Below are 70,160 nucleotides of genomic sequence, written 5' to 3'. Positions count from 1 at the left end.
AGATCCCAGAAACGTGCTCTATTGCTGTTGAGTTGGTCGGTTGGTTGTTTTTTGAGACAGGATCTCGCCCAGGCTGGAGTGCAATGGCACGATCTCAGCTCACTGCAACCTCTGCCTCCCACACTCAAGCAATCCTTCCACCTTAGCCTCCCAAACTGCTGGGCTTACAGGCATGCATCACATCTGGCCCTTGCTCTGTTTGACACAAATAATATTCTTTTTTTTTTTTTTTTTTTTTTTTTTTTTTTTGAGACGGAGTATCGCTCTGTCGCCCAGGCTGGAGTGCAGATCTCAGTTCACTGCAAGCTCCGCCTCCCGGGTTTACGCCATTCTCCTGCCTCAGCCTCCCGAGTAGCTGGGACTACAGGCGCCCGCCACCTCGCCCGGCTAGTTTTTTGTATTTTTAGTAGAGATGGGGTTTCACCATGTTAGCCAGGATGGTCTCAATCTCCTGACCTCGTGATCCGCCCGTCTCAGCCTCCCAAAGTGCTGGGATTACAGGCTTGAGCCACCGCGCCCGGCCACAAATAATATTCTTTCCCATAATTTTTTTTTTTTTTTGAGATGAAGTCTAACTTTGTCACCCAGCCTTGAGTTTCCTATAACTAATACCCACCGAATTTTCAAGGATTGCAACCAGCACGCTAATTGTTTAGACCAAGAGTTGTTTGCCACTTTGGAAAATCCCCTCACCAACCGCAACCCTGCATGTGTGACATTTAAGTCACTAAGTCTGCGCAGCTGGGTCAGACTGCATTTGTGGCCACGGCATTAACAAGGAGCCTATATATAGTCACAAACAACTGCCACCTTCCTCATATATCCTGTGGGGCATTTACATATTGAAATAAATGTGATTATATAGGCTGTATTGATTTCCTTTTCTTTTTCTTTTTTATACTACAGTTTGGTATAAAATATGGAGTTTTGGCCAAGTGCGGCAGCTCACGCCTGTAATCCCAGCACTGTGGGAGGCCCAGGCAGGCAGATCACTTGAGGTCAGGAGTTTGAGACCAGCTTGGCCAACATGGTGAAACCCCATCTCTACTAGAAATACAAAAATTAGCTGGGCCTGGTGGCAGGTGCCTGTAATCTCAGCTGCCTGGGAGGCTGAGACAGGAGAATCGCTTGAACTCAGTAGGCGGAGGTTGCATACCACTGCACTCTAGCCTGGGCGACAGAGCGAGACTCCCTCTCAAAATAATAATAATAATAATAATAATAACAATAAAATAAAATATGGACTTTGGGAGTGACTGTGAGGAGAGGTAGGTAATATTGTCTACAAATCTCAGTGGGTCAGATAGATAGTGTTAAAACCATTCATTTAACCAGCTCCCTGCTGTAATATTAGGAAATTCTGAAAAGCTTAGAGTCAACAGTCTCAGGACTCATGCAGACTCCAGGGCTGAAAGCTTTTCATCCTTGAGATGTCAGTTGGGACTGTGGAAAAGACATTAGACTTTAGGGTTTTTTTGTTTTTTTTTTTTTTGTTTTTTTTGAGACAGCATCTTGCTCTGTCACCCAGACTGGAGTGCAGTGGTGTAATCATGGCTCACTGCAGCCTCCACTTCCCAGGCTCAAGCAATCCTCCCCGTTCAGCCTCCCACGGTGCTGGGACCCCAGGCACAAGTCACCACACCTGGCTAACTTTTTTTATTTTTATAGAGATAGGCATCTGGCCATGTCACCTTGGCTTGTCTTGAACTCCTTGCCTGAAGTGATCCTCCTGCCTTAGCCTCCCAAGGTGCTGGGATCACAGGCATGAGCCACCATGCCTGGCCCATTAGGCTTTAGAATACGTCAGACCTGGCACCAAATCCAGGCTCTACCACTGGCCATCTACAAGATAAACCTCTCGGGTCTTACTGTCTTTATGTGTAAAATAGGTATCCATGATATGCAAAGTACCTGGTACATGGAAGCACTCAGTAAATGGCGGTAATTACTAAACAGTGCTAATTACTAAACTTGCTGTGTGCCCTGTGAAGGTAACTGCCCCTCTTTTAACCTCAGTTTCCTACTCTGAAGATGGGGATAAAAATCATGAATCCAGGCCACCCATGGTGGCTCATGCCTGTAATCCCAGCACTTTGGGAGGCCGAGGCAGGTGGATCACCTGAGGGCAGGAGTTTGACATCAGCCTGGCCAACATGGTGAAACTCTGTCTCTACTAAAAATACAAAAATTACCTGGGCATGGTGGCGCACACCTGTAATCCCAGCTACTCGGGAAGTTAAGACAGGAGAATCACTTGAATCCGGGAGGTGGAAGTTGCAGTGAGCTGAGATCGCACCACTGCACTCCAGCCTGGGCAACAGAGCAAGACTCCGTCTCAAAAAAAAGAAAAAATCCTGAATCCAGATTTGGAGACAGGTCATTCCCTATGGTTAGGCATTTACCATTCTAAATCTTGGAAATCAAAACCAACTGTGGGGGCCGAGCGCGGTGGCTCAAACCTATAATCCCAGCACTTTGAGAGGCCGAGGCAGACAGATCTCTTGGGGTCAGAAGTTCAAGACCAGCCTGGCCAACATGGTGAAACCCCATCTCTACTAAAAGTACAAAAAATTAGCCAGGCCTCATGGCATGTGCCTGTAATCCCAGCTACTTGGGAGGCTGAGAAGGGAGAATTGCTTGAACTCGGGAGGCAGAGGTTGCAGTGAACTGAGATTGCGCCATTGCACTCCAGCCTGGGTGACAGAGCAAGATTTCATCAAAAACAAACAAACAAACAAACAAACAAAACTCTGAGCCAGCCAGAATAACTGCCTGGGAAGACTTAGAAATTAGGCCGGTGTGGTGGTTCACACATGTAATTCCAGCACTTTGGGAGGTCAAAGTGGGAGGATTGCTTGAGGCCAGAAGTTCAAGACCAGACTGGACAATATGGTGAGATGCCGACTCTTCAAAAAAATACAAAAATTAGCCAGGCACAGTGGTACACACCTGTAGTCCCAGCTACTCAGGAGGCTGAGGTGGGAGGATCTCTTGCGTGGGAGGTGGAGGCAGCAGTGAGCTGTGCTTGTGCCACTTTACTCCAGACTGTGTGACAGAGAGAGACCCTGTCTCCAAAAAATCGCCTTAGAAATTAAAAGTTGGGGCCGGGCGCGGTGGCTCAAGCCTGTAATCCCAGCACTTTGGGAGGCCGAGACGGGCGGATCACGAGGTCAGGAGATCGAGACTATCCTGGCTAACACGGTGAAACCCCGTCTCTACTAAAAATACAAAAACTAGCCGGGCGAGGTGGCGGGCACCTGTAGTCCCAGCTACTCGGGAGGCTGAGGCAGGAGAATGGCGTAAACCCGGGAGGCGGAGCTTGCAGTGAGCTGAGATCCGGCCACTGCACTCCAGTCCGGGCGACAGAGCGAGACTCCGCCTCAAAAAAAAAAAAAAAAAAAAAAAGAAATTAAAAGTTGGGGAATACAGTTAAACATGGGATAATACAGTCTCAGAATATCATCTCATAGATAACTTACTAATTCATTACAAAGGGAAAGTTGTATCTTTATCATGGAGAGACCTGATCATCACCACATTAGCTGCATGATCCAACTCAGCATCACCAACATTGGGACTAACAACATCCCACGTCCCTTGATGTGAGACACTGAGAAGGCCACAGCATCACTGCTGGAGTGTTTCTGCCAAAAATACATAACCTGACCTAATCTGGAAACAGGCAACAAACCCAGAATGTGGGACATTCTTTTTTGTTTGTTTTTTGTTTTGTTTCTGAGATGGAGTCTTGCTCTGCTGCCCAGGCTGGAGTGCAGTGGCGCAATCTCAGCTCACTGCAAGCTCTGCCTCCCAGGTTCACGCCATTCTCCTGCCTCAGCCTCCGGAGTAGCTGGGACTACAGGCACCTGCCACCACGCCCGGCTAATTTTTTATATTTTTAGTAGAGGCGGGGTTTCACCGTGTTAGCCAGGATGGTCTCGATCTCCTGACCTCGTGATCCGCCCGCCTCAGCCTCCCAAAGTGCTGGGATTACAGGCGTTATTTTTCTTTTTTAGAAGGAGTTTCACTCTTGTCGCTCAGGCTGAAGAGCAATGGCACCATCTTGGCTCATCACAACCTCTGCCTCCCAGATTCAAGTGATTCTCCTGCATCAGTAGCTGGGATTACAGGAGTGTGCCACCATGCCTGGTTAATTTCGTATTTTCAGTAGAGGCGGGGTTTCTCCATGTTGGTCAGAGTGGTCTCGAACTCCCGACCTCAGGTGATCCGCCTGCCTCGGCCTCCCAAAGTGCTAGGATTACAGGCATGAGCCACAACACCCGGCCTCAGAATATGGGACATTTTACAAAATATCCATCCTGTTCTCCACAAATGTTCACGTCACGAAACACAAAGACAGACTGAAGAACAGATCTAGATTAACAGACACCAAAGAGGCCAGGCATGGTGGCTCACACCTGTAATCCCAGCACTCTGGAAGGCCAAGACATGTGGATCACTTGAGGTCAGGAGTTCAAGACCAGCCTGGCCAACATGGCAAAACCCCATCTCTACTAAGAAATACAAAAATTAGGCCGGGCACGGTGGCTCAAGCCTGTAATCCCAGCATTTTGGGAGGCCAAGACGGGTGGATCACGAGGTCTGGAGATCGAGACCATCCTGCCTAACACAGTGAAACCCCGTCTCTACTAAAAAAATACAAAAAAAACTAGCTGGGCAAGGTGGCGGGCGCCTGTGGTCCCAGCTACTTGGGAGGCTGAGGCAGGAGAATGGCATAAACCCGGAAGGCGGAGCTTGCAGTGAGCTGAGATCCGGCCACTGCACTCCAGCCTGGGCGACAGAGCGAGACTCCGTCTCAACCAAAAAAAAAAAAAAAAAGAGAAATACAAAAATTAGCCAGGCACAGTGGTGGACCTGTAATCCCAGCTACTCGGGAGGCTGAGGCAGGAGAATCGCTTGCACCCAGAAGATGGAGGTTGCAGTGAGCCGAGATCACACCACTGCACTCCAGCCTGGGCAACAGAGCAAGACTCCATCTCAAAAAAAAAAAAAAAAAAAACTTACCTGTACCTTATTAACATATTAATACCCTCCTAAAAGTAATCACCTTTGTGTTTTTTACTTCCAGTGTATATATACATATATATGTTCGTGTTTTTTTTTTTTTTTTTTTTTTGAGACGGAGTCTCGCTCTGCTGCCCAGGCTGGAGTACAGTGGCGCAATCTCGGCTCACTGCAAGCTCCACCTCCCGGGTTTACGCCATTCTCCTGCCTCAGCCTCCTGAGTAGCTGGGACTACAGGCGCCCGCCATCTCGCCCGGCTAGTTTTTTGTATTTTTTAGTAGAGACGGGGTTTCACCGTGTAGGCCAGGATGGTCTCGATCTCCTGACCTCGTGATCCACCCGTCTCGGCCTCCCAAAGTGCTGAGATTACAGGCTTGAGCCACCGCACCCGGCCTGTATTTTTTAGTAGAGACGGGGTTTCACCGTGTTAGCCAGGATGGTCTTGATCTCCTGACCTCGTGATCCGCCCGTCTCGGCCTCCCAAAGTGCTGGGATTACAGGCTTGAGCCACCGCGCCTGGCCTATATGTTCGTTTTTTAATTGAGGCAGAGTGTTGCTCTGTTGCCCAGGCTGGAATGCAGTGGTGCGATCTTGGCTCACTGTAGCCTTGACATCCTAGGCTCAAGAGATCTTCCTACCTCAGCCCTACCATGTAGCTAGGACTATAGCCATGTGCCACCATGCCTGGCTAATTTTTGTATTTTTTCTAGAAATGGGGTTTTGCCATCTTGCCCAGGCTCATCTAGAACTCCTGATCTCAAGTGATCCGCTTGCCTCAACCTCCCAAAGTGCTAGAATTACAAGCCTGAGCCACCTACCGTGCACCGCCTCCTTTTTTTTTTTTTTTTTTATTGAGACAAGGTCTCACCAGTGGTGCAATCTCAGCTCACAGCAGCCTGCACCTCCCTGGGCTCAGGTGATCCTCCCACCTCGGCCTCCTAAATAGCTGGGATTGTGCCACCACATCCGGCTAATTTGTGTACTTTTAGTACAGATGGGGTTTCACCATGTTGACCAGGCTGGTCTCGAACTCCTGACGTCAGGGGATCCGCCCGCCTTGGCCTCTCAAAGTACTGGGATTACAGGCGTGAGTCACCGTGCCCAGCCAAATGTCCGACCTCTCCTTTTTTCTGAACCTTTTGGATTCCAGGCCAGGTGATAGTATAATTAATATCTGGTCCACCAATAACAACAGTAATATTAGCCACCATCAAATAAACGTATAAATGCATGCGGATGGCTCCGGGGTGCAGGGGAAGCCCCAGTCCCACCCGCATGGGGCTGCTCGCCGGGCCCACCTCTATGGCAGGCAGCGTCTTGCTGGCCTCGGTGCTGCTCTCCCCAAGGATGCTGCCGGCCGAGCGGCCCTCGCACTCGTAGCGGAAGCGCATTCCGCGCTGCTTGGGTTGCTCGGTGATGACCAGGTGTGGCTGCGGGCCTGGGCCCTGCGTGGGCGGCACCAGCCTGCCCAGGGGGCAGCCCCAGGGCGGCGGCGTGGCTGGGGGCGCCACGGGGCCAAGGGTGACCGTGCTCAGCGAGGCCGCCCCGCGAGACACCAGGCGCGGCAGCCCCTCGCCTGGGCCCGACTGCCCCCCGTCCAGGCCGAAGCCGTTCTCCTTGATGTACTCGTCGATTATCTCTGCGGGAGAAGAAAAAAAGGGTGGTGACTCCGATTCTTTAAAAATTAAAAAAAAAAAAAAAGGCTTGATTACCCCCGAGACATTTTCCATCCCATTTATCTCACACACACACACAGTCAGGGAGGCCAGGTGCAGTGGCTGAGGCCTGTAATCCCAGCACCTTGGGAGGCCGAGGTGGGTGAATCAATAGGGGTCAGGAGTTCGAGACCAGCCTGGCCAACGTAGTGAAACCCCGTCTCTACAAAAATTAGCCCGCATGGTCTCCCACATCCGTAATCCCAGCTACTCGGGAGGCTGAGGCAGGAGAACAGCTTGAACCCAGGAGGCGGACATTGTAGTGAGCCAAGATCGCGCCACTGCACTCCAGCCTGGGCGACAGAGCGAGACTCCATCTCTAAATAAATAAATAATAGGCCAGGCGCAGGGGCTCACGCCTGTAATCCCAGCACTTTGGGAGGCCGAGGCCAGTGGATCACGAGGTCAGGAGATTCAGACCATCCTGGCTAACACATTGAAACCCTGTCTCTACTAAAAATAAAAAAAATTAGCCAGGCGTGGTAGGTGTGTTACCAGTCCCAGCTACTCAGGAGGCTGAGGCAGGAGAATGGCGTGAACCTGGGAGGTGGAGCTTGCAGTGAGCCGAGATCATGCCACTGCACTCCAGCCTGGGCGACACAGCAAGACTCTGTCTCAAAAACAAAACAAAACAAAACAAAACAAAAAAATATATATATACACAAATTGGGCATGGTGATGTGTGCCTGTAGTCCCAGCTACTCGGCAGGCTGAGGCAGGAGAATCACTTGAACCCGGGAGGTGGAGGTTGCAGTGAGCCAAGATTGTGCCATTGCACTCCAGCCTGGGCAACAAGAGCGAAATTCCATCTCTAAATAAACAGATCAATAAATACAAAAATTAGCTGGGCGTGGTGGCAGATGCCTGTAATCCCAGCTACTCGGAAGACAGGAGGCAAGAGAATTGCTTGAACCTAGGAAGTGGAGGTTGCAGCGAGCTGAGATAGCACCACTGCACTCCAGCCTGGGCGACAGAGCAAGACTCTGTCTGAAAAAATAACTTAAATAAATAAGAAAGAACTTGCTCCTCCAACTGCCTGTTCCACACGGTCCCCCATTCAACCCATGCTGGCTGCTTCTCCTCCTGGTCTCAGCTCGTATGTTATCTCTTCAGAAAGGCCTGACCTAATGTGTCTTCCCCAGGCCAGCTCTCCCTCATCCTGTTTATTTTCTTCACAGCTCTCAGCCCAGGCTAACATGATCTTGCTCATCTATTCATTTTTCTCTGTCTCCCCGACTGGGTTAATCAGCTCTGTGAGGGTAGGGACTTAGTTTTGTTCATGGCTGAAACCCCAGGGCCTAGAACAGTGGCTGTCTGTAGTCCCTAGGGGATTAATAGCATTATTTTAATTGGTTTTCTTTTTGAGACGAGGTCTTGCTCTGCTGCCCAGGCTGCAGTGCAGTGGTGCAATCATAGCTCACTGTAGCCTCAGCCTCCCAGATGACCTCCTAGGCTCACGTGATCCTTCTACTTCAGCCTCCTGAGCAGCTGGGACTACAGGTGCGCACCATCACACCCGGCTAATTTTTAAACATTTCGTGTAGAGATGGGGTCTCACTATGTTATCCAGGCTAGTCCTGAACTTCTGGCCTCAAGCAGTCTTCCTGCCTCTGCCTCCCAAAGTGCCAGGATTACAGGTGTGAGCCACGGCCCCTGGCCTGCTGAGTGTTTTCCAAATGTCAAGCACTGCTAAGTACCTTAGGAGCATGTCTTCATTCAAATCTCTCCACAGTCCTGGAAGTCCCACAGTGACACCTCTCCCCCACCCTCACTGAACAAGGAAGGCCAAGACCCCCTTCTGCAGGCACCTGGGTCCCTCAGCCTCCCCGCAAACCTGCCCTGTGATACTCACCCAATTCATCTGTGGAAGGAAGAGAAAGAGAAAGAGAAAGGTAAGGTCCAGAAAGTGGTCACAACTTTTCAGCTTTTAAGACAGATTCCCCAACCCTGTCCCTCCTGTGACCCTTCCATCTTCCTCTGTCCTGGGAAACCCTGGGCTCTGACTTGCTGGGGCACTAAACCCCAAACCTCATCTTCCCCTCTGGGCTACCATCCTTTCAACCTGTAATGTTGGGGTCCCAGCACCAGGGTATCCTCAAACTAAGTCAAATACCTCCCAAAAAACATTTAGACCAGGGATTATGAAGTCTTTTTGGGAACCCACTAGAAAGGGGTCTTATCACCAGGAAAAAGTGGATGCCCAAATTTCCAAACAAATTGAGGTATGTTCCCTCCCTGAAGTGCACCCCAGGGTCCTGGAGGTCACTGGCTGGTGTTTAAAGATACAAAGAGGTGGCCGGGCCCAGTGGCTCACGCCTGTAATCCCAGCACTTTGGGAGGCTGAGGTGGGCAGATCACTTGAGATCAGGAGTTCGAGACCAGCCTGGCCAACATGGTGAAACCCGCTCTCTACTAAAAATACAAAAATTAGCTGGGTGCGGTGGTGGGCGCCTGTAATCCCAGCTACTTGGGAGGCTGAGGCAGGAGAATCGATTGAACTCAGGAGGCGGAGTTTGCAGTGAGCTGAGATCGCGTCACTGCACTCCAGCCTGGACGACAGAGTGAGACTATCTCAAAAACAAACAATGAAACAGATGCAGAGAGGCTGATCTGAACCCAGGCAGCCTCTTGCTCTGTACCTCAGCCCTGTCCTCCCGCAGTGCCCCCCCAAAATCCCAGATTCACCCCTGCTTCCTGAGGGAGGAGGTACAGTAATGCTGGGTCCTCAGGGAAGCCCCTTTTCACCTCCCCAGGAAAGCTCAGCCCTTGACAGAATCGTGGAGGAATCGAAACCAACCTCCCATCATTCCATAGACAGGACAAGGCCACCAGTGAACCTTAGAATCACACAGCAAAGGAAGGCAGCTGCAGCCAGGTGTCCCACCCAGGGCTGCCTGCGCTGGTCTCTGGTTGAGGATTTATAGACGCGAACCTGCTCAGCTGCTAGATCTGTCCTCTGTTCTCAGGGAGTGGCTCCTGGCAGCCAGACCTTTGCCCCTTGAAAGGCAGTTTTCCTGCATCCCTTATCTCATGAGATCTGTGAAGCCAGTAGGGTGCCAAGGTCCCCCCCACTTGGCAGATGGGGATACTGAGGCTGGCAGAGAGGAAGGGACACACTCTAGGTCACTGGCAGGGCCAACCTCAAGTCACTTGAACTGGGAAAATCCTTCTTAGGCATCTGTGCTGGATGAACCTGGGGACCCACAGACAGAGTTAGACTTTAGCTCCCGGGCTGTAGGGGGAGACTGAGTCCTGGGCGGCTGTGGCTGGAGCTCTGGGTTCACTGCCTCTGTTCAAATCCTGGCTCTACAACTTTCTAGTTGTGTGGCCATAAGCCTATTACTTCACCTTTTTGTGCGTTGGTTTCTTCATCTGTAAAATGGGCACAATAATAATGCCTACGTTGTTGGGCTAAGATACTTTTATTTAATATTTTATTTTATTTTATTTTATTTTTTTGAGATGGACTCTTGCTCCGTCACCCAGGCTGGAGTGCAGTGGCATGATCTCGGCTCACTGCAACTTCTGCCTCCCGGGTTCAAGTGATTCTCCTGCCTCAGCCTCCCAAGTAGCTGGGATTATAGGCGCAAACCACCACACCCGGCTATTTAAAAAAAATTTTTTTTTGTATTTTTAGTAGAGACGTGTCTTACCACGTTAGTCAGACTGGTCTCGATCTCCTGACCTCGTGATTCACGCACCTTGGCCTCCTAAAGTCCTGGGATTACAGGCATGAACCACCATGCCCGGCCTATTTTTTATTTTTTGAGATGGAGTCTTGCTCTGTCACCCAGACTGGAGTACAGTGGTGCAATCCTGGCTCACTGCAACCTCTGCCTCCCGGGTTCAAGCGATTCTTGTGTCTCAGCCTCCTGAGTAGCTGGGATTACAGGTGCATGCCACCATGCCCGACTAATTTTTTTTTTTTTTTTTTTTTTTGTATTCTTAGTAGAGACAGGGTTTCACCATATTGGCCAGGCTGGTCTCAAATTCCTGACCTCAAGTGATTCACCCACCTTGGCCTCCCAAAGTGCTGGGATTACAGGCATGAGCCACTGTGCCCAGCCTTAAAATTTTAAAAATTAAAGAGCACGGCCGGGCGCGGTGGCTCAAGCCTGTAATCCCAGCACTTTGGGAGGCCGAGACGGGCGGATCACGAGGTCAGGAGATCGAGACCATCCTGGCTAACATGGTGAAACCCCGTCTCTACTAAAAATACAAAAAACTAGCCGGGCGAGGTGGCAGGCGCCTGTAGTCCCAGCTACTCGGGAGGCTGAGGCAGGAGAATGGCGTGAACCCGGAGGCGGAGCTTGCAGTGAGCCGAGATTGCGCCACTGCACTCCAGTCTGGGCGACAGAGCGAGACTCTGCCTCAAAAAAAAAAAAAAAAAAAAAAACAAAAAACTAGCCGGGCGAGGTGGCGGGCGCCTGTAGTCCCAGCTACTCGGGAGGCTGAGGCAGGAGAATGGCATAAACCCAGGAGGCAGAGCTTGCAGTGAGCTGAGATCCGGCCACTGCACTCCAGCCTGGGTGGCAGAGCAAGACTCCGTCTCAAAAAAAAAAAAAAAAAAAAAAATTAAAGAGCACATTGGAAGCATTTAGAACTGCCATATAGTAGGCACTATGCAAATGCTGACTGTTACTGGAGAGGGTTTGTAAGATGCTGTTGTATGGACTTAAGTCCTAGAGAATCCTTCTCCTTTCTAGGTCCGAGTTTATCTGCCTGTAAAATGGAGAAGTTGGATAGCATGGTTTTCTTTTCTTTTCCTCTCTTCTCTTCTCTTCTCATTATTTATTTATTTTTTGAGACGGACTGTTGCTCTGTCACCCAGGCTGGAGTGCAGTGACGGGATCTCGGCTCACTGCAACCTCTGCCTCCCAGGTTCAAGAGATTCTCCTGCCTCAGCCTCCTGAGTAGCTGGGAATAGAGTCTCGCACCACCATGCCTGGCTAATTTTTGTACTTTTAGTAGAGACGGACATTCACCATGTTGGCCAGGCTGGTTTCGAACTCCTGGCCTCAAGTGATCCACCCACCTCAGCCTCCCAGAGTGCTGGGATTACAGGTGTGAGCCACCACGCCCGGCCATGGGAATAATTTTAGAGTATGGAGTGTAGAGTCACATAGAGTTGATTTGAATCTCAGCTGTTACTCACTGGCTGTGCAGCCTTGGGCAAGTCACTTACCATCTCTGAGCTTCCTCTACAAAATGAGATCTGAGCTCCTACCTCAGGAACTAACATGAGGATTCAGAATCACAGGTAAACTGCTTAGTACAGGTTCTGACCATGCGACACCTTCCAGAAAGCTTAGTTAATATTATCTCAAGTCCTCTATTAGCCAGGAAATTATTCAAGTTTCTGCTCAAATAGCAGTTCCTCCCTTACCCCTGACATGGACTTGCCACTATTCAGGGGCAGCCAGGATGGGCCATGTGAGAGCAGATGTAAGAGCAGGAAATTGACTATGTATGTGCTGCCTCAGCCTTTGCACAGGCTGGTCTCTGCCTGAATGCTCTTCCCCCAGTTCCTTGCATGGCATGACTTCCTCCTCCTCCATCTCCTCCATCTTTAGATCCTTGGTCAAATGTCACATCCTAGACAGTTCTTCCCTGACCATTTTATCCAAGAGAGTCCCCTTATCCCCCATTCCAGTCCCTCAAAGTTACGTGCCTTTATTTTTATCATTTTATTTCTTTCTTTCTTTCTTTTTTTTTTTTTTTGAGACAGAGTCTCGCTCTGTCGCCCAGGCTGGAGTGCAGTGGCACGATCTCGGCTCACTGCATGCTCCGCCTCCCGGGTTCACGCCATTCTCCTGCCTCAGCTTCCCGAGTAGTTGGGACTACAGGCACCAGCCACCTCGCCCGGCTAGTTTTTTTGTATTTTTTAGTAGAGACAGGGTTTCACCGCGTCAACCAGGAGGGTCTCGATCTCCTGACCTTGTGATCCGCCCGTCTCGGCCTCCCAAAGTGCTGGGATTACAGGCTTGAGCCACCATGCCCGGCCTTTTTTTTTTTTAAAGATGGAACTTTGCTCTTGTCACCCAGGCTGGAGTGCAATGACACAATCCCGGCTCACCACAACCTCTGTCTCGCGGATTCAAGTGATTCTCCTGCCTCAGCCTCCTGAGTAGCTGGGAATACAGGCTTGCGCCACCACACCCAGCTGATTTTTGTATTTTTAGTAGAGATGAGGTTTTGCCATGTTGATCAGGCTGGTCTTGAACTCCTGACCTCAGGTGACCCACTCACCTCGGCCTCCTGAAGTGCTGGGATTACAGACATAAGCCATCATACCCGGCCTGTTTTATCATTTTCATGGCTCTGATGAGGATATCACATGACCTCACATTACACTGACTCATACCTGTCTCCTACAGACTGGGAGCATTGAAGAGTGGGAATAATGTCTGCCTCTCCTCGTTGTATCCCCAGGGTCCAGCATATGTCTGGCCCTTCAAAATGAAGGGGATTTTCTGGCCGGGTACAGTGGCTCAAGCCTGTAATCTCAGCACTTTGGGAGGCCGAGGTGGCTGGATCAGTGGAGGTCAGGATTTTGAGACCAGCCTGGCCAACATGGTGAAACCCTGTCTCTCTGAAAGTACAAAAATCAGCTGGGTGTGGTGGCACACACCTGGAATCCCAGCTGTTTGAGAGGCTGAGGCAGGAGGATTGCTTGAACCTGGGAGTCAGAGGTTGCAGTAAGCCTAGATCACGCCACTACACTCCAGTGTAGGCGACAGAATGAGACTCTGCCTCCAAAAAAGGGGGGGAATTTTCTTCCCCATTCTATCTCACTAGTTCTCGTATCCCCACCCTGCTGTTAAATATCATTGACCTCAAACTTTCTTCATAGCCCTTATCACATTTTATAATCCTGTATTTAACTTACTGTTTATGTGTTTGCCTCCCCATCTAGATAGGGAACCCCAGGGCTAGGGCTGTTCTCAGCACTGCTCAGCACAAGGCCAGGTACAGAACAGGCACACAATAAATATATATTGACTGGATGACATCAGAAATAACTCTCATTTGAAACCAAAGATCTAGGTCTTGGACCAGAAAAGTCTCGGCCTTGGCCAGGCGTGGTGGCTCACACCTGTAATCCCAGCACTTTGGGAGGCCAAGGCAGGCAGATTGCTTGAGGCCAGGAGTTCCAGACCAGCCTGGCCAACATGGCAAAACCCCGTCTCTACTAAAAATACAAAAATTAGTTGGACATGGTGGCATGTGCCTATAATCTCAGCTACTCGGGAGGCTGAGGCAGGAAAATCGCTTGAACCTGGGAGGCGGAGGTTGCAGTGAGCAGAGATTGTGACACTGCACTCCAGGCTGGGTGACAGAGTGAGATTCTATCTCAAAAAAAAGGTGACAGCCTTGTTCCTGCCCAGGACCACTGCTTGGGCAGTGTCTGTCTTTGATGCCATCCTCCCTGAACTCGCAGACCTGTTGGGGAACTGGCCACATTTCTTCCATGGCCGAGTCAGAACTGGGGTCCATCCCAAGATTGTATCTCCAGAGAAAGGCCCAGACCCAGCTAACTGGAGCCACTGAGTATTCACAACAATAGGACTATCCCTGCCCTCCAAATCCTAGCAAATGTATATAAGAAAAAATGTCGTAATTTGGTTGAGATTCTGCATTTCCTTGGGCAGCAATGAATTTTGGCTGGGGGACTTTATAGACCAGTATTTCTCAGCATCTCTTGGGAGCTTGCTAAAAATGCAAATAATCAGCCGGGCGCGGTGGCTCATGCCTGTAATCCCAGCACTTTGGGAGGCCGAGGTGGGCAAATCATGAGGTCAGGGAATCGAGACTATCCTGGCTAACACGGTGAAACCCCGTCTCTACTAAAAACTTAGCCAGGCGAGGTGGTGGGCGCCTGCAGTCCCAGCTGCTTGGGAGGCTGATGCAGGAGAATGGTGTGAACCCGGGAGGCGGAGCTTGCAGTGAGCTGAGATTGCGCCACTGCACTCCAGCCAGGGCAACAGAGCGAGACTCCGTCAAAAAAAAAAAAAAAAAAAAAATGCAAATAATTTCTCATCGCAAACCTACTGAATCAGAAACTTGAGAGGTGGGGCCTGACATTATGTTTTTTTTTGTTGTGTTTTCTGAGACGGAGTCTCTTGCTCTGTCACCCAGGCTGGAATGCAGTGGCGCGATCCCGGCTCACTCCAACCTCCACCTCTTGGGTTCAAGCAATTCTCCTGCCTCACCTTCCCAAATAGGTGGGATTACAGGCGCCCACCACCACACCCAGCTAATTTTTAAAAAATTATTTTTAGGCCGGGCGCGGTGGCTCAAGCCTGTAATCCCAGCACTTTGGGAGGCCGAGACGGGAGGATCACGAGGTCAGGAGATCGAGACCATCCTGGCTAACACGGTGAAACCCCGTCTCTACTAAAAACTACAAAAAACTAGCTGGGCGACGTGGCAGCGCCTGTAGTCCCAGCTACCCGGGAGGCTGAGACAGGAGAATGGCGTGAACCCGGGAGGTGGAGCTTGCAGTGAGCTGAGATCCAGCCACAGCACTCCAGCCTGGGTGACAGAGCGAGACTCTGTCTCAAAAAAAAAAAAAAAAAAAAAAATTATTTTTAGTAGAGATGGGGTTTCAACATATTGGCCAGGCTGGTCTCAAACTCCTGACTTTGTGATCTGCCTATCTCAGCCTCCCAAAGCACTGAGCTTACAGGAATGAGCCACCACACCCGGCTGTTTTTTTGTTTGTTTGTTTGAGATGGAGTTTCACTCTTGTTGCCCAGGATGGAGTGCAATGGTGTGATCTTGGCTCACCGCAACCTCTGCCTCCCAGGTTCAAGCAATTCTCCTGCCTCAGCCTCCTGAATAGTTGGGATTACAGGCATGTGCCACCACGCCCAGCTAATTTTGTATTTTTAGTAGAAATTGTGTTTCTCCATGTTGGTCAGCCTGGTCTCAAACTCCTGACCTCAGGTGATTCACGTACCTTGGCCTCCCAAAGTGCTGGGATTACAGGTGTGAGCCACCACACCAGGCAACATTATGTTTTAACCAGTGCTCTGGATTATTCTGATGCACATGGTTTAAGAACCACTGTCTGAGGCGATGGCAGTGGCTCACGCCTGTAATCCCAACACTTTGGGAGGCCAAGGCAGGCAGATCGCCTGAGGTCAGGAGTTCAAGACCAGCCTGACCAATATAGAGGAACCCCATCTCTACTAAAAATACAAAAAAAAATTAGCTGGCCATGGTGGCTTATTCCTGTAATCCCAGCTACTTGGGAGGACGAGGCAGGAGAATCGCTTGAACCTGGGAGGTGGAGGTTGCAGTGAGCCAAGATTGCGCCACTGTACTCCAGCCTGGGCAACAAAAGCAAAACTCGTTCTCAAAAAAAAAAAAAAAAACACTTGGCCAGGTGCGGTGGCTCACACCTGTATCCCAGCACTTTGGGAGGCTGAGGCGGGCGGATTACCTGAGGTCAGGAGTTCAAGACCAGCCTGGCCAACATGGTGAAACCCTGTCTCTACTAAAAAACAAAAAATTAGTGGGGTGTGGTGGTGGGTGCCTGTAATCCCAGTACTCAGGAGTCTGAGGCAGGGGAATTGCTAAACCGGGAGGTGGAGATTGCAGCAAGTCAAAATCACATCACTGCACTCCAGCCTGGGTGACAGAGCAAGACTCCGTCTCAAAAAACAAAAACAAAACACACAAAAAAAGTACACACCAAAAATGAACCACTGTTATAGACTGTTTAGTAATAATAATTATTATCATTATTATTATACCACTAACAGTTAACACTTATTGAGCCCTTACTGTGTGCCAGATACTGCTTGGAAAGTGTATCTATATCAATTCACTGAATACTCTCAATCTCCCTGAAAGAGAGGCACTGTTATTCCGTCCATCTTACAGGTGAGGAAAACTGAGGCCTGGACTGGGGAATTGACTTGCAGACATTCACACAGGGAGGGGCAGTGACAGCAGTATGTAAACCAAAGCCCAGGATGGCAGTGATTACCTTCTGCTAAGCCACAGCGAATCTCTAAAGAAGGCTTCGCGCATGGATAGGTGGTTAGTTTTACCTGTCACGCTCTTTTTCTTTTTTTTTTCTTGAGATGGAGTCTTGCTCTGTCGCCCAGGCTGGAGTGCAGTGGCGCAATCTCGGCTCACTGCAAGCTCTGCCTCCCGGGTTCACGCCATTCTCCTGCCTCAGCCTCCCATGTAGCTGGGACTACAGGCGCCCGCCACCACGCACGGCTAATTTTTTTTTTTTTTTTTTTTTGTATTTTTAGTAGAGATGGGGTTTCAACATATTGGCCAGGCTGGTCTCAAACTCCTGACTTTGTGATCTGCCTATCTCAGCCTCCCAAAGCACTGAGCTTACAGGAATGAGCCACCACACCCGGCTGTTTTTTTGTTTGTTTGTTTGAGATGGAGTTTCACTCTTGTTGCCCAGGATGGAGTGCAATGGTGTGATCTTGGCTCACCGCAACCTCTGCCTCCCAGGTTCAAGCAATTCTCCTGCCTCAGCCTCCTGAATAGTTGGGATTACAGGCATGTGCCACCACGCCCAGCTAATTTTGTATTTTTAGTAGAAATTGGTTTCTCCATGTTGGTCAGCCTGGTCTCAAACTCCTGACCTCAGGTGATTCACGTACCTTGCCTCCCAAAGTGCTGGGATTACAGGTGTGAGCCACCACACCAGGCAACATTATGTTTTAACCAGTGCTCTGGATTATTCTGATGCACATGGTTTAAGAACCACTGTCTGAGGCCGATGGCAGTGGCTCACGCCTGTAATCCCAACACTTTGGGAGGCCAAGGCAGGCAGATCGCCTGAGGTCAGGAGTTCAAGACCAGCCTGACCAATATAGAGGAACCCCATCTCTACTAAAAATACAAAAAAAAATTAGCTGGCCATGGTGGCTTATTCCTGTAATCCCAGCTACTTGGGAGGACGAGGCAGGAGAATCGCTTGAACCTGGGAGGTGGAGGTTGCAGTGAGCCAAGATTGCGCCACTGTACTCCAGCCTGGGCAACAAAAGCAAAACTCGTTCTCAAAAAAAAAAAAAAAAACACTTGGCCAGGTGCGGTGGCTCACACCTGTAATCCCAGCACTTTGGGAGGCTGAGGCGGGCGGATTACCTGAGGTCAGGAGTTCAAGACCAGCCTGGCCAACATGGTGAAACCCTGTCTCTACTAAAAAACAAAAAATTAGTGGGGTGTGGTGGTGGGTGCCTGTAATCCCAGCTACTCAGGAGTCTGAGGCAGGGGAATTGCTAAACCCGGGAGGTGGAGATTGCAGCAAGTCAAAATCACATCACTGCACTCCAGCCTGGGTGACAGAGCAAGACTCCGTCTCAAAAAACAAAAACAAAACACACAAAAAAAGTACACACCAAAAATGAACCACTGTTATAGACTGTTTAGTAATAATAATTATTATCATTATTATTATACCACTAACAGTTAACACTTATTGAGCCCTTACTGTGTGCCAGATACTGCTTGGAAAGTGTATCTATATCAATTCACTGAATACTCTCAATCTCCCTGAAAGAGAGGCACTGTTATTCCGTCCATCTTACAGGTGAGGAAAACTGAGGCCTGGACTGGGGAATTGACTTGCAGACATTCACACAGGGAGGGGCAGTGACAGCAGTATGTAAACCAAAGCCCAGGATGGCAGTGATTACCTTCTGCTAAGCCACAGCGAATCTCTAAAGAAGGCTTCGCGCATGGATAGGTGGTTAGTTTTACCTGTCACGCTCTTTTTCTTTTTTTTTTTCTTGAGATGGAGTCTTGCTCTGTCGCCCAGGCTGGAGTGCAGTGGCGCAATCTCGGCTCACTGCAAGCTCTGCCTCCCGGGTTCACGCCATTCTCCTGCCTCAGCCTCCCATGTAGCTGGGACTACAGGCGCCCGCCACCACGCACGGCTAATTTTTTTTTTTTTTTTTTTTTTGTATTTTTTAGTAGAGACGGGGTTTCACCGTGTTAGCCAGGATGGTCTCGATCTCCTGACCTCGTGATCCGCCCGCGTTGGCCTCCCAAAGTGCTGGGATTACAGGCATGAGCCACCGCGCCTGGCCACCTGTCACGCTCTTAACAGTCCAAGAGGTAAGAAAACCTAAAGGGCCCATCTCAACTGGCAGGGAGGGATGCAGTCTGTCAGGGGAAAGCTGAGGTGAACCTCGTGAAGCCCCAGACAGAGACATCTCTGGGGGAGTCCTCCCAACCCCATCCTGCACGAGCAAGTGGGCAGGAACTGTGGAGGGCTGCTCACCTGTGCTCCTGGAAACGGTGAGCGAGAGCGAAGAGAGGTCGGGGGACCCTGCAGAGAAGGAGGAACGTCTCAGGAGGTGATAGAGGGCAGGCAGGGGACCAGAGAATCTCCCAAGCAAGCCCCGCCCCTTCCTCTCCTAGCCCTTCCTCTCTGGATCAGGCCCCTCGCCCTGATTGCCCCTGCGTCTGGCCAGGCTTACTGGCTAAATCATGGACAGGTCCTGGCCTTTAGTATCTGTAGTTCGCCCTACCCTTCATCACACTCAGGGCCCGCTCCTTTTCTCCCTTAAAGTTGGGCCTGGAGGGTACCCCATCTCAATCTCAGTTTTAAAAGTCCCCATCCCGCTGGACTCAAGGGCTCACGCTTGTAATCCCAGCACTTTGGGAGGCTAAGGCGTGCGGATCACCTGAGGTCAGAAGTTCGAGGCCAGCCTGACCAGCATGGTGAAATCCCGTCTCTACTAAAAATACAAAAACTAGCCGGGTGTGGTGGCGGGCACTTGTAATTCCAGCTACTCGGGGGGTTGAAGCAGGAGGATCGCTTGAATCTGGGAGGCAGAGGTTGCAGTGAGCCGAGATCACGCCACTGCACTCCAGCCTGGGCGGCAGAGCGAGACTCCATCTCAAAATAAAAAAACAAAAAACAAAAAAACAAAAACAGCCTCCTGTCAGGGTCAGATCACTTTTGATTTTTTCAATGTCAAGACCCCCTTCTCCGTCTGGAGGCAAGCACCACCCCCTCCCCATTCTCTGTGTCAGGCCTCGCCCTGCTTTTTTGGGTAACAGGCCCTTCCCCTCCACTCGGCCAGAGTCAGGCCCCGCCCCTTCCCCTTCTTTTGGCCAACTCAGGCCCCGCCCCCTTCCTGCCCTCACGGCCAGGCTCCGCCCCCTCACCACTCCGCGCAGGGCCCTGCTTCCTTTTTTGAGTCAGGCCCGGCCCTCTTCTCATAGTCCCGGTCGGATCCCACCCCTCTTCTCCCTCTCTGGGCCGGGCCCCGCCCCCATGTCCCCCAAGAGCAGCTCTCGCTCCTCCTTCTCTGAGTCAGGCCACGCCCCCTTCTTTGCCTCAGGGTCAGGCCCCGCCCCCTCTCACTCTACAGCGGGACGCCTTGCTCGAACCTCGGGCCGTACCCCCTCATCACCCTCTGACTCCTTCCTACGCCCTAATACAGTGTCTCAGGAACCCTCACTCTGCCCCCGCGAAACCCTTAGACTCCCATAGGAACCCCCAGACTACTCCGGGGCCGCCAGAATCCCCGCATCTCCAGCCCCGCCCCAGACCCCTCTCCTGAACCCCAGCCCCGCTTACCCAAGGCCCCCAGCTCCGGCGCAGCCGGCGGTCTGGCGACGCGGCGACTCGGCATGGCCCGGCCAGTGGGGACGGACGGCCCAGAGGCTGGCCCAGACCGAAGCATGCACGCGGGCAGGCCGGGCGGCCGGGAGGCACGGTCTGGTGGACGATCGCGGGTCGGGCAAGCGGCGCAAGGGCTGGGGCCGCAGGCCGGGCAGGACGCGCGGCGCCCGGGGCTGCGCGGGGCGCGGGGCCGGGCCGGGCGAGCGGCGGGCGGGGGCGGGGCGGCGGAATTCCCCGGCGCCGCCGGCCTGCACGCCCATTGGTCTGCACCCCGCCGTGACGTCACGCCTGGGGAACGGGAAAACCCCCCACGCGTCACGTGATCGCGGGGGCGGGGCCGGCCGGGAAAGGGAGGCTGGGCGCTCAGGAGGGGTTGGGCAGGAGTCGCTGCCCATTGCTCTGGACGAAACAACTGAGGCCTGCTTAGGGCCATCACGCTTTACCCATTGAGCAAGCCGGGAAACTGAGCCGCTCCCCGCTTTGGTCTCCCAGTGGGACTTGAACTTGCCGTTTCTAAGGCTGGAAGGGGAACTTCAGGATGGAGAGATTGCCAGGGCTCTGCACCTGCCATCATAATAATATTTCGGAAACCTCCAAGGTCTCTCTACACCTCTGGTTCCTCAACCGTAAATTGGGGATAAAGATATTTAAGGAACGTTTGAAGCTAGCGTGTCAGCTTCAGAGGTTCTGTTTTGTGCATTGTTGTAACCCCAATGCCTAGACCAGCGCCTGGAACACCGTAGGTGCCCAGTAAATGTTTATTGGAGGCCAGGCGCGGTGGTTCATGCCTATAATCTCAGCACTTTGGGAGACCGAGGTGGGCATATCACAAGGTCGGGAGTTTGAGACAGCCTGACCAAGATGGTGAAATCCCGTCTCTACTAAAAATACAAAAATTAGCTGGGCGTGTTGGTGTGCACCTGTAATGCCAGCTACTCTGGAGGCTGAGGCAGGAGAATCGCTTGAACCTGGGAGGCAGAGGTTGCAGTGAGCCGAGATCATGCCATTGCACTCCAGCCTGGGCAACAGAGTGAGACTCCCATCTCAAAAAAAAAAAAAAAAAAATGTTTATTGGATGAATGCAAGGATGTTTTATTTATTGGTTTGTTCCTCCCCCCAACCCCTGAAAGTTACCCATAAATAGCCCAGACCACTTTGAGCTCAAAAGCTCAGGAATGTAGTCTGTGAATGGCAGCAGTGTAGCCTCCGTATACATCCTGAGCTGTGTGCCCAAACCCTGAGCTCATCCCTCGCACCAGCACCAGAAGCATATGATAGGATTATTGCAGAAGAGACTCAGGCTGGAAGAGGGGCAGCCATTTGGCTAGACTCCCACATTTCTAAGACTCCCACATACCTGAGAACGACTAGGTGATCTATTAGTTTCTAGCTTGGATACCAGGCACTCTCAGACCACAGATGCAGGGTTTGTTGTCTTTCCTTTGCTTGTATAAAATTTGGGTGTTCTGGCTGGGCACGGTGGCTCACACCTGTAACCCCAATACTTTGGGAGGCCGAGGTAGGAGGATTGCTTGAGCCTAGGAGGTTGAGGTTGCAGCGAGCTGTGATCATGCTATTGTACTCCAGCCTGGGTGACAGAGCGAGACCTTGTCTCAAAAAGAAAAAGAAATAACTCTGTAAGTTGAATGTTCACAACAGTTATGTGAAATATATGTTGTTATTTATCCCCACATAGCAGATGAGAAAACTGAGACCCAGTGAAATTAATTTCTTGAAGGCCACACAAATTAATATGACACAAATATTTAAAACATAAAATTCTTGGGACAGGGTCTGGCACATGTGAGTGCTATATACAAATGTGAACTTTTTTTTTTTTTTGAGGCAGGGTGTCACTCTGTCACCCAGGCTGGAGTGCAGTGGCAGGAACATGGCTCACCACAGCCTCAACCTCCTGGACTAAGGGGATCCTCTTACCTCAGTCTCCAGAGTAGCTGGGACTACAGGCACACACCAACACATCTAGCTAATGTCCTCTCCCTCTCCCTCTCCCTCTCCCTCTCCTCCCTCTCCTCCCTCTCACTCTCCCTCTCCCCTCTTTTTCGAAAGATGGAGTCTCGCTGTGTCACCCAGGCTGCAGTGCAGTGGCGTGATCTCAGCTCACTGCAATCTCTGCCTCCTGGGTTCAAGTGATTCTCCTGCCTCAGCTTCCCAAGTAGCTGGGACAACAGGCATAAGCCACTGTGCCCAGTCTGTTTTCTATTTTTGTAGAGACAGGATCTGTTGCTCAGGCTGAGCCAGTGCACCTGGCCAAAGGGCAACTAACTATTAACATCATCTTATTTAATCCTCATGATCATCCTGTTACTAGACCCACTTTACAGATGGGAAACTGAAGCTCAGAGAGATGAAGTCAGTTGCCAGAGATCACACAGCTGGTGAGCTGGGACCACAGGTGTGTGCCACCATGCCTAGCCTAATTTTTGTGTTTTTAGCAGAGATGAGGTTTCACCATGTTGCTGAAGCTGGTCTCAAATTCCTGGGCTCAAGCGATCTGCCCACCTCAGCCTCCCAAAGTGCTGGGATTACATTTCTTTCTTTCTTTCTTTTTTCAGAAGAGACGGGGTTTCACCATGTTGGCCAGGCTGGTCTTGAACTTCTGACCTCAGGTGATCCGCCTGCCTCGGCCTCCCAAAGTGCTGGGATTACAGTCATGAGCCACTGTGCCCAGCCCTATTTCTTTCTTTCTTTCTTTCTTTCTTTTTTTTTTCTTGATATGGAATCTTGCTCTGTTGCCCAGGCTGGAGTCCAGTGACGCGATCTCAGCTCACTGCAAGCTCCTACTCCTGGGCTCACGCCATTCTGCTGCCTCAGCCTCCTGAGTAGCTGGGACTACAGACGCCCGCCACCACACCTGACTAATTTTTTGTATTTTTAGTAGAGACGGGGTTTCACTGTGTTAGCCAGGATGGTTTCGATCTCCTGACCTCATGATCCGCCTGCCTCTGCCTCCCAAAGTGCTGGGATTACAGGCGTGAGCCACTGTGCCCAGCCCTATCTCTTTTGTTTTTTTGTTTTTTTTGAGACGGAGTCTCGCTGTGTTGCCCAGGCTGGAGTGCAGCGGTGCCATTTTGATTCACCCACCTCCCAGGTTCAAGCGATTCTCCTGGCTCAGCTTCCCAAGTAGCTGGGATTACAGGTGCGCACCACCACACCCGGCTAATTTTTGTATTTTTAGCAGAGACGGGGTTTCACCATGCTGGCCAGGCTAGTCTCGAACTCCCGACCTCAGGCGATCTGCCCACCTTGGCCTCCCAAAGTGCTGGGATTACAGGTGTGAGGCACCGTGCCCGGCCTCCTTTCTTTAAGATGTGGGGGCCGGGCGCAGTGGCTCAAGCCTGTAATCCCAGCACTTTGGGAGGCCGAGATGGGCGGATCACGAGGTCAGGAGATCGAGACGATCCTGGCTAACATGGTGAAACCCCGTCTCTACTAAAAATACAAAAAACTAGCCGGGCGACGTGGCGGGCACCTGTAGTCCCAGCTACTCGGAAGGCTGAGGCAGGAGAATGGCGTGAACCCAGGAGGCAGAGCTTGCAGTGAGCTGAGATCTGGCCACTGCACTCCAGCCTGGGCGGCAGAGCGAGACTCCGTCTCCAAAAAAAAAAAAAAAAAAGATGTGGGATTTTGCTGTTGCCCAGCTGATCTTGACCTCCTAGCCTCAAGTGATCCTTCTGCCTGAACCTCCCAAAGCACTGGGATTACAGGCATGAGCCACTGTGCCCAGTTCTTTGATTTACAGAGTTATTACACACCGTGTAACAGTGTCAGGCACTGCTCTGAAAGCTAGGGACATAGCAAGGCACACAGCAGACAAAAAGCCCTTGCCATCAAGGAAATCCAAGTGAGGAGACAGATGGAAAACAGATAAGCAAATATGTGTCTGATGGTGATGGCAGTATTACAGGATAGAGCAGGATAAACAGAATGAATTTGGAGGATAGTTTGAGTTAGGAAGATCAGGGTCTGAGAGGTGCCATTTGAACAGGAAGTCAAAGGACGTGAGGGATTCATGTGGATAGCTAGGGGAGAGTGTTCAAAGCACAGGGGCTAGCACGTGCAAAGGCCCTGTGGTAGGAATATGCATGACATGCTTAAGGAATAGCAAGAAGGCTGGTGCAGCATGAGTGACAGGAAAGGGGTCGAGATGAGGGCAGAGTGATGGACCAGTAAGGTGTCGAGGACATTGAATAATATTAAATGTAATGGATGAAGCCGACCACAGGCAGCACTTACACTAGCGCTTGGCTTATGATAAGGATGACAAATAGCAGCTCCCATTGTTATACGACTAGAAGCTCTCCTGATTCCTCTCTGCCCCTTGCCAATGCCAGGCCTCAAAAATGTTTGTTGAGACTGGGTGCAGTGGCTCATGCCTGTAATCCCAGCACTTTGGGAGGCCAAGGCAGGCAGATCACCTGAGGTCAAGAGTTCAAGACCAGCTTGGCCAACGTGGTAAAACCCCGTCTCTACTAAAAACACAAAACTAGCCGGGCATGGTGTAATGCGCCTGTAGTCCCAGCTACTAGGGAGGCTGAGGCAGGACAATCGCTTGAACCCAGGAAGAAGAGGCTGCAGTGAGTCGAGATCATGCCACTGCACTCCAGCCTGGGTGACAGAGTGAGACTGTCTCAAAAAACAAACAAACAAAAATGTGCTGAGTGACTAACTAAAAGGACATGTCAGGGCCAGGCACGGTGGCTCACGTCTATAATCCCAGCACTTTGAGAGGCTGAGGCAGGCAGATCACCTGAGGTCAGGAGTTCAAGACCAGCCTGGCCAACATGGTGAAACTCCATGTCTACTAAAAATGCAAAAATTAGCTGGTGTGGTGGCAGGCATCTATAATCCCAGCTACTCAGGAGGCTGAGGCAGGAGAATCACTTGAACCCAGGAGACGGAGGTTGCAGTGAACTGAGATCATGCCACTGCGCTCACTCCAGCCTGGGTGACAGAGTGAGACTGTCTCAAAAAACAAACAAACAAAAATGTGCTGAGTGACTAACTAAAAGGACATGTCAGGGCCAGGCACGGTGGCTCACGTCTATAATCCCAGCACTTTGAGAGGCTGAGGCAGGCAGATCACCTGAGGTCAGGAGTTCAAGACCAGCCTGGCCAACATGGTGAAACTCCATGTCTACTAAAAATGCAAAAATTAGCTGGTGTGGTGGCAGGCATCTATAATCCCAGCTACTCAGGAGGCTGAGGCAGGAGAATCACTTGAACCCAGGAGACGGAGGTTGCAGTGAACTGAGATCATGCCACTGCGCTCACTCCAGCCTGGGTGACAGTGACTCCATCTCAAAAATAAATAAATAAATAAAAAGGGGACCAGGTGCGGTGGCTCACGTCTGTAATTCTAGCACTTTGTGAGGCTGAGGCGGGCGGATCACAAGGTCAGGAGTTTGAGACCAGCCTGACCAACATCGTGAAACACCATCTGTACTAAAAATACAAAAATTAGCCAGACGTGGTGGTGCACACCTGCAATCCCAGCTACTCAGGAGGCTGAGGTAGAAGAATTGCTTGAACCTGGGAGGTAGAGCTTATAGTGAGCCGAGATCACACCACTGCACTCCAGCCTGGGCGACAGAGTAAGACTTTGTCTCAATAAATACATAGATAAATAAATAAATAGGATAGCTGGGTGCCGTGGCTCACGCCTGTAATCCCAGCACTGTGGGAGGCCGAGGCAGGCAGATCACTTGAGGTCAGGAGTTTGAGACCAGCCTGACCAATATGGTGAAACATGAAACCCTGTCTCTACTAAAAATACAAAAGTTAGCCGGGCTTGGTAGTGGGTGCCTGTAGTCCCAGCTACTCGGGAGGCTGAGGCAGGAGAATTGCTTGAACTCGAGAGGTGAAAGTTGCAGTAAGCTGAGATCATGCCACTACACTCCAGCCTGGACAACAGAGTGAGACTCCCATCTCAAAAAAAAAAAAAGTAAATAAAAATGAAAAATAAAAAGGACATGTCAGATATCCTCAGCATTCAGGATTTCTGCTGGACTGTGAGCCCCATGAGGGCAGGTCTGGGTCTGTCTTGGTCCTGGCTGTATACACAATACGTCCCAGCACATGGCCCTACCCAGGGGCAGGGTTCAGCTGTTACTTTTGTTGACTGACTGCTTGTCACAGTCTCCAGTGTCTGAATATGAGCCCCACCGAGGTCCACACTTCTGGATGTGTCCATGTGTCTGGAAAAATGATTGTTGGGGTTGTTCAACATGCACTCATTAAATATTCCTGGAGTGACTTCCCTGTGTTTGGCCCTATGCTGGGGACACAGCAGTGATCAAGACAGGTCTGGCTATGTCCTCACAGGGCTCCATCCAGTGGAAGAGACCAACTTGTCCCCAGTGATAACTCACAGTGCACAGGGCTGCCACGAGAGACCCCAGAGAACTTGGCAGTCAGGGAGAGCTTCCTAGAGGAGGAAGCATTGGAGCCACAACTTGGAGGACACATGGGTAAGGTAAAGAAGGGATGAGCCAGCTGTGATGGCTCAGGCCTGTAATCCCAGCACTTTGGGAGACCCAGATGGGAGGACTGCTTGAGGTCAGGAGTTTGAAACCAGCTTCGGCAACATCGAGAGACCCCATTTCTACAAAAAATTTAAAAATTATGCAGGTGGCCGGGCACAGTGGCTCACACTTGTAATCCCAGCACTTTGGGAGGCCAAGGCGGGTGGATCACGGGGTCAGGAGTTCGAGACCAGACTAGTCAAGATAGTGAAATCCCGTCTCTACTAAAAATACAAAAATTAGCTGGGCGTAGTGGTATGTCCCTGTAATCCCAGCTACTCAGGAGGCTGAGGCAGGAGTATTGCTTGAACCCAGGAGGTGGAGGTTGCAGTGAGCCAAGATCGTGCCACTGCACTCCAGCCTGGGCAACAGGAAGGAGACTCTATCTCAAAATAAATATATAAATAAAAATAATAAATAAATAAAAAATTACGCAGGCGTACTGGCACTTGCCTGTGGTCCTAGGTAGTTGGGAGGCTGAGGCAGGAGGATTGCTTGAGCCAGCAGGTCAAGGCTGCAGAGCTGTGATCGTGCGACTGCACTCCAGCCTGGATGACAACGCGATTTTGTCTCAAAGGATAAAAAAAAAAGTGGACAGGGGTTGTGTGCCTGGGGACAGGATCCAGCTAAGGGGAAGATCAGGCTGGATGCAGGGATTAATAAGTGTCCCCATCACCAAGGTCTCACTCCCCAGTAAGGAGCCTGGGCTTTCTCCTGAGGTCACTGGGCAGCCACAGTAGGTTCTGAGCAAGGGCTGGGCAGGATCATGTTTGTGCTTTGGTAGAAGAAACTAGAAAGTTTCCTCTAGCTGGGATGGGCGTGGTGGCTCATGTCTATAATCTCAGCACTTTGCAAGGCTGAGGTGGGTGGATTGCTTGAGGTAGAGACCAGCCTGGCCAACATGGTGAAACCCCGTCTCTACTAAAAATACAAAAAATTAGCCAAGTGTGGTGGTGCATGCCTGTAATCCTAGCTATTCAGGAGGCTGAGACAGGAGAACCACTTGAACCCAGGAGGCAGAGGCTGCAGTGAGCTGAGATCGTATGACTGCACTACAGCCTGGGCAACAGAGCGAGACGCTGTCTCAAAGAAAAAAAAAGTTTCCTCTAGCTGCTAGCTAGAGTGTGAATGGGAAGTGGTGAGGGCAGGACTGGGACAGGGGACCAGACAGAACACTGAGCAAGAACACCACAGGGTAAAGAGGGGCATGGAGCAGGTGGTCCCAAATGAAGAGGTGAGACCCCCCAGGGAGTTGTGGGGATAGCTGATGGGCCTTGTCAAAGGCTTGGGCGTGGAGCTGTGGAAGGAGGAAGAGCCAGGGGTGATGAGACCAGGGAGTCCAGGTGGCTGGAGAGCCCACCACTCTCGAGGGTCTGCCGAGTCCTGTACCTCCAGGGCTCCTAGAAGCCCATCAGTCAGGCTTTCCTGGGTTTACCATGGTGCAGAGCCTGGGGTTCCTCCAAGGGCACCAGGGATCCATGGAATGGTATAGAGTGCGGGGGTGGCTAATGGAGACCCATGGCTGCCCTGAGGGATGCGAGACTGCCGTGGCCTGTCTGTGGACCTGTGGTGTGCGGCTCCAAGGGCACCACCATCTCCCTGGGACCTCATGGATCCCCCGACTGGCTCTGCAACGTGGGGTGGCAGCTGGAGCCTGAAGGAACCTGGTGTGGTCCTCAGCGCTGGGCCCCCTATACCGAAGTGTTGCTGAGACCACCCCACAAAACAGTCAACCTGGGAATGCAGGGTCCCCACCCCTCAGAACAGAGGCCTCACTCAGTTCACCTATCCAGTGGGCAAAGGGTCCCAGCACCAGGGGCTGGGCTGGGAAGTCCAACTCGTGCTACCTCTGGAGGGCTTGGCTGGTCGTCGGCACAGGCAGCCCGGGGGATGTGAAGTGACACCCTAACACTCATGGAGTGCTACAGCCAGGTGTCACACCGGTTGGCTGAGCCTTCATCCCCATGCCCTCCCGCCAGTGCTACAGCCAGGTGCCACTCAGGCTGGCTGAGCCTTCACCCCCATGCTCCCCAAAATTGGGGGTGAGCAGGTGTCAACACAAAAAGCCAAGGGCACACATCTAGTGTGCCCCAACTGCTGTGCTGAGGTCTCAGGGTGGCAGGTGCCTTTGCTCATGGCGACCCAGCTGAAAGCTGTACTTGGCCGTGCCTGGTGGTGTCAGGTTAGGAGACATTCAGCAGACATACAGGAGGCTCTAGCCTGCGCCCGGCAGGGGCAGCGAGCTCCCTGCGAGCAGCTTCCCCAGGAATCTGAAATGGGGCCAGTTAATGAAATCTCAGTGGGCTGGTGGGAGGGCAACAAATGAGGAAGAGGCCTGGCCTGGCAGGTATGGCTTTTTTTTTTTTTTTTTTTTTTTTGAGATGGAATCTTGCTCTGTCACCCAGGCTGGAGTGCAGTGTGTGATCTGGGCTCACCACAACCTCTGCCTCCCAGGTTGAAATGCTTGTCCTGCCTTAGCCTCTCGAGTAACTGTGATTACAGGTGCCTGCCACCATGCTCAATTAATTTTTAGTAGAGACAAGGTTTCACTATGTTGGCCAGGCTGGTCCCAAACTCCTGACCTCAAGTGATCCATCCACCTTGGCCTCCCAAAGTGTTGAGATTACAGGCGTGAGCCACTGTGCCCGGCCAGGTATGGCTCTTGACATAAGGTCACAATCCCCACCTTTACACGTCCTGTACCCTGCAGATCACCCTCCCGGACCCAGGAGAGCCACCTCATCCCCGCTTGAAGCTGCTCTCCAAGGCGCCAGAGGAAGGAAGGCACGAGGAGGAGGGCAGTGCTGAGTTTAAGTTAAACACCCATATGAATTTATTAAATCCAGACTGTGTTAAAGGGTGGCGGTCTAGGAGGGGGAGTATGGTAGGGGGACGAGGGACAAGATGATGAATGGCCGTGGGCATCCCGTAGGGGGGCCCGGCCCCGCCCCCGCCCAACCCACCCCCTCAGCAACGCCGCATCGGCTTCACCATGATTCCCAGTGGTGCTGGGCTGGTAGGGCGAGATGGCTGGAAACACAGAGGGACAGAGGGACAGACGGCGCCTCCACACACAAGCCCTGGCCTGCCCTGGCCCCTATGTCACACGCTGGGCCCTGGCCTGAGGCGGGCCTCCCGCCGCCCCGGCCTGATCTGTCCAGGGAAAGGGCGACAGGGAGGGGAGGGGGCCGGGGCGCAGGGGTAGTAGTCGCCAGGAGCCGGAGCAGGCGAGGACCAGTCGCAACTAATCCTTTTTCTTGTCCTCTGCTGGCTTTGGAGGGGCTTCCTGGGGCTCGGTGGCAGAGCTGGCCCCCTGGGTGGGCTTGGTGGGCAGGGACGTGGAGGCCTCCTCCCTGGTGGCGGTGGTCGTGGTGGGTGCAGGTGTGGGCGTGAGGGCCCCTGCTGCTGTGGGAACCTCGGCCACGGGGGCGGCAGCTGTGGGGTCTTCTCCACTCATGCCAAACTCATTGACTCGGGTGGGGTCGACGCGGTAGATCCACCGTTGGTAGAGGTAGATGAAGAAAACCACATCTGGAGAGGGGTGGGAGGCAGTGTGAGGTCGGGCTGGCCCGTCCACAGCTAGGTGGGCCTGGGTGGAGAGGGTGTGATGCAAGGGTGGGGCCGAGCCCCCTCAGACTGAACACCCCATCTGGGGCCTTGGCACCCCCTCAGACCTGGGCCCTGAAGACTGCCTTGGGGCCCTGTTCCGGTGGGAGCCCCCACCTGCCCACCAGGCCTCACCATCCCGCAGGCAGCCGATCCGGTACATAACGGGCATCTTGATGACAAAGGCGAACAGGTCGTCGATGAATGTGTTGAGGGCCTTGTAGGTGAGCATGCGCCAGGGCAGATGGGCCACGGACTTGAGCTTGTAGTTGATGAAGAGCTGGGGTGTCATGGTGATGAAGCCTGCAGTGAGGGCACCCATGAGCGGAGGAACAGCCTCTCCCACCTCTCCCCTGCACGCTCTGCACCGGCCATACCAGCCCCCTCATCACTTCCTACGCCTGGGCACACTCTACCAGCGGCCCCTGCACTGGGGGGGCCTTCTGTCACATCCACACAGCTCCCTTCCTGGATATCTGAGGCCTGGGTTTAAATGTCCTGTCCTCGGAGGGGCCCCGACCCCTATTAATGTGCATCCCCTCACCACTCTGCCCTTCACAGTACTCATTACTGGCTGTGATTCACCTGGTCTTTTCTTTTTTGAGACAGGGTCTCACTCTGTCACCCAGGCAGGAGTGCAGTGGCATAATCACGGCTCACTGCAGCTTCAACCTCCTGGACTCAAGGGATCCTCCCACCTCAGCCTCCCAGGCAGCTGGGACTACAGGCACGCACCACCACTCCCCAATAATTGTTGTGTTTTTTGTAGAGATTGGATCTTGCCACATTGCCCAGACTAGTCACTAATTCCTGGGCTCAAGTGATCCTCCTGCCTCAGCCTCCCAAAACATTGGGATAACAGGCGTGAGCCACCGCACCTGGCCCTACTTGTTTACTTGTTCCCAAGACATAAAGGTCCCCTGAAAATGGGGACTGAAGTGTACTGTTCATGTCCTCCCCAAAGCCCTCTCTGACCCCAGATGGGGCCATGTGTGCCCTCGGGCCTCCCTACATCCCAGCTCTGCCCACCCTGGGTTGTCCCTGCCTGGGGATGGGTCTGTCTCCCACACTGGGCTGTGAGCCCTGCCTAGCATGGGGCCTGCTCTCTCCTGGGGCAGCTGGGCCGCTCACCGAAGGTCAGCAGGAAGCCGTAAAGCATGCTGAGCACCCAGGAGTACCAGCCCTTGTGCTCCAGGTATAGAAGACTGTAGACAGCATAGCAGCCCAGGAGTGGGAAGAGGATCCAGGACAGGTACCGGAACGCCATCTGTGGGGCCAACAGGGTGGGGCTGTGAGCCAGCTCCTCGGCCCTGCCTGGCAACCCTACTCCCCACCCTCAGCCACCACACCTGGTCTGGCAGGATGGGCAGGGGGAATTTCCAGGTAGCCCTGGGGACTCTGGACTCGACCAGGAAGCAGTTATGGCAGGTGGGGGACACAGAGGATGTGACACAGGCTATAAAGCGTGGATCCAGCAAGCAGATGGTCGGCCCTGGGTCCCTCAAGGGTAGGTGGGTGCTTGGAGACCACCCCCAGGGGCCCAGTGTGCGAGACACTCACATCGTCATACACTTTGGTCGAGGACTCGATATACGTGGACTTGTCCTTGAAGGATAGGCGGGGGAAGATTCCTGCCACCCTGTGCTCCCGGTCCAGCTGTGGATGAAGTGGGCGCCATGGTCAGTTGCCATGCTGGCTCTCACCCCACAAGCCAGAACCAGCCCCTGCCCTTCCCCACCGTTCCCAGTTCCCCTGCCCCATGTGTGACCCAAAAAATCCCCTGGTGAGAAAATCCCCTTGGTCCTGGGAGCGAGGCACTTGCTGGGAATCCCCCAGGGGCCAGCTCCAGGGTCCAGCTGGGCCACACTATCCCTCACAGCCCCTGCAGCTCCCGAGACAGCATGTCGCCCCGGCCTTACCCGGACGTCCATGACCTTGGTGATCTTCCAGAGGTCGATGAGGACCCCGATGAAGACGCTGACCTGGACCACGAAGTTGGTCTCGTTGTCCAGGATGTAGAGAAGGACCACGAATGACTGAAAAACGCCGAAGAAGACGGAGCGCACAGACAGGCCCTCCAGAGACTGCCGGCTGTTCCAGAACTGGATATCTGTGCGCAGGGGGTAGGGGGAACCAGGAGGCTGAGGAGGTACTAAGACCCTCCTGCAGCTCCCTCAGGCCCCCTTGACCTACATCCTCCTCACACCCCAGGGTGGCGCTGGGTCCTCAGGAGGGGTGCCGAATGAGACCCCTCTCTCCCAGGAAGGCTCTCTCATTCATCAGGTGGCCCCCAGAGCACCAGACAGGCAGCAGCCCTGGAGCCCTCCCATAGGATGTCAGCACCCAGCACCGCAGGGTGCAGTCCCTTGACTGATGGTGACAGTGACTGGTGCCATGGACGGGGCTCACCATGTGCCAGGTACTAAGGGCTGGTCAGGAAGCTGCTTCCCTGAGGCCGAATAGCCTGGCGCGGCAGAATCTGGAGGGACGCTGGGTGTGTGCAGCACCGTGGTGCCTGCCCACCCTCCCCCGGGAAGGAAGATCTGTGGCATGCACTTCAAGACCACCTCCTCCAGGCCCCCGCCCTGACACTGTGAAGGAACTGGCTCACAGACATGCTCAGGAAATGAGACAAGGGCCCTGGGCTCCAGTCTGGAGCTCCTTCCAGTGCTCCGCCTGGATGCTGCCAAGGATCCATGTCAGTGTACTCCTAACTCTGAGCCCCGGTCTCACCATGCACACCCCTCTCTGACCCTGCCCGACTGAGCGTCTAACCGCAGCCACAGGAGGCTGAGCCACCACATCTGTAGCAGAGTGGTGGAGCCAGGTCTGCAGTCATGCAGGGTCAGGGCCAGCTCTGCACTCAGGGAGTGAGGGCTGTGGGAGCTCTGGACCCCACCCCATCTCAGAGCTCCCCCACATCCCAGAGCTCTGCCATACTCCACAGGCTCCCCCCACCCACCCCTGCCCATCAGACTGACCCTCGTCCCAACTGAGAAGAATGGGTCTGGAGACAGGTTCTGGCGGGGGGCGGGTGGGCCCAGGTGGGCCCAAGCCCCTCCTTAGACCAGGGAGGCCACACAGCACTGGTGTCAAGTGAGGCCCGTGCCCCCTGCTGCATGACACTGGGTGAGGGAACAGCCTTCTTGTGCCTCGTTTCTCACTGGACCCTAGCCAAGCCAGCTCCCGGGCAAAAGGGTCCTGTCTCCCAGCAACAGCTGGCAGATGGCCGGCTGGGGTTGGTACCAGCTACTATGCCCATATAGCACTGCATTCTTCCAGATGGTAGCTCTCAATAATGGCAAGAGCGTCCCTTTCTTTGGAACAGGGTCTCACTCTGTTGCCCAGGCTGGAGTTCAGCGGTGTGATCATGGCTCACGGCAGCCTTGACCTTTCGGGCCCAAGCCTCCTGAGTAGCTGAGACCACAGGCACGTACTGCCATGCCCAGCTAATTCTAAAAAACATTTGTGTAAAGGCCGGGCGCGGTGGCTCACGCCTTTAATCCCAGCACTTTGGGAGGCCGAGGCTGGCGGATCACGAGGTCAGGAGATCGAGACCATCTTGGCTAACACGGTGAAACCTTGTCTACTAAAAACACAAAAAATTAGCTGGGCGTGGTGGTGGGCGCCTGTAGTCCCAGCTACTCGGGAGGCTGAGGCAGGAGAATGACGTGAACCCAGGAGGTGGAGCTGGCAGTGAGCCGAGATCATGCCGCCGCACTCCAGCCTGGGTGGCAGAGCAAGACTCCATCTCCAAAAAAAAAAAATTGTGTAGAAACGAATCTCACTTTGTTGCCCAGGCTGGTCTCAAACTCCTGGGCTCAAGCGATCCTCCCACCTTGGCCTCCCAAAGTGCTGGGATTACAGGCGAGAGTCACCACCAGGCTGGCAATAGCGTCTTAATACCAGGAATACTACCAGTCATTCCTCCTGCCGCCTCCGACAGCTATAGGGCAGCAGGCTGCCTCCTTTAGACTGGGGTACTCTGGGCAAGGAAGAAGTGGCCTGCAGGGCCTAGAAGATGAGAGTTGGGGCTGGAACTATCTACCTCTTAGGAACTGTGTGACTGGGCAAGTGACATCCCTGAGCCTCTGGTTCCTGTACGGCTCAAGGAGTTACCTGGGGAGGGTACCCAGGACAGTGCCTGGCATGTGGCTGCTTCTCCTCAAACGCTGGCCATCAGCATGGTCAGCCTTAGAACCTAGGGACCTTCGGAGGACAGTGCTCCTCCTTCCCATTCGGGCAGGCCCCATCCACTCAGTCCTAAGCGGCCTCCCGCAGCAGGCAGCCTGCCGGGCAGGGTGGCGGGAGCAGCTCCGGGGCTTCCCTGCTCTTGGCTCTGGAGTTCCCCAGCCCTGCTTCCTGGCAGTACTGGCCTGGCCTCTGCCCCAGCAGCGGGCCAGCCCCTCCCTTAGCTCCACACCCGGTGGGTGGGAATTTCTGGGTTGGGAGTTTTGGGGCCACTGCCCCTCCCCAGCTCACTAGGCCTCTGGAGAGTGGGGCTGAGAGACCCCAGGCAGGGGGAGGATATGTGGGGAGGGAGGGGAGGACGAAGGGGGCAGGCCCTGTCCCCAGCCCTGCACAGCCTCTCATTAGCCCTGGGGTCCCGTTCCTACCATTCTTGAAGGCCAGGAACTCGAAGACACTGTGGACGATAGACACGATGATGGTGAGCGCCAGCAGGTAGGGGTTGGTCTCCAGCAGGGCCACCTGCAGGGGACACTTGTGAGCACAGCCCGCCCCCGCCCAAGAGCAACTTCACCAGCTTTTGTCCCCTAAGACCTGTCCCTGGAGCCGCCTGTAGAGGCAGGGTGAGGGTGTGCCAGCCGGGAGGAGACTGGGTCAGAGATGGGCAGATGAGGACAGAGAGGAGGGTGACTCACGGAGACAGAAAAGACAGGGAGATGGCACTAGGGGAAGAGGCAGAGGCCGAGGGAGTGCTGTGGGGAGTGTGTGAAGGGACACTGGGAGCCAAGAGCAGAGACCCGACAGTGACGACAACCCAGGAGGCAAAGCCGAGCCTCATGCCACAGAAACGGGCTGACATTTCAGGACCCAGTGAGATGGTAGAGACACGGAGTCGGAGCCCAGGGCCAGGGAGACAAGGTCTGGGACAGAAGGATTAAGGGACAGGTCTGGACCAAAAGGGCCTGGCCAAGCCAACAGAACAGCCTGGGGAGAGGACCCCGAGTCTAGGCCTGGAGGGCTGGGTGCCCACTTCCTTTCACTGCGGAGAAGGGACCTGGGAGGTTGTGAAACTGTGGGCAGAGGAGCACCAGGCGGGAGGTCCCACAGCCCAGGCCTGGCGCACTTCCTCTTGGCCTCCTGCGCCCAGGAAGGCACTGGGAAGTCCCGCCCGCCCCGGCCGCACTCACCTTCACTGAGTCCTGCTCCTCATCTGACTGCTCATACAACTCATCGCCCAGGAAGTTCCAGGGCGACTTGGTGCTCTGGGCGGCATAGAGCTGCCAGCGCCAAAGCGAGAGCGGGCAGAAGGAGACACGGAGCGGCAGGCTGGCCAGGCTCTCGTTGATGGGGTAGTAGTCCTTCTGCAGGTTCCAGTAGTCATTGAAGTAGATAATGGGGTAGTAGTCACCACTCACGGCATCGAACTTCACATCTGCAGCACATGGGGCAGGGGACACCGTTTGGCCCAGGCAGGAGGCCAGGGTACCCACAGGCCTCAGATGTCTGCAGGGACCCAACAGGGCCCCTCTACAGAGACTGGAGGACAGGGGACATTTCTAGGCCACGCCATGAGGAGCTAAAGGGCCCCTTGACCTCAGCAGAGGGAACCAGATGCAAAGAGCAGGCAGGTCCCCGCTTAAGGTGGCAGCTGTGGCTCAGCTCCAGCTCACAGCTGCCCCATGGGTGACCATGTAACCCAGTTTTATAAAAGCCAGAAAATATGGCTTTTAAACGATACTGCCTCCATTTCAAAAGTTGGCAAGTGATAGACATTTTTTGAAAACAGTTTGTGGGCTCAATGGGACTTGACTGTGGACCGATGCTGGCATATGGGAGTCAGTCCTGGTGACCCCAGGGGTGGGGGTGTGGGAGAGGGAGAGGACATGGGAAGGGGATAGGACAGGGTGGGGAGCTTCAGAGGGTGGAGCCCTAGAAAGCTCTCTCAGGTGGATGGGGCCAGGAGAAGACAAGGAGATGGGCCCCGAGCACCCTCCCAGAGGCCTCTGCAAGCAGCTGGCAGGGCTGGGGAGCTTACATTGATCCAGGGGAGGGGGCACACTGCCCTTCACCCACGGCGTGTGGTCGTCCACGATGTTGATGGTGATGTTGGGGTGCCAATGGGAGATCACCTCCACGGGCCCATAGTCCTCAGCCCTCTGAGGCAACATGTGGGGAAAGGCCTCAGAGGCAGGTGGAGGTGCCCAGGGACCATCAGCCTCTGCACACTTCCTCCCAAGGGTTCCCATGAAAATCTTAATCTTTGCTTTTTAGTTTTTGAGATGGGGTCTTGCCATGCTGCCCAAGCTGGTCTTGAATTCCTGGGCTCAAGCACGATCCTCCCATCTCAGCCTTCCAAAGTGCTGGGATTAGAGGCGTGAGCCACCACAGACAGCTTCTTTTTTCTTTCTTTTCTCTCTTTTTTGGGAGAGATGGGGTCTCACTATGCTGCCTGGGCTGATCTTGAACTCCCGGGCTCACGTGATCCTTCTGCTTCAGCCTCCCAAAGCACTGGGATTACAGGCATGAGCCACCTCCCCTGACAACCTTGGCAGCAGAGTATCAGCCACCATATCAAGTGCTGGCAGAGGGCTCTCCTCCCTCGGCTTAGAGATTACGCTACCCAGGACCCTTCCGGCCACCGACAGGATCCTTCCAACCCACATGCAGAAAACCAAGGCCTGCAGAGGTAGGGGCAGGGCTGGCATCCTACCTAGGCCAGGCTGCGAAGCCCAGCCTCATGACAGCAGGCTCCACACACTCTTGCACAGTGGCCTCACCTCCATGAGCAGGGACCACCCCTCCCACACAGGACCACCCGCGGAGAGAGGAAGTCTCTTAGTGCCCACTGCAGGTTAACCACAGATTAACTGCCTGGTTCCCCAGCCCACCAGGAGTGACAGCAACTATTAATCCTGCAGTTCCTACTAAAGTCATATTCTCGTGTGCCTGCTTGATGCCAGGCTGAGCTTGGGCTCTGGGGCCTGACTGTGTGGGTTAGAGTCCCTGGCCTGCCACTTCCTTGCTGTAAGATTCAACAAGTGTCCTCATGTGAGAACGGGACTGTGATGCAGCCCCCTCCCAGGCTGGCGAGAGGCCCGGGTAACCCTGCCTGGGATCCCCCCTACTCCCTGAGAGGCAGCTGCCTCCTGACCCCATTTCCCAGAGGAAGAGCCCAGTGCTCAGGGAGGGGAGGTGGCGTGACCGAGCCGGCATGGTGGCTCAGTGGTGGTGACAGATGACAGGCCCAGTGGTCTGGTATGAGCTGTGAATGGCCTGGCTTGGTCCCTATAGGCCCTGACAACCCTGCCCGTTTACCTTGATCATTTCTGGGTCCGCTTCTGTCTCTCCTGTCAGCAGGTTCTTGGTTTTCTGAAATCGCCTGCGTTTGTATTTGTTGATCACTGTGGTTGGGAGGTGGGGAAAGGAGGGGACGTGAGACCTGCAGCCTGCAGAGCCCGGACCCCTGCCCACCAGCAACGGCTCACGGTCTCCTGGCGTCCACCTTGCACTCATCTGCTGAGATCAACGTGCCCTGGAACGCCAGAACTGCCTCCGCAAATCTCAACCAATCCCAGTTCCTCATGATCATGGGGACGCCACCATCACCAAATGCCCCAGGCAGAAACCCCAGCTTATCAGGGCACTGTAATCCTGGCACTTTGGGAGGCCAGGGAAGGCGGATCACCTGAGGTCAGGAGTTTGCAACCAGCCTGGCCAACATGGTGAAACCCCGTCTCTATAAAAATACAAAAATCAGCCAGATGTGGTGGCAGGCGCCTGTAATCCCAGCTACTCGGGAGGCTGAGGCAGGAGAATCGCTTGAACAAGGGAGGTGGAGGTTACAGTAAGCTGAGATCGCTCTGTTGCACTTTAGCCTGAGCAACAAGAGCGAAACTCCGTCTCAAAAAAAAAAAAAAAAAAGAAAAAAGAAAAAAACAAATAAATAAATAAAATCAAGTGACTAATCATGGCATCCTGCAGCTTTGGAACCCCAGACACTCACCATAGCCCCAGTGACCTCTCAACCCTCAACACCTTCCACTTCTCAAATATGCCAACCCGGGGCCCCCGGGTGTGCTGCTCTGTGTCCCAGGAACGCATGCCCCAACACAATCTTCATGGCCTGGCTCCTCTGTGGCGTTCAAATGCCTGGCAGAATATCCTTCTTCCACAGGGCTTCCTGGCCACCCCACTGAATGAGGCTACGCAGTCATTCTCCTGCCAGCTTGTTTCCTTCACAACATTTCACCACTATCCAAAACTTTACCGGTGGTTTACCTGCCTGCTGTCTATCCCTGCAACCAGTGTGCAAACCCCCTGCGGAAATGCGGGTAGGGGCAGGGCCTGTTTGAACACCCATGGAGCGCCTGCACAGGCTCAGCGATGACCAGGTGAATACATGACTATAAAGAGGCGGCACATAGTTCCAGAGAAGCTCTGAAGCCACCAACACGAGAAACCAAGATGAGAAACACTTCAGGCCTGTGAATCCCCAGCCAGGAGTTGGCCTCACTTCCTCTAGCAGAGGCCAGGTTGGCCACAGGCTCCCTGCCACGTTGTCCCAAATGCTGCCGGGGAGGAAGGGGCTTGTGTGTGCCTACGCTGCATCCCCCAACCTCTGCCCTAGCCTGGGGATGTTTCTGTTTTTTTCTGGAGACAGAGTCTCGCTCTGTCACCCAGGCTGGAGTGCAGTGGCACAATCTTGGCTCACTGCAATCTCCGCCTCCAGGTTCAAGCGATTCTCCTGCCTCAGCCTCCCAAGAAGCTGGGACTACAGGTGCCCGCCACCACACTCTGCTATTTTTTTGTATTTTTAGTAGAGACGGGGTTTCACCGTGTTAGCCAGGATGAGCTCAATCTCCTGACCTCATGATCCGCCCACCTTGGCCTCCCAAAGTGCTGGGATTACAGGTGTGAGTCACTGCGCCCAGCCCAAAAAGAAGCTAAGCATTTCTTGTTCTTTTTTTTTTTTTTGAGGCAGAGTCTTGCTGTCATCCAAGCTGTAGTGCAGTGGTGTGATCTCGGCTCACTGCAACCTCTGACTCCCAGGTTCCAGCTATTCTCCCACCTCAGCCTCCTGGGTAGCTGGGACTATAGGCGTGTGCCACCATGCCCGGCTAATTTTGTATTTTTAGTAGAGACAGGGTGTCACCATGTTGCCCAGGCTGGTCTCAATCTCCTGGCCTCGTGATCTGCCCACCTCAGTCTCCCAAAGTGCTGGGATGACAGGCGTGAGCCACCGCGCCCGGGAACTTTTCAGCTCTTCCTTATGCTGGGAAGGAAAACTCAGTCTGCCCTCCCTCAACTCTCCATCCTGCCCCCTGGGGCCAGGGAAAGACAGGGGAAGGGGAAAGAGACCTGGCCAAGCGCGGGGGCTTGGAGGCAATCTTGCCTCTGAATCCTACAATCTAAGGGACACTGGTGAGTGACGTCACTTCCCTAATGAAGGAAGAAAAGCCTCGCTTCTTCTTGGCCCAGGGCCTGCTGCTTATTAGCACAAACGTCATCCTCTTTTTTTTTTTTTTTTTTTTTTGAAATGGAGTCTCACTCTGTTGCCCAGGCTGGAGAGCAGTGGCGTGATTTCAGTTCACTGTAACCTCCACCTCCCAGGTGCAAGCAATTCTCCTGCCTCAGCCTCCCGAGTAGCTGGGACTACATGCATCCACTACCACGACCAGCAATTTTTGTATTTTTATTAGAGACGGGGTTTCACCATGTTGGCCAGGCTGGTCTCAAATTCTAACCTCAAGTGATCCACCTGCCTCGGCCTCCCAAATTGCTGGGACTACAGGCTTGAACCACCACCCTGGCCAATCCTCATCATTTCTATGATTATTAAATCATTGGGGATCTTCCTCCTGTGTCCAGGGGGAGAGCCAACATTCAAGGGCTGACTTGGAGAAGATTCCAGGGGGACATGCCCCAATCCTGTCCACACCTGACAGAGACGGTCCAGGAAAGGGAGGGCCCCAGAGGGCAGTGCTGGCTGGTGGAGGGGGAGGCACAGGGGAGAGAGGCTTTGGCTCAGGCAGAGAACACATTCTGCAGCTTGGAGGCATCCAGACCAGAGGGACCGGGCTCCCGTGGGGAGGAAAAAGCCCCCCTTTCCTTGGAGGGAAATCTTCTAGAGCTGCATCATCCAGTGTGGGGGTTGCTGGCCACATGCAGCTACTGGGCACTGCAAATATGGCTGGTCCAAACCAAGAAGTGCTGTGATATAAAACACACACTAGACCTTCTCTCTCTCTTTTTTTTTTTTTTAAAGACATAGTCTTGCTTTGTCACCCAGACTGGAGTGCAGTGGCATGATTTCAGCTCACTGCCACCTCTGCCTTCTGGGTTCAAGTGATTCTCCTGCCTCAGCCTCCTAAGTAGATGGAACTACAAGTGTTAGCCACCATGCCCGCCTAATTTTTGTATTTTTAGTATATCTGGGGTTTCATTATGTTGGCTAGGCTGGTCTCAAACTCCTGGCCTCAAGTGATCCACCTGCCTCAACCTCCTAAAGTGCTGGGACTACAGACGTGAGCCACCATGCCCAGCCACACACACTAGATTCTGAAAAATGGCGCAGGGGGGAAAAAAATGTAAAATATCTCACTTTTTATACTGCTTATATGTTGAAATGAGAATACGCTGAGCTCAATTAAACTATTATTATTAATCTCGTGGTTTTTCTTTACCTTTTTATTTGTGAGACAGGGTCTCCCTTTGTTACCTAGGCTAGAGTGTAGGGGTGTGATCACTGCAGCCTCAACCTCCTGGGCTTGGGTGATCCTCCCACCTCAGGCTCCCAAGTAGCTGGGATTACAGGCATCCCCCCACCATGTCTGGCTAATTTTTGTATTTTTATTAGGGGGGTTTTGCCATGTTGCCCAGGCTGGTCTCGAACTCCTAGGCTCAAGCGATCCTCTAGCCTTGGCCTCCCAAAGTGCTGGGATTACAGGTGTGAGCCAACACGGCCCTGGCCTTACCTTTTTATTATTTTATTTATATTTCTTTTTGAGACAGGGTCTCGCTTTGTTGCTCAGGCTGAAGTGCAGTGGCCTGATCACAGCTCCCTGCAGCCTTGACCTCCTGGGCTCAAATGATCCTCCTACCTAAGCCTCCTGAGTTGGAGGACACTACAGGTACACACCACCATATCTGGCTAATTTTTAAAAATTTTTTTGGCTCACGCGGGTAATCCAAACACTTTGGGAGGCCAAAGCGGGTGGGTCACCTCAGGTCAGGAGTTCAAGACCAGCCTGACCAACATGGAGAAACCCCCTCTCTACTATAAATACAAAATTAGCTGGGCATGGTGGCACATGCCTGTAACCCCAGCTACTCGGGAGGCTGAGGCAGAATTGCTTGAACCTGGGAGATGGAGGCTGCGGCGAGCCAAGATCGTGCCATTGCACTCCAGCCTGGGCAACAAGAGTGAAACTCTGTCTCAAAAAAAAATCAGGCCAAGCGCGGTGGCTCACGCCTGTAATCCCAACACTTTGGGAGGCCGAGATGGGCGGATCACGAGGTCAGGAGATCGAGACCATCCTGGCTAACACGGCAAAACCACGTCTCTACTAAAAATACAAAAATTAGCTGGGCGCGGTGGCAGGCGCCTGTAGTCCCAGCTACATGGGAGGCTGAGGCAGGAGAATGTTGTGAACCCAGGAGGCGGAGCTTGCAGTGAGTGGAGATCACGCCACTGCACTCCAGCCTGGGCAACAGAGTGAGATTCCATCTCAAAAAATAAAAAAATAAATACAAAATAAAACAGGCGGTCCAGTGTGTGTTTTATATCACAGCACTTCTTGGTTTGGACCAGCCTTATCTGCAGCGCACTCCAGCCTAGGCGACAGAGCGAGACTCCGTCTCAAAAAAAAAAAAAAAAATTCAAATAGGCTGGGCGCGGTGGCTCATGCCTGTAATCCCAGTACTTTGGGAGGCCAAGGCGGGCAGATCATGAGGTCAGGAGATCAAGACCATCCTGGCTAACATGGTGAAACCCAGTCTCTACTAAAAATACAAAAAAATGGCCGGGCGCGGTGGCTCAAGCCTGTAATCCCAGCACTTTGGGAGGCCGAGACGGGCGGATCACGAGGTCAGGAGATCGAGACCATCCTGGCTAACACGGTGAAACCCCGTCTCTACTAAAAAATGCAAAAAAGTAGCCAGGCGGGGTGGCGGGCGCCTGTAGTCCCAGCTACTCGGGAGGCTGAGGCAGGAGAATGGCGTAAACCCGGGAGGCAGAGCTTGCAGTGAGCTGAGATCCGGCCACTGCACTCCAGCCTGGGTGACAGAGCGAGACTCTGTCTCAAAAAACAAACAAACAAACAAACAAACCAACAAAAAAATTAGCCAGGCGTGGTGGCGGGCGCCTGTAGTCCCAGCTACTCAGGAGGCTGAGGCAGGAGAATGGGGTGAACCCAGGAGGCGGTGGTTGCGATGAGCCAAGATCACGCCACTGCATTCCAGCCTGGGCAACAGAGCGAGACTCCATCTCCAAAAAAATAAAAATAAATAATAAAATTAATAAAATTAAAATATAAAAAATAAAATTTCTTTTTGTAGAGATGAGGTCTCCCTATGTTGCCAGGGCTGGCCTTGAACTCCTGGGCTCAAGTGATCCTCTCACTTTGGCCTCCCAAAGTGCTGGGATTGCAGGCATGAGCCACCGTGCCTGGCCTGTCTTTACCTTTTTACTCTTTAGTCTTTTTCTACTGGAAATATTTTAATGCCTTCTCTGGCTCACATCCTATCTCCATGGGATGGAGCTGCTCTAGAATACTGATTACTGGTCTTTTGGGAAGAAAAGGGGCTTTTCTTTTCTTTTTTTTTTTTTTTTTTTGAGATGGAGTCTTGCTCTGTCACCCAGGCTGGAGTGCAGTGGCGCGATCTCGGCTCACTGCAATCTCTGCCTCCGGGGTCCAAGCAATTCTCCCACCTCAGCCTCCCGAGTAGCTGGGATTACAGGCATGTGCTACCATGCCCAACTAAGTTTTGTATTTTTTTTTTTGAGACGGAGTCTTGCTCTGTCGCCCAGGCTGGAGCGCAGTGATCTCCACTCACTGCAAGCTCCACTTCCCGGGTTCACGCCCTTCTCCTGCCTCAGCCTCCTGTATAGCTGGGACTACAGGCGCCTGCCACCGTGCCCGGCTAATTTTTGTATTTTTAGTAGAGACGGGGTTTCACCGTGTTAGCCAGGATAGTCTCGATCTCCTGACCTCGTGATCCACCCGTCTCGGGCTCCCAAAGTGCTGGGATTACAGGCGTGAGCCACCACGCCCGGCAAGTTTTGTATTTTTATTAGAGACAGAGTTTCACCATGTTGGTCAGGCTGTTCTTGAACTCATGACCTTAAGAGACCTGCCCACCTTGGCCTCCCAAAGTGCTGGGTTTCCAGGTGTGAGCCACCACAGCCAGCCCAAAGGGGGCTTTTCTGAACTCACACTCTCCTTCACCCTAGAGTTGGTGGGTGGCTCACTCCAAGTCCTTCTATGTCCCTGCTCTGAGGATCCCAGCTCCAAGGCTGGGGAGGGAGGCCTGCATGATCCTAGTATGCTTTTCAGGGTCACTGTCTGCAGATTCTATTTTACAGACCAGACTGACTGAATAAACCTCACCACACAGTGACATGGATCACACATTCACTAAAGACAAAACCACAGAAAATACTGGTATCGATTTAGGTTAACGGAATGATTAGGTGATCGTCAAATGGGGGTACAAGAATATGGTGAAGAGTCAGCCATCTGGGTCACCTTCAGAGCGACCTCTGAAGCATGGGGCATTTTAACCCAGACCCCTGATGTATCCCTCTCTGCAGGGAAACATCTGTGAGACCAACCCTGTAGGTCACACCCCTCAAGCCACTTCTGCCCAGTTCTCCAAAGATCTCACCACATCTCAGCCGGGTGGGACACACCAACGCAGCACATTCTCCAGACACACTCACTCAGAATGGCGCTCAACTAACTCCAGAAGACCTTTCCAAGTCATCTCTGGGAACCTACATAGAGTCATCAACTTTTCATTCCATCTAGTATAGGTGATAAAAAAATTATCATCCTTTAGGATATTTTTATACTAAAAGAAGTAGATAAGATCTAACTCATACAAATAGAATTCCGTCTGTTGCTGCACCACCCAAAACCAGCCAGATGGATCTTAACCAAATCCACAGGGAATGTCTGGAATAGTCCTCAATAAAATGAAAGCTAGGTGGAGTACACAGAACTCCAGTTAGGAGAATGGGGGGCTGAGGAAGCCATTCTCCAGATCCGCTCAAACAGGTACAGTGAGAGATTTCTAAGGCTGCCCATCAGGAGACAGAGGACTCAAGGAAAAAGGTCATGCAGAACCAGGCAAGGCTGGGTGCGGTGGCTCACACCTGTAATCCCAGCACTTTGGAGGCCGTGGTGGACGGATCACTTGATGTCAGGAGCTTGAGACCAGCCTGGCCAACATGGTGAGACCCCGTCTCTACTAAAAATACAAAAACTAGCCGGGCATAGTGGCGTGTGCCTGCAGTCCCAGCTATTTGGGAGGCTAAGGTGGGAGAATCACTTGAACTCGGGAGGTGGAAATTGTAGTAAGCTGAGATAGTCCACTGCACTGCACTCCAGCCTGGGTGACAGAGTGAGATCTTGTCTTTAAAAAAAAAAAAAAAAAAAAAAGAGCCAGGCAAGCAGAAAGATGACAATAATTATTAACCTCCCCAAAACAAGAGGATGGACAATGCTATGGTTTGAATATTTGTCCTGGCCAAAAGTCATGCTAATTCTCCCACTTCAGTCTCCCAAGTAGCTGGGACTACTGAAGTACTCTAGTACTCCCCACTCCCACTGAAATTTAACCCCCAGTGTGCCAGTACTGAGAGACGGCGCTTTTAAGAGGTGACTGGGTCATGAGGGCCCTCCCCTCAGGAACTGATTAACCCATTCATGGATTAGTGGGTTAATGGGCTAATGAGTTATCATGGGAGTAGAAGTGGTAGTCTTATTTTTTATTGCTATTGTTTTTTCAGAGACGTGGACTTGCTCCGTCACCCAGGCTGGAATGCCATAGTGCAATCACGGCTCATTGCATCCTCGACCTCCCACACTCAATCAATCCTCCCCCTCAGCCTCCCATGTAGCTGGAACCACAGGTGCTCACCACCATACCTGGCTATTATTTTTTGTAGCGACGAAGTCTCACTATGTTGCCCACACTGTTCTTTGAATGTTATCTATTTATCTATCTTTTTTTTTTTTTGAGACGGAGTCTTGCTCTGTCATCAGGCTGGAGTGCAATGGCGCGATCTCGGCTCACTGCAATCTCTGCCTCCTGGATTCAAGCAATTCTCTTGCCTCAGCCTCCCAAGTAGCTGGGACTACAGGCACGTGCTACCACGCCCAGCTAATTTTTGTATTTTTAGTAGAGACGGGGTTTCACCATGTTGGCCAGGATGGTCTCTATCTCGACCTCGTGATCCACCCGCCTCAGCCTCCCAAAGTGTTGGGATTACAGGCGTGAGCCACCGCGCCCGGCTCTCTTTTTGCTTATGAGACCGAGTTTCACTCTTATTGCCCAGGCTGGAATGCAATAGCGCAATCACAGCTCACCACAACCTCTACCTCCCGGGTTCAAGCGATTCTCCTGCCCCAGTTTCCCGAGTAGCTGGGATTACAGGCATGCACCACCACGCCTGGCTAATTTTGTATTTTTAGTAGAGACAGGGTTCCTCCATGTTGGTCAGGCTGGTCTCGAATCCCTGACCTCAGGTGATCCGCCTGCCTCAGCCTCCCAAAGTGCTGGGATTACAGGAGTGAGCCACTGTGCCCGGCCTCTATCTTTTTGAGAGGTTCTCAGTCTGTCACCTAGGCTGGAGTGCAGTGGTGTGATCCAGCCTCCACCTCCTGGGCTCAAGCGATCCTCCCACCTCAGCCTCCTGAGCAGCTGGGACTACAGGCACACACCCAGCTAATTTTTGTATCTTTTGGTAGAGACAGGGTTTCGCCGTGTTTCCCAGGCTGGTCTCAAACTCCTGGGCTCAAGCAATCCTGCCCACCTCATCTCCCAAAGTGCTAGGATTACAGGCATGAACCACTGCACTCAGCCCACAAAATATTTTTGAGTGTCTACTTCTATCAGGCCCCTACTGTGCGCAAGTCAACCCTGGCCCTTACCCCTTGGTGAAGGATGTCTCCTCCTCTCCAAGAGTCCCCGTCTCCACCTGCTTTTTCTGGCCAATTCCCCTCTGGTCTTTGAGCCCTTCCTCTGTGGGTCTCCCTCCTTAGTGTCTATAGGGCTCATTAAGGCTGGGTGGGGCTTAAGCCTGCCCTGCCAATCCCACCCTCTTTGAGCGTAGGCTTCCTGCCTGCCCTCCTGGACCTGGGATTCATTGTCCGCCACATCAGCCTGGGGGCTCCCAGGATGCCGGCCCCCTGGACAGCAGGTCCTGGCTGCAGGGGAGTGACTTACTCCGGGACATGTGGACTGTGGCAAGGCGGCGGTACAGTGCCTTCTGCCGGGGGTCTGGGTGGAAGCCACTCTTGGTGAAGTAAACGTGGATGTAGATGGAGCCATTCTGCTGGACGCTCTGCAAAAGAGGGAAGGTCAGGTGGGCAGGCTGGGCAACTGGTGTGAAGGAAACATTAAAGCCCTGCCTGGCACCCGTCCCCAGCAGTTTCCTCCCCGTCAAATCTCTGGCCATTTACTGAGTACTCAGGGTGAGGCGTGTAGCTGGGTGGCAGAGAGGTAAATGCTGGAGTTAGCCTCAGACGCCCACTCTACCCGCCATGGCCGTGTGAGCTCAGCTTCTAAGCCTCAGGGCCCCACCTAGAGGATGCGAGGTCCCCACAACACTGACCTGAGGGTACTACTACAGGGACTACCTGGAGCACTGGCACACAGCTCAGTCAACGAGCTCTCGTTAAGCTCACTCAACAGGAAGAAGCAGCTGACCGACATGGAGCTCCTACTACAGGCCAGACCCTGCCCTGGGCACTTCAGACAATAGCTCCCTAATCTAATGAGTTAACACACATGTAACATGTCAACCGTATGCAATGGGTCATGTTACCACCCCATTTTGCAGATGAGGCAAACGGGGCTCATGCCAAGGGGTCATACAGGGTGTGGCAAGTATGCAGATGGAAACCCAGTCTGTGGGCTCCTGGGTGCTACTCCCTGCTACCTCCAGCTGGCCCCTCTCTCCCCAAGTCTTCCTCATTATCTCATCAAGTCTCCTTGCCTCCCAGGGAAGGGGGACTATTCTCACTTGATACAGATGAGGAAACTGAGGCTTCGAGAAGGGAGGCAAGTTGTCCAGGGGCACTGAGTGGAGACAAAGGCGAGCACTGAACCTCTATGATCTTTGAGCAGAGTTCGGATTCACTTGGCCACATTGTGTTCTCCTCACTCTCCTGTCTTTTTTAGAGATGGGGTCTTGCTGTGTTGCCCAGGCTGGAGTGCATTGGCTATTTGCAGTTGTGATCGTGGCACACTACAGTCCTACACTCCTGGGCTCTAGCCGTTCTCCCACCTCAGCCTCCTGAGTAGCTGTGCTTACAGGCACGTGCCACTGTGCCCAGCATTCCCGCCTTTTAAGTCCACTCAGACCCCACCTTGAAGCTTCGACTTAGATCCAAGCCCTTGGAAGCAGATCCCCCTGCTGGGCCTGCCAGGCCCTGGTCCTTCCTTGGATCTTGGGGCAAGGCCTGGGGGCTGGGCTTGAGGTCTCTGTGGGAGCCACCTCTCAGTGCAGGTCAGAAAGTCCAGCTGGGTGGGGTGGTTCATGCCTGTTATTCCAGCACTTTGGGAGGCTGAGGTGAGAGGATCACTTGAGCTCAGGAATTTGAGACCAGCCTGGGCAACATGTTAAGACCCCATCTCTACGAAAAACACAAAAAATTAGCTGGGCATGGTGGTGCATGCCTGTTGTCCCAGCTACTTGGGAGGCAGAGGTGAAAGGATGGCTTAAGCCTGTGAGGTTGAGACTGCAGTGAGCGGTAACTGTGCCACTGCACTCCAGCCTAGGCAACAGAGCAAGACCCCATCTCAAAAAGAAAAGAATAATGGCTGGGTGCAGTATCTCACGCCTGTAATCCCAGCACTTTGGGAGGCTGAGGCAGGCGGATCACTTGAGGTCAGGAGTTCAAGACCAGCCTGGCCAACATAGCAAAACCCTGTCTCTACTAAAAAAATACAAAGATTAGCTGGGTGTGATCATGTGTGCCTGTAATCCCAGCTACTCAGGAGGCTGACACGAGAATCGCTTGAACCTAGGAGGTGGAAGCTGCAGTGAGCCAAGGTCGCGCCACTGCACTCCAGACTGGGTAACAGAGCGAGACGCTATCTCAAAAAAAAAAAAAGAACGACTGTGTCCACATTCTGCTTCTAGCCACCCAGACAGAAATAAAACAGAAATGTGCCCTCCACCCCAAAGCTGAGAAGGCCCGTTGGGGAGAAAGGAATGAGGGCAGCTGTCTTGGACTCAGCCAAAGAAGGCCCCAAAGAGATGTCCCTTTCACTTGTTCGGTACTTGTTGATTCTGTCCCCAGCCCCACATTGGGCAGTGCTGGGGACATGGAAGTGATCTAGGCAGCCCAGCCTTATTATCACAAGGCTCACAGTCCCATGCAGGAGTCCCAGTGAGGCCCCAGAGTGGGCTGGGATGGGGAAGTCCAGCAGGTGTGAGAACCCAGAGAGGGTGCTTAACCAAGTCTGAGTGCTCTGTGGGTCAGGGAGGGCTTCCAGGAGGAGGCAGGATTTGAGCCTAGGGCTGCGAGAGTCCACAGCCATAGAGCCTGAGTCTGAATCTCTCATGCAATGTGGCCTTGGGTAAATCACCTTCCCTCTCTCTGTCTCAGTTTCCTCACAGGTCAAATGAGAATAACAGTTCCTGCCTCACGGGGTTGCTGGTAGGTTTCCATGAGTCAGCCTAGCTTAGTACCCTGCACTTAGCTCAATCAGCATTAACTAATGTCATTTTGAAATGGGGCTGCCTGATAAACTGGTGATAGGCAAACATCCCCAAGGACAATTACTAATCTTTCCCTGGTTTCAAGTCAAGGACTGCACAACCTTAGAGGTAGCTGGCAGGGTCCCAGGACAATTCCACCCCTATCTACCTTTTTCACGTAGGGGAAAGTGAAGCCCAGAGACCTCAGGGACCAGCCTGTGGTCACAGAGCGTGTGAGCCCAGGGAAGGACCAAGCCTGGAGCCCAAACTCCACACTCTCTCAGCAAGGAGCGGACTGGAGGAAAGGTCCTTCAGTGCCAGTCAAGCAGCCATGGGGCCAGAAACCAGGAGCTGCCCCCACCTGTGGGATGTCGAGCTCAGCAAAGTGCTCATAGCAGCCGTCTGAGTTCTCGCCGCTAGTCCAGTCGCCATACACAAGATCGTGCTGCTCCCAGAAGAGTGCCGACGTGGCGTTGAAGTCTGTAAAGTGCTCGTGCTCTGAGATGTACACATGCAGGTTCTGTTGGGACAGAAGGCAACAGAGCTCAGGCCTGCTCTTGAGAGCCTTTGCAGGCTGGCTAAAGAGCAGATGAAGAGCTATGGCAGCGGTCAGCACACGTAGAGGAACAGTAATTACAGAGGGCAGGGGAGAGGAGAGAGGAAGAGCAGCACAGAGAACATGTTTTCTCTTTTCTCATACCACCATGTCTGTCCTGGTCTGAGCCTGTGAAGTCAACGAACAAAGAACACTTGGAGACTGGCCAGCCTGCCAATTATAATTTAGGGGTAGGAAGGGGCAGAAGCTCCCTGAATAATCTCCTGCCCTAGTGGCTGCTGGGCCTTCCTGGTCAGAGCTCTGCAGGCTTACGGACAAAGCAGTCCAGAGCTACAAAAGCACTGTCAGCCGCTGGACGTGGTGGTCCACGCCTGTAATCCCAGCACGTTTGGAGGCCGAGGCGGGTAGATCACTTGAGGTCAGGAGTTCGAGACCAGCCTGCCCAAAAAAGTGAAACCTCATCTGTACTAAAAATACAAAAAATTAGTGGGACGTGGTGGCACATCTGTAATCCCAGCTACTCGGGAGGCTGAGGTAGGAGGATCACTGGAGCCCAGGAGGAGGAGGTTGCAGTGAGTTAAGATTATGCCACTGCACTCTAGCCTGGGCGACAGAGTGAGACTCCATCTAAAAAAAAAAAAAAAACAAAACCACTGTGACCCAACAAGAACTTCCTCCTTTCTCAAGCCCCCATGGCCATGTTTGCTCAGAAAAGTCTAGACTGACAGGTCTAAACGCTTTTGCTCTGCACGCTCCCGAAGCCCTGCCCTGCCCATGCCCAAGCCCACTGTGGAAGTGCAGGTCTTCTCTCCTTCCATGTCCACCTGCCACCAGCCTCTGCTGGCTCCCTGCCCTCCCCACCTTTCACACTACCTCCCTTGCACATATCCCTCTGCAACCTTGGAAGGCTGAATATATTTTGAAATGTAACATCCAAAGACCCTGGTTAGATATTTTAATCAAATGAATTTGCTTTTTCTTTTGGGTGACACAGGTTTCATGTGCTGGGGATGGACCCCCGTGACACAGGTCTCATGTACTGGGGATGGGCCTAGAGTTCCTCAATCCTGGACCTGTTTTCCTAGACCTGCCAGTGGGCAGGGACCTGGTCTGTCCCGACTGCTGACATCACTCCTCCACATTCCACCCCTCCTTGCCCCATCATCTCCAAGTCTGCCCTACTGCTGGCAGTTACCATTAAAGTGTCTTTGGGGAACAGGTTGCGGCTGGCAACGCGTGGGGCTCCTCCGGGGCCCGTCTGGTCCTGAGGGGCCGGCCCTCGGCGGAACCAGCTGCTGATGGCCCAGATGATGAAGATCCTGAGGAGAGAAGCAGCAAGGTGGTGAGTCCCCAAGCCTTGGCTCTCCGCAACAGACCCACCTGACTTCCTTCTGACTTGGCACACGCTGGCGCCTGACCTGGGGCTAGTGACCAAGTCAGGGAGGCCCTGAGAAGGTAGTCACAGGGCTGGCAAGAAGACAAGATGTCCCCAGAGACCACATTTGGGGAGGGAGCCTAGATGCCACCGTTTGCCAGTGCAGGGGGGGCTGGCACTGCCCTGGTCTGCATGCAGACCCTTGACTCTAAGTCCCCAGGAGCTCCTGGTGACCACAGGGCTGCAGGGGCTGCCTCTTGAAACCTCAGTCTGGAAACCTGCCATCCAGCCCCTTGGGACCCCCCAGAGAGGATACTAAGAATCTGGAGCCCCTTCAGTGTGCAGATGGGTGAATTAAAACAAAAACGAGGCCGGGCGCGGTGGCTCAAGCCTGTAATCCCAGCATTTTGGGAGGCCAAAGTGGGCAAATTGTGAGGTCAGGAGATCGAGATCATCATGGCCAACATGGTGAAAACCCGTCTCTACTAAAAATACAAAAATTAGCTGGTCCTGGTGGCATGCGCCTATAGTCCCAGCTACTTGGGAGGCTGAGGCAGGAGAATCACTTGAACCTGGGAGGCAGAGGTTGCAATGAGCCCGAAGGCACAGAAGCTTAGAAAGAGCAATATTTCTGAACTTTAACGGAATTTTTGGAGAAGCAGATAGTAAGCGATAGGTTAGTTCCAATTTTAGTAATAGTGGGCTAAATTATTCAGACCAACCCTCTCATTGAAAGAATTGAAAAAGCTTGAAAAAATTAATACACTACGAAGATATCAATATATTTTATACTTATAATTACACATACTGATAGGATGAGAATATATGCTGCTTACGTATTCTCATATTTGTTCTCGTGCATATAATTTTTATCAAGTTTACATATGAATATATACAAATAGACAGCTCTGAAGAATAGACAAGACTGTAGGCTACCAAACCTTCAGGCAAAGAGTGAAGGGAAAGTAGGAATCCTAAAGTAGTAAAGGATGGGCCGTGCGCGGTGGTTCATGCCTGTAATCCCAGCATTTTGGGAGGCAGAGGCAGGTGGATCACCTAAGATCAGGAGTTCGAGACCAGCCTGGCCAACATGGTGAAACCCCATCTCTACTAAGAATACAAAAATTAGCCAGAAGTGGTGGCAGGCGCCTGTAATCCCAGCTACTCAGGAGGTTGGGGCAGGAGAATCGCTTGAACCCGGGAGAAGGAGGCTGCAGTGAACTGAGATTGTACCATTGCACTCCAGCCTGAGTGACAAGAGCAAAAAGTCCGTCTCAAAAAAAAAAAAGAAGTAAAGGATCCTGGATTTGCAGGTCTAGGAAAAAAAAAAAATAAGTAAAGGAACCCTATAAGCTTCTTCATGTGTCTGAGGACATCTGCTAGGTGTTTTGATAGGTGACAAAAATGCTGGTCTAGGCTGGGTGCGGTGGCTCGCACCTGTAATCCCAGCATGCTGGGAGGCAGAGGTAGGTGGATCGCTTGAGCCCAGGAATTTAAGACCAGCCTGGGCAACACAGTTTCTACAAAAAATACAAAAATTAGCCAGGCATGGCAGCATGCACCATGCCTATAGTCCCAGCTACTCAGGAGGCTGAGGTGGGAGAATCACCTGAGCCCAGGAGGTCGAGGCTGCAGTGAACCATGATCGTGTCACTGCACTCTGGTCTGGGCGACAGAGCGAGACCCTGTCTCAAAAAAAAGAAATGCTAGCCCAGGGCACATATGACATATGAGGTAACCAGAGACCTACCCTACAGGAAACTAAGACCCTGCAAGGCGCAAGACTCCACCCCTAGGAAGGAGGGAACCAGGCGGCCTACTCATTTCCAGGAGTTACACACCAGGTATGCTGGGCCAAGTGTGCAAGGCCACTCGTGGGACAAGGAGTCACGCAGGGCAGCTCAAGCCCTGAACCTGGTGCAAGGAAACCTGGGACTTGGTAATGTCCCCAGGCAGAAGCAAAGGCAATCCTCTCTGTAGAAAAATATGTTCATCCTAGCCCTGAAATTCCTATAAATAACTTTTCAAGTATAATGATCAGGACACAGACAGAGATAAGCCAGGCACAAAAGCAAACAAGACATTACGAGTGAGAATCAGCAGCAACAACAGATACCAAAAACAAAATGAGGCTGGGCGTGTTGGCTCACACCTATAATCCCAGCACTTTGGGAAGCCGACACTTGAGGTCAGGAGTTTGAGACCAGCCTGGCCAACATGGTGAAACCTCATCTCTACTAAAAATACAAAAATTAGCCGGGTGTGGTGGCAGACATCTGTAATCCCAGCTACTCAGGAGGCGGAGGCGGGGAAATCGCTTGAACCTGGGAGGCGGAGGTCACAGTGAGCCAAGATCATGCCACTGGATGCCAGTCTGGGTGACAGAGTAAGACTCCATCTCAAAAAAAAAAAAAAAGTCCTTAAAGAGAAGGAATATTCCTTATTGATTTATTCTTTCCTCCTGTTGCCTGGAGTGTGGATGTGATGGCTGGATCTTCAGCAGCTGTCTTGGGCTATGAGGATAAAGGGAAAAATCTAGAATGGTGGAAAAAACAGCAAGAAGGAGTCTGGGTCACTGAAGACTGCTGAATCCTAGTCTGCCTCCATCCAGACTGGTATATCAGAGAGAAATTAACCTCTACTGTGTTAATGGAGGTTTCTCAGCTGCATGTAGCCAGGTGATTATTAAATGATTCAAGTACTTATCAATTACCGGTATGATAACCATATAGCAGAAGAGGTTACGAGCCCAGCTTACTGTGACCTCAGTGGTCAACTTTAATGGTTGAAATGGAGATAATAACAGCGCCTACTCTCATAGAGTAGTTTATAAGCATTATATGCATTAAATTGTATATATATATATGTTTATATAGTGTGTATATGTATCTGAAATACACACACACACGTACCTCAGAATGGAGCCTGGACATACCCAATTCGTGATTTAGAAGTATTAGCTATTGGCCGGGCGCGGTGGCTCAAGCCTGTAATCCCAGCACTTTGGGAGGCCGAGACGGGCGGATCACGAGGTCAGGAGATCGAGACCATCCTGGCGAACACTGTGAAACCCCGTCTCTACTAAAAAATACAAAAAACTAGCCGGGCGAGGTGGCGGGCGTCTGTAGTCCCAGCTACTCGGGAGGCTGAGGCAGGAGAATGGCATGAACCCGGGAGGCGGAGCTTGCAGTGAGCTGAGATCCGGCCACTGCACTCCAGCCCCGGCGACAGAGCAAGACTCCGTCTCAAAAAAAAAAAAAAAAAAAAAAAAAAGGAAGTATTAGCTATTACTGTTATTTTAATCATAGGAAAAAGGCATACAAACAACTTTGGAGTGGAAAAACACTATGAGTGAATTCTACTGTGGGTGGGGTGCCTCCCTGCTGAGCCCTGATCGGGGCAGGATCAGACACAGGGACTTGTCTCTGCCTGTAGAAGCCACGAGGCCCTGGGGTCCAGGGTCTCAGGGGCCATGGCCCAGATGAGCCATCTGCTACCTCCCTATGAAGTCCCTGATACGCATGGCTGGGGAAGGTCTGGACCTGGCAATCTCTGGGGTACCAATGCCTCCAGCAGAGGCTCTCACTTTAGTAAACACACCTGGGGAGAGTGTAGAAGCAGTGATGCCTCCAGGCAGCTCTGCCCCGGCTTAGTGTGTGGCCTGTGGGGGTCCGAACCCCTCTGGGCCTCTAGGTTCCCATGTACAAAACAAGGCCAGGCCTTTTTGGATTCCAAACCCCTAGTCACCTGAAGAACATCTGTGTGTATCCACACGCCCACAGTTCTGTGGACCCTCTCAGAGGGCTCATGGCCACAGCCCCTCATCCATGCATCCAGGCCTGCAGGAGACTGGACCTTTCTAATGCTTCCTGATATACTTGAGTAAGCATAGAAAACAGACATTAAATCCTCTCTCACACCCAAATAGGTATTCTACATTCACAGGTTCAGAACATTTTTTTTTTTTTTTTTTTTGAGGCGGAGTCTCGCTGTGTCGCCCGGACTGGAGTGCAGTGGCCGGATCTCAGCTCACTGCAAGCTCCGCCTCCTGGGTTTCCGCCATTCTCCTGCCTCAGCCTCCCGAGTAGCTGGGACTACAGGCGTCCGCCACCTCCCCCGGATAGTTTTTGTATTTTTAGTAGAGACGGGGTTTCACCGTATTAGCCAGGATGGTCTCGATCTCCTGACCTCGTGATCCGCCCGTCTCGGCCTCCCAAAGTGCTGGGATTACAGGCTTGAGCCACCGCGCCCGGCCTCAGAACATTTTTAAATACATGAAAAGACGTATAATCAAAACTCTCCCTCCCACCCGGTTCCTTTACATACCTAGTTCCTGCTCCACCTCCCACTCCAGGTTAACCACATGTGCTCAAAACCACAAACACCACAGACACCACCCGCTATCCAGAAAGGCTATTCCTGCATAATCAGCTTCAAGCTACAAGGAGTTCATGGTCCCCTGAAAACAAATTCTGAATCCCATGTTAAGAACTGCAGCCAAGACGGTCTCTGAGCACCCACCCGAACTGACGTTTGATGCTGCCTAGTTCTAAGAAAGGAAATTAATCTACAGTGTGACTTGTATTAAAAATGTCTCTGTGAAGGAAGCTCCCTATGCACTGACGTGGAAAGATTTCGAAGATATATTGTTAATGAAAAAAAATCAAGGAGCAGAGCAGTGTGTAAAACAGGCTATCGCTTATGTAAAAACGAAGGGAAAGATAAAAATAATTTTCATGCAGAGCAGCTTGCAGCATGCAAAAAAAAGAAGGTGATATATAAGAAAATCTGAAGTTTTTACGTGGCCATGGGGAGGGGAGATGAAGTGGAAACCATAAGGGACAGGGGCCCATGACAGAAGCTTAGGGCACATGGCAGGAATTTTTGAGGCACACATGTCAGTTTTGCAACTTATCAGGGTGGGGACGTTTCTTTCCCGCACAGTTTCTCAGTGTCCTGTGTGACACTCTTGGAGGACACCAGGCAGGCGGTTCTGCGCTAGTCTAGAATGTGATCAGTGACTACATCAGGGATCATGAGTTGTGGTTTTTTTTGTTTTTGTTTTTGTTTTTTTTTTTTTTTTTTTTGAGACGGAGTCTCGCTCTGTCGCCCGGGCTGGAGTGCAGTGGCCGGATCTCAGCTCACTGCACGCTCCGCCTTCTGGGTTTACGCCATTCTCCTGCCTCAGCCTCCCGAGTAGCTGGGACTACAGACGCCCGCCACCTCGCCTGGCTAGCTTTTTGTATTTTTTTTAGTAGAGACGGGGTTTCACCATGTTAGCCAGGATGGTCTCGATCTCCTGACCTCGTGATCCGCCCGTCTCAGCCTCCCAAAGTGCTGGGATTACAGGCTTGAGCCACCGCGCCCGGCCTTTTTTGTTTTTTTTTTTTGAGACAGAGTTTCGCTCTTGTTGCCCAGGCTAGAGTACAATGGCACGATCTCGGCTCACTGCAACCTCCGCCTCCCGGGTTCAAGTGATTCTCCTGCCTCAGCCTCCTGAGTAGCTGGGATTACAAGCACGAGGCACCATGCCTGGTTAATTTTGTATTTTTAGCAGAGACTGGTTTCTCCATGTTGCTCAGGCTGGTCTGGAACTCCCGACCTCAGGTGATCCACGCGCCTTGGCCTCCCAAAGTTCTGGGATTACAGGCATGAGCCACTGCACCTGGCCTCATGAGCTATTTCTTTTAACTGTTTCACTATATATTTCCTAAGGTTTTTGTTTGTTTGAGACACAGTCTCACTCTGTTGCCCAGACTGGATTATGGCTCATTACAGCCTTGACCTCCTGGGCTCAAGCGATCCTCCCTCTTCGGCCTCCCTAATATCTGGGACTACAGGTGTGCACCATCACACCCAGCTAATTTTTTAGTTTTTTAAAGAGATGGGGTCTTGCTGTGTTGCTCAGGCTGATCCTAAGTTTTTTTTTTTTTTTTTCACGTTGAACAACAAAAGGAATCATGGCCGACATTGTCTGAGTGTGCGCCAGGTCCCGCACCTCTCAGTTGACATGAATTCTCTTGGAATCCTTTTGATGCACCCTAATTGTCAAGATTCCTGTCTGTGAAGTGGAAAGTGAGGCTCAAGAAGGGTGATCACCTGACCAGGCCACAGAGTTCAGAGGTGGCAGGGCTGATGTCAGCAGGGCTGTGCTCTTACACGCTGTCTGACACTACCTGCCCCCTGCCTCCTAATTTTTCTCTATTTTAAACAACTCTTATCTGTGAGCGTCTATATATAATCCCATTTAGGGTCAATTACAAAAGTGTGTGCTTATGGGATGGCCACCGATACATTACACTTTTTCTTCTTTCTTTTTTTGTTTTGAGATGGAGTCTCACTCTGTAACCCAGGCTGAAGTGCCTGGCTCACTGCAAGCTCCGCCTCCCGGGTTCAAGTGTTTCTCCTGCCTCAGCCTCCTGAGTGGCTGTGACTACAGCAGCCCGCCACCATGCCTGGCTAATTTTTTTTTTTTTTCATAGAGATGGGGTTTCACTATGTTAGCCAGGATGGTCTCAATCTCCTAACCTCGTGATCCACCCACCTTGGCCTCCCAAAGTGCTGGGATTACAGGCGTGAGCCACAGCACTCGGCCCACATTACACTTTTTCACTGCTTTTTTCTTTTCACTCTTCTGTATTGTTTGAACTACTTAATTTTGTAAAGTAAACACACATTAATTATAAGTTAAGGGAAACAAGTAATGAGATTTTATGGAAGAGATAAGTAGCTGTCCCCCCAAAACCACTCTCCTCTTCTTCCTCAGTATAGAAGTCCTGCTTTCCAGCAGGGTGCTCAGTTTCCCAGATTAAAGACCACATTTCCCAGCCTCCCGTGCAGCTGGCCACGGCCACGTGAAGACATTCTAGCCAAGGGAATGACTGTTTTCTTTTTTCTTTTTTTTTCTTTTTTTTGAGACAAGAGTCTAGCTCTGTCGCCAGGCCTGAGTGCAGTGGCGCAATCTCAGCTCACTGCAATCTCCATCTCCCAGGTTCAAGCGATTCTCCTGCCTCAGTCTCCCAAGTAGCTGGGACTACAGGCATGCGCCACCACACACAGCTAATTTTTGTATTTTTAGTAGAGACGGGGTTTCACCACGTTGGTCAGGATGGTCTCGATCTCTTGACCTCGTGATCCGCCTGCTCGGCCTCCCAAAGTGCTGGGATTACAGGCGTGAGTCACTGCACCCGGCGGGATGATTGTTTTAAACATCTCTGCTGTGCAACTTCTTCTATCTGATAAGTAGGGGAGCTGATTGCCTAATTGCACGGTGTGGTCTCTTATTTTGCTAAAATACATCTCCAAAAAGAAAAAAAATAAAAGGAATATCTATTTTGCAGAGGAGTAAACAAAGGCTCAGAGCAAAGAAGGTGGCTGTCACCAGGTCTAGGCAGGAAGGATAGAACCCAGTGCCAAGTGTATTTCCCCGCTACCACCCAGCATCTCCCCAGGGCCTCGGAGAGAAGCTGGGCTTTGAAAAAGCAGGCCCTGGGGTTCCACTGCCCAGGAATAGCATGTGAACCCACAGGTAAAAGGGTCACCACCAGGCAGTCACAGAAGGACAAATGCTGATTCCACATACAGGAGCTAACTAGAGTAGTGAAAGAGAGACAGGAAATAGAAAGGTGGCTGCCAGGTGTTGCAAGGAGGAAGAAATGGGGGGCTGGTGTCTGATGGGTGTGGAATTTCAGTTTAGGAAGAGGAAATTCTCAGAATGGATAATGGTGATGTGGGCACAACAGTGGAGATGTACTTAATGCCACAGGACTATATACTTAAAAATGGTTAAAATGGGCCAAGCGCGGTGGCTCACGCCTGTAATCCCAGGACTTTAGGAGTCTGAGGCGGGTGGATCACCTGAGGTCAGGAGTTCAAGATCAGCCTGGCCAACATGGCAAAACCCCATCTCTACTAAAAATACAAAAATTAGCCAGGCAAGGTGGCGGGTGCCTGTAGTCCCAGCTACTCAGGTGGCTGAGGCAGGAGAATCACTTGAAACCAGGAGGCAGAGACTGCAGTGAGCCGAGATTACACTACTGCACTCCAGCCTAGGTGGCAGAATGAGACTGTCTCAAAAAAAAAGTAAAAGGTTAAAATGAAAACATAGGTTAAAATTGTAAATTTGATGTTATGTGCAGATGTGGGCTGAACCACATCTCCTGAAATTCGTATGTTGAAGTCTTAACCTTCAGCACCACTGTGACTGGATTTAGAGACGGGGTCCCCCAACTTTTTTTTGTGGTAAGGTCTCACTCTGTTGCCCAGACTGGAGTACAGTGGTGTGATCTCGGCTCACTACAGCTTCAACTTCTGAGGGTCAGGCCGGGCGCAGTGGCTCATGCCTGTAATCCCAGCACTTTGGGAGGCCAAGGCGGGTAGATCATGAGGTCAGGAGTTCGAGACCAGCCTGGTCAATATAGTGAAACCCCGTTTCTACTAAAAAAAAAAAAAAATTAGCCAGGCGCTGGGTGCAGTGGCTCACGCCTGTAATCCCGACACTTTGGGAGGCCAAGGCAGGTGGATTGCCTGAGGTTGGGAGTTCGAGGCCAGCCTGACCAACATGGAGAAATCCCATCTCTACTAAAAATACAAAATTAGCTAGGCATGGTGGCACATGCCTGTAATCCCAGCTGCTTGGGAGGCTGAGGCAGGAGAATCGCTTGAACCCAGGAGGCGGAGGTTGCAGTGAACTGAGATCGCGTCACTGCACTCCAGCCTGGGCAACAGAGCAAGACTCCATTACAAAAATAAAAATAAAAAATCTTCCAAGGCTCAAGTGATCCTCCTACCTTAGCCTCTCGAGTAGCTGAGACTACAGGTACGTGTCACCATACCTGGTTTTTTTTTTTTTTGAGATGGAGTCTTGCTCTGTACCCAAGCTGGAGTGCAGTGGCACACGCAACCTCTGCCTCCCGGGTTCAAACGATTCTCCTGCCTTAGCCTCCCGAGTAGCTGGGACTATAGGCACGTGCCACCACGTCCAGCTAATTTTTTTTTTTTTTTTGAGGCGGAGTCTCGCTCTGTCGCCCGGACTGGAGTGCAGTGGCCGGATCTCAGCTCACTGCAAGCTCCGCCTCCTGGGTTTACGCCATTCTCTTGCCTCAGCCTCCCGAGTAGCTGGGACTACAGGCGCCCGCCAAATCGCCCGGCTAGTTTTTGTATTTTTTTTTTTAGTAGAGACGGGGTTTCACCATGTTAGCCAGGATGGTCTTGATCTCCTGACCTCGTGATCCGCCTGTCTCGGCCTCCCAAAGTGCTGGGATTACAGGCTTGAGCCACCACGCCCGGCCAATTTTTGTATTTTTAGTAGAGATGGGTATTACCATGTTGGCCAGGATGGTCTTGCTCTCTTCACGTCATGATCTGCCCGCCTCGGCCTCCCAAAGTGCTGGGATTATAGGCGTGAGCCAATGCGCCCGGCCAGATTTTTTTATTTTTAGTAGAGACAGGGTCTCACCATGTTGCCCAGGCTAGTCTCAAATTCCTGGGCTCAAGTGATCCTCCCATCCTGGCCTCCCAAAGTGCTGGAATTATGGGGGTGAGTCATTGTGCCCAGCCCAGACAGGGTCTTTAAAAAAGTAAGGTTCAGTGAGGTCATTATGGTGCGCACTAAGCCAGCATGACTAGTGTCCCCATAAGAGGAGCTTAAAACACAGACACACACAGAGGAAAGACCACTTGAAGACACAGGGAGAAGATGGCCTTCTACAAGCCAAGGAGAGAAGCCACAGAAGAAACTGCCCCTGCCCACAGCTGGATCCTGGACTTCCAGCCTTCAGAACTGTAAGACAGTCAATTTCTACATTTCAGTTGTTTAAACTACTCAGTCTGTATTACTTGTTACAAGGGCCCTAGCAAACCACTTCAGTATTTTTTGTGTTTTTATTTTTTTACAAATCAGGTAGCCCCCACCAAACCAGAACAGGTTCAGGGAGACTCCCTACTTCAATATGTTTTACCAGAGTAAAACAAAGGTTTAGAAAATTTTCCATTATACAAAAAAAAAAGTATCTCTACCAATACAGTAATGATCACTATCCTCAGCTGATCAGCTGATTTTTCCTTTCTTCCTTACTTTTATTTGTTTTCGGTGAACAAACCCAAGTCCCATCTGCTCACCTGAACAGCACACCTTTGATGACCTGCCAGGCATTGGGTGCCGGCTGGGCCGGTGGGTTCTGAGGCTGGGTCTCTGCTGGCGGGTCCCTCCCGATGCTGCCATTGCTGGTCACCTGTGGGGGACAGAGGCCAGCGTAAGGAGGGAGAATGGACACGGGGCTATCTTAGACACCATCACACATGAAGGCCAGACACAGGCTGGGCAGGGAGTGGCTGCTTATCAATAACTGGAGAATGAATCAGTGACAGCACCTGGGAAGAGGGGCCCTCTTGTTTTAGGAGGAAGACACTCCCAGAGCACCTCCTCTGCGCTGGGGACCCAGGGGTCACCTAGAGAGTCCTTTGCTGTCCTCCTGGGGTTCAACAGCCCAGTGGGGAGACAGACTCATCTCTAGACAGTGACTGTCCAGAATGGGGCGGGAATGCAGGAGCCCCGAGAGGCACCTGGTCCAGCCTAGAAGTCGGGGTAATTTCCTGGAGGAGAGGGCATTGGAGCTGTGACTTAAAACATAGCAAGCTGGTGGCGCAAAGGAGGAAGTGAGAGAAGCAGCAGGTGTAGAAATAGAAGATTAGAGACACAGTCTGATTCTGATGACTGTCCACTGCTCCCTGGGGCTGGAGCCAGGATGCAAGGAGCTGGCTACTGGGGACAACAACAGAAGGAGTCTCATGGCCGGTGCCAGATTCTTCAAGGCTGGGGCTTAGCTGAAAGGGCCTTACCTGGGCAAACCATTCCTGACACCCCCTCTGTGCCCAGTCCTGCCCTCCAAGGGCCCCTGGTCCAGCAGGTGAGACAGACACAGAAAAACACAACCAGACTATCAGCCGCTACCATAAGCCACGGCCACAGGACGTGTCTGTGACAGCACACAGCATACTAACCCTGAGGCCAAAACTGACCAGCTCCATCTGGCTGCTGAGCAAAAGGAGGCTCAGAGAGGTGAAGCCACTTGTCTGGTCACTCAGGAAGGACAACTGCAGAAGCAGAATGACAGAAGGGAAGGGGGAGCCAGGCACGGCTTCCCAGAGGAGGGCTCTTCACTCAGACACGGAAGGTCACAACCAGAGACTCTCAGAATGCCAGGTTTGGAAGGGGATGTTCTGCTCACCCTTCGTGCACCCTGCTAGCTCCCCAGTCCTGTTCTCATTCACCCCTCCTCCCAGCTGTCCCCTCAGCCATCAGCCTTCAAGAGGCAGGACCAGGGTTGTCATGGTCACAGTTAGCTCGGGAACAGCAGCGGCACAGAGCAGGAGTGTGATACACACTGGTGTGGCCACTGCTGCCTGAAGGGCTCACCCTGGACACTCAGGTCACCCAAACCCACTTCCCTCTGAGGCTCCAGTGTCTGGCCTTCCCCTCCACAGCCCCCAGTCCACTCCTCTGCAAGGTTTTCTCCGTTCACCTCACCCACCAGATAGCAAATGCCCCAGGAGCATGGTCAGAGGGGCCACATTTGTAAAATGTGTCACTTGTCAACTCCTGTCCCCTTCACCAGCAAGAGCTCCGTCCTGTAATCTCCCAAAGTACAGGACAGCACTGTAGGGGCTCCAGGGTCAAAGGGGCCTCAGCTATCGTCCTGGTCCCACCGTTCTTGCTGTGACACCTTGGGAACATCACTTCACCTCTCTGACCTGTGGATCAGATTGTGAAAATACTGGCACATTTTAGACAGAAATGTGGGCCCTACTTGCCCAGAGCTGAGGATCTAGAGGGAAACACACTAGAACGGTAAACAGGATAATTAAAAATGGTACATGGAAAACAAGCAGGGGGAAGTGACAGCAACTGAGTTGGGGACAGGGATCCACTTTGGAGTGGGTGGTCAGAGAGGCCTCCCTGAGGCGCTCCCTTTGGCGTCTTGGGTGAGACCCTTGGGCTGAGACAGAGGAAGCCACATTCCGATGAGATCTATGGAGCGGGGGTCAGCTGGGGAAGCTAAATCAGACAGGCACAAGGCCCCTCCTCACGGCCAGCCCAGCTCCTGGGAAATTTAGGGGCCCACGTATGGGTTTCAACGGGTCTGAGCTGATTTGGGGTCAGGAATGGACATGTGATGCCAGGCCAGGATTTGAAGCTACGTCTGGCTGACTCCCAGGTCTCTTCTCTTACCTGTTAGTGATGGGCAATCTGGCTGGGAACCTTCCCACTGAACGGCAAGTTAAAACCACAATGAGACGTCACTTCACACCTATTAGGATGGCTATCAGCAGAAAGACAGACAATCACAAGTGCTGGGATGTGGAAAAACAGGAACCCTCATACACTGCTACGGGGAAAGGAAAAGTGCAGCCACTTTGGAAAATATGGCAGTTATTTAACGAGTCATATGTGCACCTACTACATAATCCAGCAAACCCATCCTGAATGGCTACCCAGGAGGCAGAAAACGTGCAGCCAGGCCGGGCACAGTGGCTCATGCCTATAATCCCAGCACTTCGGAAGGCCAAGGCAGGAAGACTGCTTGAGCCCTGGAGTTCAAGACCAACCTGGGCAACACAGCAAGACCTCATCTCTATAAAAAATACAAATATTAGCCAGGTGTGGTGGTGCATGCCTGTGGTCCCAGCTACTCAGAAGGCTGAGGGGGGAAGATCAGTTGAGCCTTGGAGGATGAGGCTAGTGAGCCAGGATCGCACCACTGCACTACAGCCTAGGCGACAGAGCATGACTGCCTTAAAAACAAACAATGGCCAGGTGTGGTGGCTCATGCCTATAATCCTAGCTCTTTGGGAGGCCAAGGCAGGAGGATCCCTTGAGCCCAGGAGTTCGAGACCAGCCTGGGCAACACAGGGAGACCCTGTCTCTCTTTACTCAGAAAAAAAAGAAAAGAAATACTGCCACAGAAAAGCTTGTTACATGAATGTTCATAGCAGCATTATTGGCAACAGCCAAAAACTATAAACAACCCAAATATCCTTTGAGGAGTGAAAGAATAAACCATGTCACGTCTGTGGACTGCTACTCAGTAGTGAAAAGGAACAAATGAGAGCATGTACTTTAGGATTTCCCCAAAGGCCAAATTTCCCTGATCCTAGGTTGTTAAAAAATGAAATAAAAAGGAACAACTGCAGATCTGTGTAACATGAACCTCAAACCCATTATGCCCAATGAAAGAAGCTGGACACAAAAGACTGGATGTTGTTTAGGTCCTTGTTTAAGAAACTTGTAGAAAATTACAGAGATAACACCTCTGTGGCTGCCTAGGGCTGGGAGCAGCAGAGACTGCAAAAGGGAACATTTTGAGGGGACAGAAGCTTTCTCAGACCAGACTGTGGTGATGGCTGCACCACACAACTGCATAAATGGACCAGGAGTCAATGAACTCTATCCCGAAAACAGGTTAACTAACGTTAGACCATCTAAATTATACTACAAGGCTGGGCGTGGTGGCTCACGCCTGAAATCCCAGCACTTTGGGAGGCCGAGGCAGGCAGATTGCCTGAGGTCAGGAGTTTAAGACCAGCCTGGCCAACCTGGTGAAACCCTGTCTCTACTAAAAATACAAAAATTAGCTGGGTGTGGTGGCAGATGCTTATACTCCCAGCTACTTTGGAGGCTGAGGTAGGAGAACTGCCTGAACCCAGGAGACAGAGGTTGCAGTGAGCTGAGATTGTGGTGACAGAGTTTTCAGCTCCTATTTCTCTGAGTAAAGGCCAAGTCCTCCCCAAGGCCTCCAAAGTTTGGCATCATCCGCATCTGTCCCCACCCACTCCTCTCCCCTCACTGGCTCCAACCTCCTTGACATTCCTTCATCACACTAGGCACCTCCCACCTCAGGGCCTTCACACTGGCTGTTCTTTTGCCTGAAAGGCTTTTCCCTCGTATCTCTGGGACTCCCTCTCTCACTTCCTTCAGGTCTTTGTTCAAGCATCACCTCCTCAGAGAGGCCTTCCTAGACTACCCTATTTAATTGCAACTCTTCTACCCACCCCTCACTTCCTATTCCCATCCCAGCTTTCTTTCTGTCCATGGCACGCAGAGTCATCTGAACTGCTGTTTTTCTTACTTATCTTGTTCACTGTGTGTCCCTGTCTGTGCTTCCCCTATAAATTCAGCTCCAACTAGAACACAAGGGTAAGGGCCTTCAAGAGGGCAGCACTTATTTTGTTCACAGCTGTATCCCCAGCATCAGCACAAGGCCTAGCATGTAGTAGACTCAATTTGTATTCGCTGAAGGAATCAATGGCAAAGCTGAGTTCCTGGCTATAGGAGCAGGCTGGCTAAAGCAGGAGACAGGGCTGAGGGTCTGCCTGCTGTGCACTAGGCCCTGGGCATGGGAGAAGGGTGGCAGTGGCTGTGGACACATCAGTGACTAAGACACAGTTAGTTCCTGCTCTTGGATCTGCACATCGACGTACACACACAATGCCCAGCAACATCTGCTAAGGGGCCCAAGAAGCAGCTGAGACCACCAGGGCTAGGCAAGAGCGGGAGGAAGCTACATTTTACGGCATGTTTTCACTGATTACCTGGATCCACCACTGCGCATCAGGGAATTCCACCTCAGCCCAGCCTCTGTTTCAAGATCCACTCATTCTACAAACACTGAGCACCTCCTCTGTGCCCAACCCTGAGCTGAGTGGTGCTAAGGAACTAGTGGTGATCAAGGCAGTCCCGGCTCTGCCCTCCTGGGGCTCCCAGTCCAGTGGAGGAGACCAGTCCCCAGAGAGTGAAACCCAGCGGGTGCAGGCCTGGGACAGGGGATCCCAGACAGTCAAAGAGGGCTTTCTGCAGGAGGGAACATCTGAAATCTGTAGGACTAACACACATTAACTAGCTACAGAGGGGAGAGATCTGTGCATAGACTGCGAGGAAAGAGACTGAGAGGCAATAAAAGAGGTTTAGAAATAAAATAGGTTTCAGAGCAGTGGATCCCCTTTAGCGCAGTGGTTCTCATGCAGGGATGATATTGCCCCCTGCTCCTGGAACATTTAGCAATGTCTGGAGACATTTATGGCTGTCACAACTGGAGAGGGGCGTGGATGCTACTGAGCTACTGACATCTAGTGCATAGAGGCCAGGGATGCTGCTAAACATCCTAAAATGCGCAGGGCAGTCCCCCAAATAAAGCCTTATCCAATTCAAAATGTTGACAGTGCCGAGCTCGAGAAATCCTAGTCTAGTCTGAAGAAAAGAGTTGGATCACCGGGCGCGGTGGCTCAAGCCTGTAATCCCAGCACTTTGGGAGGCCGAGACGGGTGGATCACGAGGTCAGGAGATCGAGACCATCCTGGCTAACACCGTGAAACCCCGTCTCTACTAAAAAATACAAAAAACTAGCCGGGTGAGGTGGCGGGCGCCTGTAGTTCCAGCTACTCGGGAGGCTGAGGCAGGAGAATGGCGTAAACCCGGGAGGCAGAGCTTGCAGTGAGCTGAGATCCGGCCACTGCACTCCAGCCTGGGCGACAGAGCGAGACTCCGTCTCAAAAAAAAAAAGAGTCGGATCATGCAAGGCTGTGATTTATAAAAGAATTTGTACTTTGTCCTAAAGGCAAAGGGGTAAGTCTTGATTGTTTTTAAGCAGAGTTGGTACAAGAGAAGATCAGAGCCATCTGGAAGCTCAGGGCAATCAGAACAACCTGGGCCCTGGTCTCTCAATCCACCACCAACCCAATAATCAACAGAAACCCAGAGGGGAAACGACCTCCTTTCAGCAAGACTGGAAAACCCTTGAAGACAGGAACTGAGCTTTCATTCCAGCACTAACTCAACACACATTTCCTGAGCTGTCCCCGAGGCCAGGCCCTGGCTGAGAATGCTGAACAGATTCAGAGCAGATATAGTGGACTCTATCACACTAACTTCATCCAGGTGTCCTCCCCAGGTGATACCACTTGCTCCTTCTCTGGGCTCCCCCAGTCCCTGGACACAGACTTCTGTCACCAACCTAATCATTCAGGATTATAACTGTTTGTTTACATGTCAGTCTCCTCTCCCCGTCCCATGACAGCAGGGATATGGCTGGCCCTCCTGTCCAACCTCTGCAGTTAACAGGGGAGAAATAAAAGCTTGAAGAGGGAAAGGAACTTGCCCAAGGTCATACAGAGAGTCAGCTTCATTCTCCCCTCTCAACCCGCACTCCTTTCCCCTGAGCTGCCTCCTACATGTCAGTGACATCCCAGTGGGTGGGTCGACAGCACCTTGATGTCTCCATCTATTCCCCAAATGCCTAAACGGTAGCTGCCTGAAATGGTATGCTCTGCAGTGTGTTAAGGCAGCAGTGGGTCAGAAGTCATCCGTACATGGACTAATTAACCCATAGGACTAGTTCATGTTAAAAGCACATCTATACCAGTTCCTGTGTCAGCAATGTCTTGTAACTTCTACATAAAGTTACAAACCTAACCGAGATGACCTTCTGGAAGCACCTTAGTCTCACTGTTCCTTGGATTCCCGTCTGTAAAATGGGTCTGTCGGCCATGCCCTGCTAATCCTGACTTCCCCAGAGCTAGAAAACTCTCAATTAATCACTGCGCACACCTCCAGCACTACAACGAAACCTGAACGCCAGATCACTCTAGGAACGGCCTCAGAGCCTGGAATCGCGGAGTCGAGAACCCAGCGCGCCAAGGCACAAGCCTGCGCCCCTCTGAGCCACTGTCTTCCCGGCTCCAGCGATAAGGCTGGTGGCAGCCCGGCGCGAGCGCGCAGGGGACCCGACACGCAACAGGGCCCCGTTCCCGGCACCGTCCGGCCTCCCGGGCGGTCCGGCCCTCCCTGGGCCGGGTATTCAAGGTCCCTCTGGGCAAGGGGCCCCCAGTGCACTGGATTCCACGACAAGGAGCACGACACGCCCCGTGGGAGGCCCCCCAACTGGGGAAGAACCCCCTCAGTCCCCTCTCGGCCTCCGTACCTGACCGGAGCCGCCTCCCCCGGCCGCCACCACGGCGCTGCAGGCCCCGTCCGCCTCCTGCGCCGCCGCCATCTTCCCGCTCCGGGTTCCCGCCCCCGCCGCCAGCCCCGCCCCGTCCCAGACGGCGCAGAGTAATCGCGCGAGATTTCATGCTTTCTAGCCCCGCCGGGCCACCGTATCCAGCAAGAGTGCCGCAGCCACGCCTCTCAGAAAGGCCACTTTCGGCTGTGAAAGGACCAACCTGGCCACCGTATTTCTCTTTCCCGCAGGCTGTTACCACCTGATGGAAACACTGTATGTTCCGAACTCCAAGACTTTCTCGGCCAGCATGCACCTCCCATAAGTTCTGTTTCTTCCGCCCCTTCACATTAACCCACGTTTTCGGTTATATGAGCCTTTCTGGCCATCCTGTCCGCTTCTCCCTGCCGATTCTTTTCGTCCTTTTCGTTCCATGTTCCTTGAGCTTTACCGGCCACAGTACGGCTTCGAACCACGCCCCTCTTTCGTCAGAGAAACCTTTCTAGCCACCGTATTCGGAGTCGAAGAGCAAGCGTTTTGCCCAGCACCCTTGTCTTCTGACCCCTCTTCCTAACACAACTCTTTCGTCCGAGTCTCCTGAGCTCATAGCCTTTCTGTGTATTTAGAGTTCCAATTCCAGAGGTCTTAACGGCCAACACATCTCCGATGAGACCCTATGATACACCCCGAAGCCTTCGGTCAGCCCTGCCTAGCACGCATGCGCTTTCCCTTAGTGGTCCAAACCTCGCATCCCTGGACTAGGCTTCACAGGCTCTGAGAATTCCACAGTTTTTCATTAGCTGTGTGTCTTCGTACAGCTCTAAACCCAGCCATGTGCTGGGAGACCCCTGGCTTGGGGAGGGTGTTACGGAGGCCCAGAGAGGACAAGACTCTAGGAGGCTGTTAACTCTTCACACGTGAAATTGGGTAGACGTCTGGCCAGAGTTCAAATCCTTGTGGTGCTACTGACCGGATAAGAGATCCTGGACAAGTGACATCTCTTTCTCTCTCTCTTTTTTTTTTTAGATGAAGTCTCACTCTGCCCACCAGGCTGGAGTGCAATGGCGCGATCTCGGCTCACTGCAACCTCGGCCTCCCGGGTTCAAGTGATTCTCCTGCCTCAGCCTCCCGAGTAGCTGGGATTACAGGAGCTCGCCACCACGCCTGGCTAATTTTTTAATTTTTTTTTTTTTGTAAGTAGAGACGGAGTTTCACCGTGTTGGCCAGGCTGGTGACAAGTGACATCTCTGAGCCTCAGTTTCTCCCCTTTTATAAACTAGGGATTCTAATCGTACTCGTTATTCATCTTCCCGTTTTGCCCCCCTGTGTTATTGGGAAGACGTAGTTAGATCGCGAATGTAAAACATCAGGCCCTGGGCCTCATGCTTAAGTGGTCAATATTCGGGGCTCTGTGATTATGAACTTTATATATTACCTGGAAAGAGAGTAAGCTTTGCATTGGGATATTCTAAATATTTAATTATCATTTTATTATCAGTTTCCTCCACTTTTCTCTAGGTCTCAGCTCTGTAATACTAGCTCTCGCTCTAGGAAGCTCTCTCTGAGTTGCTTTCCCATCCTCCCTTGCCTCCTCAGCTCCTCCACCCCACCT

At 52.3% G+C, this 70,160-nt stretch overlaps 2 protein-coding genes across 3 annotated transcripts in view; both read right to left on the bottom strand.

The window, feature by feature from the left end:
* The window catches only part of RELB (RELB proto-oncogene, NF-kB subunit), a 48,705-nt gene extending 28,131 nt beyond the window's left edge, over positions 1 to 20,574 (bottom strand). Inside the window, exons 1-4 of one of the 2 annotated variants that reach the window (XM_033223617.1) lie at positions 20,311 to 20,574; positions 19,003 to 19,050; positions 8,593 to 8,601; positions 6,324 to 6,664 (exon numbers count right to left, since the gene is read on the bottom strand). In XM_033223617.1, coding sequence (XP_033079508.1) covers positions 6,324 to 6,664; positions 8,593 to 8,601; positions 19,003 to 19,050; positions 20,311 to 20,416 — 504 coding nt within the window. In that variant the 5' untranslated portion in view covers positions 20,417 to 20,574. The remainder of the gene's footprint in view (positions 1 to 6,323; positions 6,665 to 8,592; positions 8,602 to 19,002; positions 19,051 to 20,310) is intronic. The other variant, XM_033223618.1, reaches the window with a different exon arrangement.
* A 9,131-nt stretch (positions 20,575 to 29,705) lies between these two features.
* On the bottom strand, positions 29,706 to 68,773 carry CLPTM1 (CLPTM1 regulator of GABA type A receptor forward trafficking). Its single transcript, XM_033223616.1, has 14 exons — positions 68,531 to 68,773; positions 61,677 to 61,789; positions 51,378 to 51,501; positions 49,988 to 50,146; positions 47,145 to 47,262; positions 38,010 to 38,095; positions 36,730 to 36,850; positions 35,882 to 36,126; positions 35,123 to 35,216; positions 32,426 to 32,616; positions 32,067 to 32,162; positions 31,638 to 31,773; positions 30,642 to 30,809; positions 29,706 to 30,431 (listed from the first exon to the last, which is right to left on the bottom strand). Exons 1-14 carry the CDS (start codon positions 68,600 to 68,602, stop codon positions 30,145 to 30,147), a joined length of 2,010 nt encoding a protein of 669 aa, XP_033079507.1. The 5' UTR covers positions 68,603 to 68,773; the 3' UTR covers positions 29,706 to 30,144.
* Between the last annotated feature and the right edge of the window lie 1,387 nt (positions 68,774 to 70,160).

Source organism: Trachypithecus francoisi, unplaced genomic scaffold, assembly GCF_009764315.1.
Source record: "Trachypithecus francoisi isolate TF-2019V2 unplaced genomic scaffold, Tfra_2.0 Lachesis_group12, whole genome shotgun sequence".
In the NCBI taxonomy this organism is placed as follows: domain Eukaryota; kingdom Metazoa; phylum Chordata; class Mammalia; order Primates; family Cercopithecidae; genus Trachypithecus; species Trachypithecus francoisi.
The sequence above is the reverse complement of the archived record's forward strand: the minus strand, read 5'-3'. Positions and strand labels throughout refer to the sequence as shown.

What these genes read in the sequence shown, in the direction of transcription:
- CLPTM1 (XM_033223616.1), bottom strand. Translation starts at nt 68,602, where the DNA reads ATGGCGGCGGCGCAGGAGGCGGACGGGGCCTGCAGCGCCGTGGTGGCG. An exon ending in CACAGTCCACATGTCCCGGA is followed by an intron (nt 38,096 to 47,144) that starts GTAAGTCACTCC and finishes TCCCAACCACAG; the next exon opens with TGATCAACAAATACAAACGC. An exon ending in CGGCTTCCTGCTGACCTTCG is followed by an intron (nt 30,810 to 31,637) that starts GTGAGCGGCCCA and finishes CCCTCACTGCAG; the next exon opens with GCTTCATCACCATGACACCC.